The following is a 72,089-nucleotide window of genomic DNA, read 5'->3' as shown; positions in this document are numbered from 1 at the left end:
GATTGGGGGAGGAGTCTATGACATCGGTGTACTCCCATTGGGGTCACGTAGATTTGGGAGCCGTAGCTGTATGAGGCTGAAGAGTGGAGACACATGTCAGACACTCCAATGAGTATCTGTTATGTAACCGTATCAGCCAAATAATCAGACCAGTGGTGATGTGCAATTTCTACTTTACTTAACAATGTGGAACGTAGATTACACAGGAGATCATGTGAACAGGGGTTTGCAGTACAAAACAGCAATATGAGGAAAGGAGAAACATTCATAAAACATGTGAAAATAATTCTATTGCAGTTCTAGTAATGGCCACTAGATGGCAGCAGAGTGTTCTGAGTTCAGTTTACAGATAGGATAAAGATCTGAAGATTCTCACGTGTTCCCAGAGATTGATCGTTCATTTAGCAGACTGTGAGCTGAGGGATTTCCTGCTGGCACAGACTTCACACAGGCACTGCTGATGCTGACTTTGGTCAGGAGGCTCTGGGGGCCGTAGATAGGACCAACCGACTGCTTGGACAACTTCTCCACATGGACTGTAACAGAGTCCTCTCCAGTGCTTGGATAGATGCTGCGAACCCCTGTTCACATGATCTCCTTCAGATATATAAATGAAAAAAGGAAATTAAAACAAGGTATAACTAAATTAAAAACAAAGGACGGAAGGTATGTAGAAGAGAATAAAGGGCTAGCCGACTGCCTTAATGAATACTTCTGTTCAGTTTTTACAGAAGAAAAAGAAGAAGGACCTCCACTTGAAAGGATGACTAATGAATCGTTTGATGCATGTGTCTTTACAGAGGAAGACGTTCTAAGATTGCTGTCTAAAGTGAAGACAAATAAGTCACAGGGTCCTGATGAGATACACCCAAAATTATTAAAAGAGCTTAGTGGTGAGCTGGCAAAACAGATTTATTTAACCAATCATTAGTAACAGGAGTCGTCCCGGAAGATTGGAAATTGGCAAATGTCCTGCCCATTCACAAAAAAGGTAGTAGGGAGGAATCGAGAAACTATAGACCAGTGAGTCTGACATCAATAGTAGGCAAATTAATGGAAACCCTATTAAAGGATAGAATTGTGGAACATCTTAAATTCAATGGATTGCAAGATGAAAAATAACATGGGTTTACTTCAGGGAGATCATGTCAAACAAATCTTATAGATTTTTTTGACTGGGTGACTAAAATAATAGACGGTGGAGGTGCAGTAGACATTGCATATCTAGATTTTAGTAAGGCTTTTGACACTGTCCCACATAGAAGACTTATCAATAAACTACAGTCATTGAGCATGGACTCCCATATTGTTGAGTGGATTAGGCAGTGGCTGAGTGACAGACAACAGAGGGTTGTAGTCAATGGAGAACATTCAGAACAAGGTCATGTTACCAGTGGGGTACCTCAGGGATCTGTACTGGGACCAATTTTGTTTAATATCTTCATAAGTGATATTGCAAAAGGCCTCGATGGTAAGGTTTGTCTTTTTGCTGATGACACAAAGATATGTAACAGGGTTGATGTTCCTGGAGGGAAATGCCAAATGGAAAAGGATTTAGGAAAACTAGAAGAATGGTCAGAACTCTGGCAACTGAAATTTAATGTGAATAAGTGCAAGATAATGCACCTGGGGCGTAAAAACCCAAGGGCAGAATATAGAATATTTGACACAGTCCTGACCTCAGTATCTGAGGAAAGGGATTTAGGAGTAATTATTTCAGAAGACTTAAAGGTGGGAGGACAATGTAATAGAGCAGCACGAAATGCCAGCAGAATGCTTGGATGTATAGGGAGAGGTATAAGCAGTAGAAAGAGAGAAGTGCTTATGCCGCTGTACAGAACACTGGTGAGACCTCACTTGGAGTATTGTGCGCAGTACTGGAGGCCATATCTCCAGAAGGATATAGATACTCTAGAGAGAGTTCAGAGAAGAGCTACTAAACTAGTACATGGATTGCAGGAAAAAAACTTACCAGGAAAGGTTAAAGGACCTTAACATGTATAGCTTGGAAGAAAGAAGAGACAGAGGGGATATGATAGAAACTTTTAAATACATAAAGGGAATCAACTTGGTAAAGAGAGCATATTTAAAAGAAGAAAAACTACCACAAGAGGACACAGTTTTAAATTAGAGGGGCAAAGGTTTAAAAGTAATATGAGGAAGTATTACTTTACTGAGAGAGTAGTGGATGCATGGAATAACCTTCCTGCAGAAGTGGTAGATGCAAATACAGTGAAGGAGTTTAAGCATGCATGGGATAGGCATAAGGCTTTCCTTCATATAAGATAGGGCCAGGGACTATTCATAGGATTCAGATATATTGGGCAGACTAGATGGGCCAAATGGTTCTTATCTGCCGACACATTCTATGTTTCTATGTTTCTATGTGCTCTTGTTATCACTGCTGGTGGCCCACACACCAGACCGATCGAATGAGGACCCAGCACCTGGGGACAGCTCACTTGCCCAGTCACTGCTGTCCCATCAGGCAGGATCTCTCTGAGCACAGGAAGCTGGGCGGAGCTGGCATTTATACTCCCTGGGCGTGTCCTGGAACTCAGGGGATGCTGGGAGCCCAGAGGATTGTGGGGAATCGAGTTAAAGGGACTTGCACCTGCATCTGGATAAAGGGACACACCACTACATATCCACCATACTTCCCCAACTATAAAATGATTTATGTAGGGTCTGGATAAAAGAAAAAAAAATAGGAAAAAAGGGGGAGGGAGTAGAGTGGAGGGGAGGAGACAAGGGGGGGATAAGATGAGGGGAGGAGGGGGGGAAGGGCGCTGGTCCCCTCCACAGTCTGTCCAAAGTGTATTTATAGAGTGCTTAGGTGGAGTCTATAGTTAGCCTGGGGGGAGCGAATACTAGTTCGAGGATGACATGGGGCCTCTCATACCTGTCCCTTGGTTAGGGGTGAGACAATCCATGTGGTGTAGTGTTTTTTTTTTTTTTTTTTGGGGGGGGGGGAGCAAGTATAGAACGATGGATAGTCTCTTAACCACTTTAAAGCGGAGTTCCGGCCACAGAATCGTTTTTTTTTTAAATACTTCCCAAACAGTGATCCACTGCCCTTCATACATCCGCTAATCCGGTTTTACACAGTTTAATAATTGATTGGCAATCATAAAATCTTACTTTATAAAACGTTTGCTGAGCGCCGCCATCTTTGTCCTGGTCACCCGAAGCCACAGTATGCAAATGTATGCCCTGCTTCCTGGCTCTAGCTGGAGGGGGCAAATGAATGCAGCGCGAAATCTGGCGCATGCCCAGTACTATGCGATTGGTATAGTAAGGGTTTCCATAGGGATGCCTATCATCGCATTATTTCCTGTTTGCAAATAACGCGATGAGAGGAGCGGCCGGCCGCCTACGTCACTGCCCATTGCCTCCTGATAGTGATGAGTAAGAGCTCCCAGGACGCATTGCAGGACAGGAAGTGACGGCGCGGGCCGCGGCCGCAGAGGGAGGAAGTGGAAGGAAAGGTGAGTATATTTTCTTCTGAAACAAGGTAAGTAAAAAAAAAATAAAAAATTGGGAATATCCAATTCTTTTTCAGGTGACATTAACCGCTTAAGCCCCGGAAGATTTTACCCCCATTCCGACCAGGGGGTATTTTGCGATTCGGCACTGCGTGACTTTAACGGACAATTGCGCGGTCATGCGACGCTGTACCTAAACGAATTTGGCGTCCTTTTTTTCCCACAAACAGAGCTTTCTTTTGGTGGTATTTGATCACCTGTGCGATTTTTTGATCACGCGCTATAAATAAAAAAAGAGCGTCAATTTTGCAAAAATAGCAATATTTTTCACATTTTTTTATATGAAATTCCCCAAAAAAAAAATTTAAAAATCAAAATTTTTTTTACTTTTTCGGCCAATTTGTTTTATGCTACATATGTTTGGTAAAAAAAATCGCAAAAAGCGTATTTTGATTGGTTTGCGCAAAAGTTATCGCGTTTACTAACAAAGGGAAAGATTTCTGTCATTTTTGTTGTTTTTTTTTTTTTAACGTGTAATGGCGGCGATCTGCGATTTTTTTTGCGGTACTGCGACATTGGGGCGGACAGATCGGACCCTTGACTGACATTTTTGACACTTTTGGGGTTACCAGTGACATTTCTACAGTAATCAGTGCTATATATATGCACTGTTACTGTAAAAATACACTGGTAGTGAAGGGGTTAACTTTATTTGGGAGGGAGGGGCTGTGTGTATCCCTAGGGGCGTGCTTTCTACTGTGATTGGCTGGGGCTTGAGCTGTATGGACACTGATCAACGGATCTACATACTAGATACTAGATCCGAGTGATCAGTATCCTAACAGCAAGGAGAATGACAGGTGGCTTGTTTACACAAGCTGCCTGACATTCTCCCTCTCCCCCGCCGATCGCCGAGTGACCGGCGGACATCGGGTCCGCCGGTCACACGCGCGGGGGGGGTCCGTGACCACGCGCTCGCTCCCTAGACCCTCACAAGCTAGTGACGTAGCCCTACGTCACTTTGCCTGTGAGGGGCTGACTGCCGACGTAGATCGGCGTTAGGCAGTCGGCAAGTGGTTAAGGAAGCGGATGGCACAAAATCTATTGTAACGATTTTGCGGCCGTAACTCTGCTTTAAGACCGGAAGGATTTTCCCCCTAATGACCAGGCCATTTTTTGCGATTCAGCACTGGGTTACTTTAACAGACAATTGGGCGTTCGTGCTACGCTGTACCCAAATAAAATTGAAGTGCTTTTTTTTCCCTACAAATAGAGCTTTTTTTTGGTGGTATTTGATCTCCTCTGCGATTTTTATTTTTTGCATTATAACCAAAAAAATAGCGACAATTTTGAAAAAAAAAAAAAATATATTTTTCACATTCTGCTATAAAACATTCTTAAAAAAAAAATTTAAAAATCAAAATTTTTTAACATTTTCAGCCAATTTGTTTTCTGCTACATATTTTTGGTAAAAAAAAAATCGCAATAAGCGTATTTTGATTGGTTTGCGCAAAAGTTATTCCGTCTACTAACTACGGGAAAGATTAATGTCATTTTTATTATTTTTATTTTTTTTTTACTAGTAATGGCGGCGATCTGCGATTTTTTGCGGGACTGCGACATTACAGCAGACAGATCGGACCCCTAACTGACATTTCTAACACTTTTGGGGGGACCAGTGACATCACTATACTAATCAGTGCTAAAAATATGCACTGCCACTGTAATAATGACACTGGCAGGGAAGGGGTTATTACTGTTGGTGATCAAGGGGTTAAATGTGAGCCTAGGGGAGTGATTCTAAAGCTGGATACACACTATACAACTTTTGTTGGTTGATTTCCTTTAGATTTACCTTCAATTATGTAGTCCAAGGGCCGACCTGATTGCATACAAATTGAAAGTGTTTAGATTTGACCTCATATTACATGGTTTTGGTAAATCTAAAGGAAAAAATCTAAAGAAAATTGTATAGTGTGTATGGCCCATTACTGTGGGGGGGGGGGGGGGTTGGGCTTGTGAGATCACCATAGAGACATGCGATCCTATATAGCAGGATCACATAGTCTCTGTAATCATCCCAGGGAGAAGGACGGACGGCTGTGTTTACATCAGCCGACCATCCTTCTCTGTCAGCGGAGAGAGATCGCCGGTGTCAGGCGGCAATCAGAGCTGCCTGATACATGCGCCGGCTTCCCGGCGACGCGCGCTCGCCCCCTAGCCTCCCCAAAGTGAGCGCCGTACATGTACGGCGATTTTCCTGTGGGAGCCAGCCTGCCGCAGTATATCTGCAGTGGCTGGTCGGCAACCGGTTAATGTCTAAACCGCTGGCAACAAAAAGTGAGTACACCCCTAAGTGGAAATGAACAAATTGGACCCAAAGTGTAGATATTTTGTGTGGCCACCATTATTTTCCAGCACTGCCTTAACCCTCTTGGACATGGAGTTCACCAGAGCTTCACAGGTTGCCATTGGGACATACTAAAACATTTAATGTGAAAATGGCTTAATGTAGCTTAATGTGTAATAAAATGCCTAAACCATAATCAATTGCCCTGAAACTTTGCACAGACTAAGTTTTTAACTTTCCTAATCTATCCTAGAAGTTTCATGTAGTTTGGTCTTCCAGGAGGCAAACAAGGGACATTAAGCTTGTTTTTTGGGGAGCTTAATGTGGCTTAACGTACAAAAAAGAGCTTAGATGTTAACCAATTTCCCCCAAACTTCACACAATAGAAGACTCTATTGATGCTAAGATAGTCTGAAAATTTTAGCTCATTTGGTAAATCACACCAAAAGTTATTCACATTAAGCTATTTTTTTACAATACTAAAACGTTTAATGTCCACGGCTTAATGTAAAAAGAGCTTAATGTACCAAAATGTGCCTTAACCTCAACCAATTGTCCTGAAACTTTGCACAGCCCAAGTTCTGCACTTCCCAAAGCTATCCTGAAGGTTTCATCGATTTTGGTCTCCCCCACGTGGAAAACTGGGGACATTAAGCTCTTTTTTTGGGGAGCTTAATGTGGCTTAACGTACAAAAAAGAGCTTAGATGTGAACCAATTTCCCCCAAACTTGGCACAATAGAAGAGTCTATCTATTCCAACATATTCTGAAAATTTCAGATTATTTGGTAAATCACACCAAAAGTTATTTACATTAAGCTCTTTTTGTACAATACTAAAACGTTTAATGTCCTTAGCTTAATGTGAAAAGAGCTTAATGTACCAAAATGTGCCTAAACCTCAACCAATTGTCTTGAAACTTTGCACAGCCCAAGTTCTGCACTTCCCAAAGCTTTCCTGGAGGTTTCATCGATTTTGGTCTCCCACACTGAAAACTGGGGACATTAAGCTCTTTTTTTGGGGCACTTAATGTGGCTTAACGTACAAAAAAGAGCCTAGATGTGAACCAATTTCCCTCAAACTTGGCACAATAGAAGAGTCTGTCTATTCCAACATATTCTGAAAATTTCAGATCATTTGGTAAATCACACCAAAAGTTATTCACATTAAGCTCGTTTTTGCAATCATAAAAACGCATAGCTTAATGTGAAAAGAGCTTAACGTACCAAAATGTGCCTAAACCTCAACCAATTGTCTTGAAACTTTGCACAACCCAAGTTCTGCACTTCCCAAAGCTATCCTGGTGGTTTCATCGATTTTGGTCTCCCACACGGAAAACTGGGGACATTAAGCTCTTTTTTTGGGGCGCTTAATGTGGCTTAACGTACAAAAAAGAGCCTAGATGTGAACCAATTTCCCCCCAACTTGGCACAATAGAAGAGTCTGTCTATTCCAACATATTCTGAAAATTTCAGATCATTTGGTAATTCACACCAAAAGTTATTCACATTAAGCTCGTTTTTGCAATCATAAAAACGCATAGCTTAATGTGAAAAGAGCTTAACGTACCAAAATGTGCCTAAACCTCAACCAATTGTCTTGAAACTTTGCACAACCCAAGTTCTGCACTTCCCAAAGCTATCCTGGTGGTTTCATCGATTTTGGTCTCCCACACGGAAAACTGGGGACATTAAGCTCTTTTTTTGGGGCGCTTAATGTGGCTTAACGTACAAAAAAGAGCCTAGATGTGAACCAATTTCCCCCCAACTTGGCACAATAGAAGAGTCTGTCTATTCCAACATATTCGGAAAATTTCAGATCATTTGGTAAATCACACCAAAAGTTATTCACATTAAGCTTGTTTTTGCAATCATAAAAACGCATAGCTTAATGTGAAAAGAGCTTAACGTACCAAAATGTGCCTAAACCTCAACCAATTGTCTTGAAACTTTGCACAGCCCAAGTTCTGCACTTCCCAAAGCTATCCTGGAGGTTTCATCAATTTTGGTCTCCCACGTGGAAAACTGGGGACATTAAGCTCTTTTTTTGGGGAGCTTAATGTGGCTTAACGTACAAAAAAGAGCCTAGATGTGAACCAATTTCCCCCAACTTGGCACAATAGAAGAGTCTGTCTATTCCAACATATTCTGAAAATTTCAGATCATTTGGTAATTCACACCAAAAGTTATTCACATTAAGCTCGTTTTTGCAATCATAAAAACGCATAGCTTAATGTGAAAAGAGCTTAACGTACCAAAATGTGCCTAAACCTCAACCAATTGTCTTGAAACTTTGCACAACCCAAGTTCTGCACTTCCCTCAGCTATCCTGGAGGTTTCATCGATTTTGGTCTCCCACGTGGAAAACTGGGGACATTAAGCTCTTTTTTTGGGGAGCTTAATGTGGCTTAACGTACAAAAAAGAGCTTAGATGTGAACCAATTTCCCTCAAACTTGGCACAATAGAAGAGCCTATCAATTCCAACATATTCTGAAAATTTCATATCATTTGGTAAATCACACCAAAAGTTATTCACATTAAGCTCTTTTTTGCAATCATAAAAACGCATAGCTTAATGTGAAAAGAGCTTAACGTACCAAAATGTGCCTAAACCTCAACCAATTGTCTTGAAACTTTGCACAGCCCAAGTTCTGCACTTCCCAAAGCTATCCTGGTGGTTTCATCGATTTTGGTCTCCCACACGGAAAACTGGGGACATTAAGCTCTTTTTTTGGGGCGCTTAATGTGGCTTAACGTACAAAAAAGAGCCTAGATGTGAACCAATTTCCCCCCAACTTGGCACAATAGAAGAGTCTGTCTATTCCAACATATTCTGAAAATTTCAGATCATTTGGTAAATCACACCAAAAGTTATTCACATTAAGCTCTTTTTTGCAATCATAAAAACGCATAGCTTAATGTGAAAAGAGCTTAACGTACCAAAATGTGCCTAAACCTCAACCAATTGTCTTGAAACTTTGCACAACCCAAGTTCTGCACTTCCCAAAGCTATCCTGGTGGTTTCATCGATTTTGGTCTCCCACACGGAAAACTGGGGACATTAAGCTCTTTTTTTGGGGCGCTTAATGTGGCTTAACGTACAAAAAAGAGCCTAGATGTGAACCAATTTCCCCCCAACTTGGCACAATAGAAGAGTCTGTCTATTCCAACATATTCGGAAAATTTCAGATCATTTGGTAAATCACACCAAAAGTTATTCACATTAAGGTTGTTTTTGCAATCATAAAAACGCATAGCTTAATGTGAAAAGAGCTTAACGTACCAAAATGTGCCTAAACCTCAACCAATTGTCTTGAAACTTTGCACAGCCCAAGTTCTGCACTTCCCAAAGCTATCCTGGAGGTTTCATCAATTTTGGTCTCCCACGTGGAAAACTGGGGACATTAAGCTCTTTTTTTGGGGAGCTTAATGTGGCTTAACGTACAAAAAAGAGCCTAGATGTGAACCAATTTCCCCCAACTTGGCACAATAGAAGAGTCTGTCTATTCCAACATATTCTGAAAATTTCAGATCATTTGGTAATTCACACCAACAGTTATTCACATTAAGCTCGTTTTTGCAATCATAAAAACGCATAGCTTAATGTGAAAAGAGCTTAACGTACCAAAATGTGCCTAAACCTCAACCAATTGTCTTGAAACTTTGCACAACCCAAGTTCTGCACTTCCCTCAGCTATCCTGGAGGTTTCATCGATTTTGGTCTCCCACGTGGAAAACTGGGGACATTAAGCTCTTTTTTTGGGGAGCTTAATGTGGCTTAACGTACAAAAAAGAGCTTAGATGTGAACCAATTTCCCTCAAACTTGGCACAATAGAAGAGCCTATCAATTCCAACATATTCTGAAAATTTCATATCATTTGGTAAATCACACCAAAAGTTATTCACATTAAGCTCTTTTTTGCAATCATAAAAACGCATAGCTTAATGTGAAAAGAGCTTAACGTACCAAATTGTGCCTAAACCTCAACCAATTGTCTTGAAACTTTGCACAGCCCAAGTTCTGCACTTCCCAAAGCTATCCTGGAGGTTTCATCTATTTTGGTCTCCCACGTGGAAAACTGGGGACATTAAGCTCTTTTTTTGGGGAGCTTAATGTGGCTTAACGTACAAAAAAGAGCTTAGATGTGAACCAATTTCCCCCAAACTTGGCACAATAGAAGAGCCTATCAATTCCAACATATTCTGAAAATTTTATATCATTTGGTAAATCACACCAAAAGTTATTCACATTAAGCTCTTTTTTGCAATCATAAAAACGCATAGCTTAATGTGAAAAGAGCTTAACTTACCAAAATGTGCCTAAACCTCAACCAATTGTCTTGAAACTTTGCACAGCCCAAGTTCTGCACTTCCCAAAGCTATCCTGGAGGTTTCATCGATTTTGGTCTCCCACACTGAAAACTGGGGACATTAAGCTCTTTTTTTGGGGCGCTTAATGTGGCTTAACGTACAAAAAAGAGCCTAGATGTGAACCAATTTCCCCCAAACTTGGCACAATAGAAGAGTCTGTCGATTCCAACATATTCTGAAAATTTCAGATCATTTGGTAATTCACACCAAAAGTTATTCACATTAAGCTCGTTTTTGCAATCATAAAAACGCATAGCTTAATGTGAAAAGAGCTTAACGTACCAAAATGTGCCTAAACCTCAACCAATTGTCTTGAAACTTTGCACAGCCCAAGTTCTGCACTTCCCAAAGCTATCCTGGAGGTTTCATCGATTTTGGTCTCCCACACTGAAAACTGGGGACATTAAGCTCTTTTTTTGGGGCGCTTAATGTGGGTTAACGTACAAAAAAGAGCCTAGATGTGAACCAATTTCCGTGTGGGAGACCAAAATCGATGAAACCTCCAGGATAGCTTTGGGAAGTGCAGAACTTGGGTTGTGCAAAGTTTCAAGACAATTGGTTGAGGTTTAGGCACATTTTGGTACGTTAAGCTCTTTTCACATTAAGCTATGCGTTTTTATGATTGCAAAAACGAGCTTAATGTGAATAACTTTTGGTGTGATTTACCAAATGATCTGAAATTTTCAGAATATGTTGGAATAGATAGACTCTTCTATTGTGCCAAGTTTGGGGGAAATTGGTTCACATCTAGGCTCTTTTTTGTACGTTAAGCCACATTAAGCATCCCAAAAAAAGAGCTTAATGTCCCCAGTTTTCAGTGTGGGAGACCAAAATCGATGAAACCTCCAGAATAGCTTTGGGAAGTGCAGAACTTGGGCTGTGCAAAGTTTCAAGACAATTGGTTGAGGTTTAGGCACATTTTGGTACGTTAAGCTCTTTTCATATTAAGCTATGCGTTTTTATGATTGCAAAAACGAGCTTAATGTGAATAACTTTTGGTGTGAATTACCAAATGATCTGAAATTTTCAGAATATGTTGGAATAGACAGACTCTTCTATTGTGCCAAGTTTGGGGGAAATTGGTTCACATCTAGGCTCTTTTTTGTACGTTAAGCCACATTAAGCGCCCCAAAAAAAGAGCTTAATGTCCCCAGTTTTCCGTGTGGGAGACCAAAATGGATGAAACCTCCAGGATAGCTGAGGGAAGTGCAGAACTTGGGCTGTGCAATTTTTTAAGACAATTGGTTGAGGTTTAGGCACATTTTGGTACGTTAAGCTCTTTTCACATTAAGCCACGTGTTTTTATGATTGCTAAAAACAGCTTAATGTGAATAACTTTTGGTGTGATTTACCAAATGATCTGAAATTTTCAGAATATGTTGGAATAGACAGACTCTTCTATTGTGCCAAGGTTGGGGGCAATTGGTTCACATCTAAGCTCTTTTTTATACGTTAAGCCACATTAAGCGCCCCAAAAAAAGAGCTTAATGTCCCCAGTTTTCCACGTGGGAGACCAAAATTGATGAAACCTCCAGGATAGCTTTGGGAAGTGCAGAACTTGGGCTGTGCAAAGTTTCAAGACAATTGGTTGAGGTTTAGGCACATTTTGGTACGTTAAGCTCTTTTCACATTAAGCTATGCGTATTTATGATTGCAAAAACGAGCTTAATGTGAATAACTTTTGGTGTGAATTACCAAATGATCTGAAATTTTCAGAATATGTTGGAATAGATAGACTCTTCTATTGTGCCAAGTTTGAGGGAAATTGGTTCACATCTAGGCTCTTTTTTGTACGTTAAGCCACATTAAGCGCCCCAAAAAAAGAGCTTAATGTCCCCAGTTTTCCGTGTGGGAGACCAAAATCGATGAAACCTCCAGGATAGCTTTGGGAAGTGCAGAACTTGGGTTGTGCAAAGTTTCAAGACAATTGGTTGAGGTTTAGGCACATTTTGGTACGTTAAGCTCTTTTCACATTAAGCTATGCGTTTTTATCATTGCAAAATAGAGCTTAATGTGAATAACTTTTGGTGTGATTTACCAAATGATCTGAAATTTTCAGAATATGTTGGAATAGACAGACTCTTCTATTGTGCCAAGTTTGAGGGAAATTGGTTCACATCTAGGCTCTTTTTTGTACGTTAAGCCACATTAAGCGCCCCAAAAAAAGAGCTTAATGTCCTCAGTTTTCCGTGTGGGAGACCAAAATCGATGAAACCTCCAGGATAGCTTTGGGAAGTGCAGAACTTGGGTTGTGCAAAGTTTCAAGACAATTGGTTGAGGTTTAGGCACATTTTGGTACGTTAAGCTCTTTTCACATTAAGCTATGCGTTTTTATGATTGCAAAATAGAGCTAAATGTGAATAACTTTTGGTGTGATTTACCAAATGATCTGAAATTTTCAGAATATGTTGGAATTGATAAACTCTTCTATTGTGCCAAGTTTGGGGGAACTTGGTTCACATCTAAGCTCTTTTTTGTACGTTAAGCCACATTAAGCTCCCCAAAAAAAGAGCTTAATGTCCCCAGTTTTCCGTGTGGGAGACCAAAATCGATGAAACCTCCAGGATAGCTTAGGGAAGTGCAGAACTTGGGCTGTGCAAAGTTTCAAGACAATTGGTTAAGGTTTAGGTACATTTTGGTACATTAAGCTCTTTTCACATTAAGCTAAGGACATTAAACGTTTTAGTATTGTACAAAAAGAGCTTAATGTGAATAACTTTTGGTGCGATTTACCAAATGATCTGAAATTTTCAGAATATGTTGGAATATATAGACTCTTCTATTGTGCCAAGTTTGAGGATAATTGGTTCACATATAGGCTCTTTTTTGTACGTTAAGCCACATTAAGCGCCCCAAAAAAAGAGCTTAATGTCCCCAGTTTTCCGTGTGGGAGACCAAAATCGATGAAACCTCCAGGATATCTTTGGGAAGTGCAGAACTTGGGCTGTGCAAAGTTTCAAGACAATTGGTTGAGGTTTAGGCACATTTTGGTACGTTAAGCTCTTTTCACATTAAGCTATGCGTATTTATGATTGCAAAAACGAGCTTAATGTGAATAACTTTTGGTGTGAATTACCAAATGATCTGAAATTTTCAGAATATGTTGGAATAGATAGACTCTTCTATTGTGCCAAGTTTGAGGGAAATTGGTTCACATCTAGGCTCTTTTTTGTACGTTAAGCCACATTAAGCGCCCCAAAAAAAGAGCTTAATGTCCCCAGTTTTCCGTGTGGGAGACCAAAATCGATGAAACCTCCAGGATAGCTTTGGGAAGTGCAGAACTTGGGTTGTGCAAAGTTTCAAGACAATTGGTTGAGGTTTAGGCACATTTTGGTACGTTAAGCTCTTTTCACATTAAGCTATGCGTTTTTATCATTGCAAAATAGAGCTTAATGTGAATAACTTTTGGTGTGATTTACCAAATGATCTGAAATTTTCAGAATATGTTGGAATAGACAGACTCTTCTATTGTGCCAAGTTTGAGGGAAATTGGTTCACATCTAGGCTCTTTTTTGTACGTTAAGCCACATTAAGCGCCCCAAAAAAAGAGCTTAATGTCCTCAGTTTTCCGTGTGGGAGACCAAAATCGATGAAACCTCCAGGATAGCTTTGGGAAGTGCAGAACTTGGGTTGTGCAAAGTTTCAAGACAATTGGTTGAGGTTTAGGCACATTTTGGTACGTTAAGCTCTTTTCACATTAAGCTATGCGTTTTTATGATTGCAAAATAGAGCTAAATGTGAATAACTTTTGGTGTGATTTACCAAATGATCTGAAATTTTCAGAATATGTTGGAATTGATAAACTCTTCTATTGTGCCAAGTTTGGGGGAACTTGGTTCACATCTAAGCTCTTTTTTGTACGTTAAGCCACATTAAGCTCCCCAAAAAAAGAGCTTAATGTCCCCAGTTTTCCGTGTGGGAGACCAAAATCGATGAAACCTCCAGGATAGCTTAGGGAAGTGCAGAACTTGGGCTGTGCAAAGTTTCAAGACAATTGGTTAAGGTTTAGGTACATTTTGGTACATTAAGCTCTTTTCACATTAAGCTAAGGACATTAAACGTTTTAGTATTGTACAAAAAGAGCTTAATGTGAATAACTTTTGGTGCGATTTACCAAATGATCTGAAATTTTCAGAATATGTTGGAATATATAGACTCTTCTATTGTGCCAAGTTTGAGGATAATTGGTTCACATATAGGCTCTTTTTTGTACGTTAAGCCACATTAAGCGCCCCAAAAAAAGAGCTTAATGTCCCCAGTTTTCCGTGTGGGAGACCAAAATCGATGAAACCTCCAGGATATCTTTGGGAAGTGCAGAACTTGGGCTGTGCAAAGTTTCAAGACAATTGGTTGAGGTTTAGGCACATTTTGGTACGTTAAGCTCTTTTCACATTAAGCTATGCGTTTTTATGATTGCAAAAACGAGCTTAATGTGAATAACTTTTGGTGTGATTTACCAAATGATCTGAAATTTTCAGAATATGTTGGAATAGATAGACTCTTCTATTGTGCCAAGTTTGGGGTAAATTGGTTCACATCTTGGCTCTTTTTTGTACGTTAAGCCACATTAAGCATCCCAAAAAAAGAGCTTAATGTCCCCAGTTTTCCGTGTGGGAGACCAAAATCGATGAAACCACCAGGATAGCTTTGGGAAGTGCAGAACTTGGGTTGTGCAAAGTTTCAAGACAATTGGTTGAGGTTTAGGCACATTTTGGTACGTTAAGCTCTTTTCACATTAAGCTATGCGTTTTTATGATTGCAAAAACGAGCTTAATGTGAATAACTTTTGGTGTGAATTACCAAATGATCTGAAATTTTCAGAATATGTTGGAATAGACAGACTCTTCTATTGTGCCAAGTTTGGGGGCAATTGGTTCACATCTAGGCTCTTTTTTGTACATTAAGCCACATTAAGCGCCCCAAAAAAAGAGCTTAATGTCCCCAGTTTTCCACGTGGGAGACCAAAATCGATGAAACCTCCAGGATAGCTTTGGGAAGTGCAGAACTTGGGTTGTGCAAAGTTTCAAGACAATTGGTTGAGGTTTAGGCACATTTTGGTACGTTAAGCTCTTTTCACATTAAGCTATGCGTTTTTATGATTGCAAAATAGAGCTAAATGTGAATAACTTTTGGTGTGATTTACCAAATGATCTGAAATTTTCAGAATATGTTGGAATTGATAAACTCTTCTATTGTGCCAAGTTTGGGGGAAATTGGTTCACATCTAAGCTCTTTTTTGTACGTTAAGCCACATTAAGCTCCCCAAAAAAAGAGCTTAATGTCCCCAGTTTTCCGTGTGGGAGACCAAAATCAATGAAACCTCCAGAATAGCTTTGGGAAGTGCAGAACTTGGGCTGTGCAAAGTTTTAAGACAATTGGTTGAGGTTTAGGCACATTTTGGTACATTAAGCTCTTTTCACATTAAGCTAAGGACATTAAACGTTTTAGTATTGTACAAAAAGAGCTTAATGTGAATAACTTTTGGTGCGATTTACCAAATGATCTGAAATTTTCAGAATATGTTGGAATATATAGACTCTTCTATTGTGCCAAGTTTGGGGGCAATTGGTTCACATCTAAGCTCTTTTTTGTACGTTAAGCCACATTAAGCTCCCCAAAAAAAGAGCTTAATGTCCCCAGTTTTCCACGTGGGAGACCAAAATCGATGAAACCTCCAGGATAGCTTTGGGAAGTGCAGAATTTGGGCTGTGCAAAGTTTCAAGACAATTGGTTGAGGTTTAGGCACATTTTGGTACGTTAAGCTCTTTTCACATTAAGCTATGCGTTTTTATGATTGTAAAATAGAGCTTAATGTGAATAACTTTTGGTGTGATTTACCAAATGATCTGAAATTTTCAGAATATGTTGGAATAGACAGACTCTTCTATTGTGCCAAGTTTGAGGATAATTGGTTCACATCTAGGCTCTTTTTTGTACGTTAAGCCACATTAAGCGCCCCAAAAAAAGAGCTTAATGTGCCCAGTTTTCCACGCGGGAGATCAAAATCGATGAAACCTCCAGGATAGCTTTGGGAAGTGCAGAACTTGGGCTGTGCAAAGTTTCAAGACAATTGGTTGAGGTTTAGGCACATTTTGGTACATTAAGCTCTTTTCACATTAAGCTAAGGACATTAAACGTTTTAGTATTGTACAAAAAGAGCTTAATGTGAATAACTTTTGGTGTGATTTACCAAATGATCTGAAATTTTCAGAATATGTTGGAATGGATAGACTCTTCTATTGTGCCAAGTTTGGGGGAAATTGGTTCACATCTAAGCTCTTTTTTGTACGTTAAGCCACATTAAGCTCCCCAAAAAAAGAGCTTAATGTCCCCAGTTTTCCACGTGGGAGACCAAAATCGATTAAACCTTCAGGATAGCTTTGGGAAGTGCAGAACTTGGGCTGTGCAAAGTTTCAGGACAATTGGTTGAGGTTAAGGCACATTTTGGTACATTAAGCTCTTTTTACATTAAGCCGTGGACATTAAACGTTTTAGTATTGTACAAAAATAGCTTAATGTGAATAACTTTTGGTGTGATTTACCAAATGAGCTAAAATTTTCAGACTATCTTAGCGTCAATAGAGTCTTGTATTGTGTGAAGTTTGGGGGAAATTGGTTAACATCTAAGCTCTTTTTTGTACGTTAAGGCACATTAAGCTCCCCAAAAAACAAGCTTAATGTCCCTTGTTTGCCTCCTGGAAGACCAAACTACATGAAACTTCTAGGATATATTAGGAAAGTTAAAAACTTAGTCTGTGCAAAGTTTCAGGGCAATTGGTTATGGTTTAGGCACTTTATTACACATTAAGCTACATTAAGCCATTTTCACATTAAATGTTTTAGTATGTCCCGTTGCCATTGTAGTCCTCTTCCCCTCCTCCATGATGACATCACAGAGCTGGTGGATGTTAGAGACCTTGCACTCCTCCACCTTCTAAGTGAGGATGCCCCACAGATGCTCAATAGGGTTTTGGTCTGGAGACATGCTTGGCCAATCCATCACCTTTACCCTCAGCTTCTTTTGCAAGGCTGTAGTCGTCTTGGAGGTGTTTGGGGTCGTTATCATGTTGGAATATTGCCCTGCTGCCCAGTCTCTGAAGGGAGGGGATCATGCTCTGCTTCAGTATGTCACAGTACATGTTGGCATTCATGGTTCCCTCAATGAACTGTAGCTCCCCAGTGCCGGCAGCACTCATGCAGTCCCAGACCATGACACTCCCACCACCATGCTTGACTGTAGGAAGACACACTTGTCTTTGTACTCCTCACCTGGTTACCGCCACACACGCTTGACACCATCTGACACCAAATAAGTTTATCTTGGTATCATCAGACCTCAGGACGTGGTTCCAGTAATCCATGTCCTTATGCCTCGTACACACGTGCAGATTGTCGGCTGAACGATCGGCCGTCTTTTGTCCAAGGTCTGTCGTGTCTGTTGAAAACTGCAAAAGACTGCACACTAATATTGTCGGCCAACAACAGCCGACTGCAGAAGTGATGTCATGTGATGGTTAACTTTCCTTGTCTTTTTTTCTTTTCTGAGCATGCCCAGTCTTGCAAATCTGCTGTCTGTCGGCCGAATTCTGTACTGACTGGCGAACAATCGGCCGTTCTGGTGTCGGCATATAAAAATTTTAATGCTTGCATGACAGATTCTGTTCGGCTGAAAGTGCGCTGTCGGCTGTCGGGAAAGCATCATACTAACAAGCCTACAATCGGCCGATCGGTCTTTTCGGCCGACAATCTGCACGTGTGTACGGGGCATAAGTCTGCTTGTCTTCAGCAAACTGTTTGCGGGTTTTCTTGTGCATCATCTTTAGAAGAGGCTTCCTTCTGGGACGACAGCCATGCAAACCAATTTGATGCAGTGTGTGGCGTATGGTCTGAGCACTGACAGGCTGACCCTCCACCCCTTCAACCTCTGCAGCAATGCTGGCAGCACTCTTATGTCTATTTATGAGTCACATGACATGGGGGGGGGGGGGGGGTGACTAATTGGGTCCAATTTGGACATTGTCACTTAGGGGTGTACTCACTTTTGTTGCCAGTGGTTTAGACATTAATGGCTGTGTGTTGAGTTATTTTGAGGGGACAGCAAATTTACACTGTTATACAAGCTGTACACTCACTACTTTACATTGTAGCAAAGTGTCATTTCTTCAGTGTTGTCACATGAAAAGATAGAATAAAATAGTTACAAAAATGTGAGGGGTGTGCTTACTTTTGTGAGATACTGTATCTGTATTCTGTAAGGTGGAGAGCCACATAGGAAATTATATTTATGTATAATGTCATTGTATTGAGACATAGTTTTTTTTTAATATAGTTTTTATATGGTGGCATAAATAAAAAAATCAATTGCATTATATTGACATTCACTTGAATGAGTTTTTGGTGCACTATAAAAGTCCTGTTTAAAGTGATTGTAAACCCTTCCATATCCCCAGTGCAGTGACTGGCCTCAGGTGATACAAAGAGATGAGACAGATCCTCCTACATAAGTTGTACCTGTTTATCTGCAGTCTTCTCTTATATACAGTGCATCCGGAAAGTATTCAGAGCACTTCACTTTTTCCACATTTTGTTATGTTACAGCCTTATTCCAAAATGGATTAAATTCATTATTTTGATCAGAATTCTGCAAACAATCCCCCATAATGACAACGTGAGAGAAGTTTGTTTGAAATCTTTATAAATTTATTAAAAATAAAAAAATAATAAATCCCATGTACATAATTATCACCTTTACCATGACACTCAAAATTAAGCTCAGGTGCATCCTGTTTCCACTGATCATCCTTAAGATGTTTCTACAACTTGATTGGAGTCCACCTGTGGTCATCTCAGTTGATTGGATATGATTTGGAAAGGCACACACCTATCTATATAAGTGTGAAGAATCCAAAGGAAGCTGGTGTACAGCGAATGGAGAGCTGGTACACACGGCTCAAGCGCAGCACATTAAAAGAACTATTGGAAGTTCGGGGGAAAAGTGAAGGCTGCAAGGCTAAGCGGGTCATTATAGCCAAATTGATGGAGCTAGACCGAGGTAGCATGGCTGAGGCAGTAACGATCGGTCAGGAAACCGAAATACCGGCCGTTCGGGAGATGGATATACCGACGGTTCGGGAAACTGAATCTCCCACAAACCGGGAGATGCGAGAGAGAGACTGGCATGGTTTGGACCGAATCCAACACCGGAGATCATCATGCAGGTGATGAAAATCATAGCGGAGGAAAATACACAAAAAGCACAGCTGGAGCTACAGTTAAAACGGGCAGAGACACAGCAATCAGTCGTAAGTTTCCCGAGCAGACCCAGCAGCACTGGGGACTCCAGAAAGGTTCCCTTCAGTGCATTTAAAGCATTTGACGAAAAGGACTGTGAAATTGATGGGTACCTGACAGACTTTGAGCGCCAGTGTATCCTACATCGAGTACCAGTAGAAGACCGGGTTTCCATACTCGCAGGGAAGCTATCTGGCAAAGCAGCAGATGCCTTTCGAGTGGTACCCTGGGAAGACGTTCACAGCTATGCCCGGGTTAAGGAAGCCCTCCTCGCCCAGTATGCAATAACTCCAGAGGCATACCGGCAAAAGTTCTGAGATTCCCATAAGCTGGAAAAGGACTCTTACGCAGAATGGGCCTGTCGCCTGCAACAATCAGCTACCCATTGGATTACCAGCTGCCAAGCTTCAACCCTGGATGACGTCCTGCAGTTGTTACTACTAGAGCAGTTTTACGACCATATCCAACCAGAGGTGAAAGAGTGGGTAAGAGACCGCAAGCCCCTTTCCCTACCAGAGGCTGCCAAATTGACAGATGAGTATTCAGATACTCAGAAAGCCACAGCACCTACTCCAAGAACCCAACCTCCATGTCCCACAGTACCCACAGCTTCCCCGCTCCCCAGGTACCAACAGCCCAGCAGGCCGGTGGCAGCTACACCTCGCTATTCCCGGCCACCCAACAACGGCATCATTTGTTATCGTTGTAACCAAGTGGAGCATATTTGGAACAACTGTCCATTGGAGCCTCCCAGAACCAGCTGGACCTGACCTGGTTTCCCTCAACCCCGGGCGGCAGTTCACTGTGTGGATCATCCAGTACCCTCTGTTTGGGATGCTAAAGAATTCCGGGAAGAACCCCTGGGTAACTTGTATGAAGCCCTTAGTGTTCAATCCGCCATCACGGACAACCGCAAACATTGTCAGCTAGTGATGATTAATGGGAAAACTGCCCGAGGACTATGAGACAGTGGCGCTACCATAACTTTGGTACAAAGGCATCTCATTGACAACAAAGAGAGACCGGGGAAATCAATTGCTGTGCGAGTGGCAGGGGGGGCAGTGTACCGGATTCCTACTGCTCAGGTACTGTACATCTGGACTGGGGTGCCGGAGCGGGCAACGTACAGGTTGGGGTAATGAGAGATTTGCCCGCTGAGGTAGTGTTGGGCAATGATATTGGCCCTTTGACTTCCGCTTTTGTAACCACTTCTCTACAAGAAGTACAAGCCGTGACCACCCGAGCCCAAAGTCGTGCTGCCGAGAGCCACCCACAACCAACTGAGACCCAGATGCCTCAATGTTGGGACTGGGGGCAGTACTAAGCCAGGTCGGTGAAGATGGAGGGGAGCACCTGGTGATCTACCTGAGTCGGAAATTGTTGCCAAGGGAAGTCAGTTACGCGGAAATTGAGAAAGAGTGCCTGCCGCTGGTCTGGGCCCTCAAAAAACTCACCCCCCATCTGTATGGCCATGCCTTCACTCTCCTGACTGACCGCAACCCCTTGGCCTGGCTCAACCGGGTCGCTGGAGACAATGCTCATTGTTACGGTGGAGCCTTGCCCTCCAGCCCTATGATTTCACCATTCATTACTGCCCTGGCAAGCAAAACGTCAACGCGGATGGGCTGTCAAGGCAAACTGACTTACTATCTGACTAGGCCTGGAGCAACGCCAGCCCCTATTAGACCAGGAAAGGTCTAACCGGGTCTGCTGGAGCAGGGAGAAAAAGGGGGGCCATTGTGAAGGATGCCCTTCTATGTCTGTCCGCATGTTTCCTCTCCCTGCTTAAAAGACTATATTGAGGATTCGTTTATATGTTTGTGACAAACTCCCCTCTTCTGAGTTGCCACGAGTACTTGGAGAGGACTACTTGTCAGCCTCTGTCCTTGGGAGATGAGTGGATCACTCCTGTGTAGACTGTGTAGAACTGGTTTTGGGCAGACAAGCCATGTGTACATCCAGGCCAAAGAGACTGGTACTAACATTGGAACCCCTGGTCTGATTCATGCCATTTTTTAATAGGTTGTTCCCCTGAATGGATTGATTGTGAATATGTATTTGTATTGGATGTATCATTTCAAAGTTACAGCATGCGGGTAAAACTGCATTTTTTCCTGCCTGTGATAATTATGTTAACCATTGTTTACTATAATTACATCCCAGACAGAAGGGAGGATTTTATGTGGATTGTAACCTTTGTGTTATTGGTTAATATGTATTTGTTTGGGTGTCTCCCTTGCATGGGGGCAGGGGATAAAAGAAATTGTAGTTTTAAGGCGTTCCAGCATTCAGCTTTGGCTCATTTGTGGAATTATTCAGCGATATCAGCGATTTCTTATTTGGCGTTTTGGGGATTCTTCAACTACTGGGGATTAAGGAATTACAAGGTGGTGAGATACAGTGATACCGTCACAATAAGGTCCCACAGTTAACAGTGCATGTCAGAGCACAAACCAAGCCATGAAGTCCAAGGAATTGTCTGTAGACCTCCGAGACAGGATTGTATGGAGGCACAGATCTGGGGAAGGGTACAGAAACCTTTCTGCAGCATTGAAGGTCCCAATGAGCACAGTGGCCTCCATCATCCGTAAATGGAAGACATTTGGAACCACCAGGGCTCTTCCTAGTGTGGGCCGCCCGGCCTAACTGAACAATCGGGGGAGAAGGGCCTTAGTCAGGGAGGTGACCAAGAACCCAATGGTCTCTCTGACAGAGCTCCAGCATTTCTCTGTGGAGAGAGGAGAACCTTCCAGAAGAACAACCATCTCTGCAGAACTCCACCAATCAGGCCTGTATGGTAGAGGGGCCAGGCGGAAGCCACTCCTCAGTAAAAGGCACATGACAGCCCGCCTGGAGTTTGCCAAAAGGCACCTGAAGGACTTTCAGACTATGAAAATCAAAATTCTCTGGTCTGATGAAACAAAGATTGGACTCTTTGGCCTGAATGGCAAGCGTCATGTCTGGAGGAAACCAGGCACCGCTCATCACCTGGCCAATAACATCTCTACAGTGAAGCATGGTGGTGGCAGCGTCATGCTGTGAGGATGTTTTTCAGTGGTAGGAACTGGGAGACTAGTCAGGATCAAAGGAAAGATGAATGCAGCAATGTACAGAGACATCCTTGATGAAAACCTGCTCCAGAGCACTCTGCTCCACAGACTGTGGCGAAGGTTCATCTTCCAAAAGGACAAAGAAATGCACACAGCCAAGATAACAAAGGAGTGGCTACGGGACAACTCTGTGAATGGCCTTGAGTGGCCCAGCCAGAGCCCAGACTTGAACCCAATTGAACATCACCAGAGAGATCTGAAAATGGCTGTGCACCGACGCTCCCCATCCAACCTGATGGAGCTTGAGAGGTCCTGCAAAGAAGAATGGGAGAAACTGCCCAAAAATAGGAGTGCCAAGCTTGTAGCCTCATACTCAAAAAGACTGGAGGCTGTAATTGGTGCCAAAGGTGCTTCACCAAAGTGTTAAGCAAAGGGTGTGAATACTTATGTACATGGGATTTATTACATTTTTTATTTTTAATAAATTTGCAAAGATTTCAAACAAATTTCTGGTGCACATGATTGGGTAAACAAAGTGAACACAGCGTCACCTTATTGATTAGGCTCAGCGAGCATTCTGTTTCTCTACTTCATTAGCCAACCACTCCCATTGCAATGCTAGTTAGTTCCAGATGGGGCCCCTTTCAGAGTCTGGGCCCCTGGGGTCATTGTCACCTCCCCCCCTCCCCCATTGCCAGGTCCATTGGCAGTACTTTATCTGAAAAATTCTAAATGAACAGATTGGAGAAAAGAGATAATTTTAATGCAGCGATCTATTTACACACAATGTACAAAAAGCTTCCAATTATAGGAAGAATTTTAAGCATAGCGGGTGCCACCGCCTCCTCGTGTTCCACCCCAAGCGATGGAAGACCTAGATCCAGATCTTCTACCTCCTCTTCCACCTCGTCCACCGCTACCACCTCTTCCCCCTCGTCCACCACCACCTCGGCCGCTTCGGGATCTTCTCACTCTTGAGTGCTGAAAAAATGAAGGTTTAGTTACGCATTAATTTAAGATATAAGGTTTAATTTTGCAGTTTAAGTTAAAGACCAACTTTCCTAAAATAGTCCCTTAGACGATGTCTAAAAAAATGTCTCACATTCTTGAAGTCATTGGGAATGCAATGAATAATTTGTTATACTTTTGATACTTTAATAAAAAAATTTAAAGTGAAAAAAAAAATGTCTCAGACTGCATTAGCCACCTTCAATCTGCAGTTCTCTGCTGCAGTACCCCTTTTTTACCACTAGATGTCCTCAGTCTTCTAGGTGGAATGATGCCTGGCATCACTCAATCTGGGAGGAAGAACTAAGGAAATACTGTGAGTGCAGGGCATCATGGACCTGCCCCTTGGGGAAGCATCACCATGGTGAACTTCATTCACAGTGTACTAATGCGGGGGGAGAGGTGCTCTTGACATCATTGAGACCACCCTGTAGTTAGGTGCAGTTAGCTAGTCTGCAATGTCATCAGGTACAGTGCCAGGACAAGATCATCTAATGCGCCAGGCAAAGATGCCAAATTTTGACCCCCCCCCCCCCCATCCCCTTATTATGTGCAAGCTTATGAGGAGGAGGGAGGGGGGGGGAGAGAGAGCACAGCCCGCTAATCCTCCCAGCTCTCTCTTCCTCAATTTCCCGCTTCCAGAGCTGGACTGACAGAAGTAGTGATGCCACTGTCACCAATCCTGTCATCCTTATAGTAGAAGAAACTTGCATCACCCCCATCCTTTCAATACATGCTGCTCCCAGGGCAGTCTCCCTTCTGCCCACCCCTTGCCCCAGCCATGATGAGGCGCTAGGCTCCCTTTAGGTAGAGCCCTCCAGAAGTGATGTCATAGGTGAGTCAGTGCCCAGCTTGGAAGGAGCCCTAGTACACTTGGGGAACCAAGCACTCCTCACCAGCACAGATGGAGCCAGCACGTAGAGGCCCAGTACAAGGCAGGAGGCCAGGGAGGAGTATATCTGCTCCCTAGGAAAGCCAGCTGTAGACTTTCTGACCCTTATGGGGGTGGGGGTGGGAGAGGGGGCTAGGGCAAATTGCAAAAGGCCTTTTAGGCCAGGCCAAGAGTTCCCTGAATGAAGCTTTTTCCCTGAAGGGTTCTGAGAAGTGTACCTATGGAGGAAGTGTCAGCAGAGATCGAAGTCCTGTGAGTACTAATAACCAGGGCTTTTTTTCAGCGGGAACGTGGGGGGAACGCAGTTCTTGGGTGTGCTGGAGGGTCTACTGATGCTTGCTGCTTGGGGATCTATTGTTGCTGGAGGGGATCTATTTTTGCATACCAATCTATTGTTGCTGGTGGAGGATCTTTTGTAACTGGGGGTTAATTGTAACTGGAAGGGATCTACTATTTAGGGAGGGATCTACTGTTGCTGGCTGCTGGAGAGTCCATTGTTGCTAGCTGTGAGATCTGTTGTTGCTGCTGGGGGTCTGTTGTTGCTGGAGGGGGGGGTCTATTGCTGCTGGCTGTGGGGGATCTATTTTATTGCTTTTCTTGCTATCATCACCAAATTCCATACCAGAAAATGATACTTGGCCCTATATTTTCCAAAAGGGTCTGTACTGGGAGCTGGGTAGGGGGGTGAAACCAAGGGTCAGTGCTCAGAGCTGGGTAGGGGGGGGGGTGAAACCAAGGGTCAGTGCTTGGAGGTGGGTAGGGGGGGTGAAACCAAGGGTCAGTGCTCGGAGCTGGGTAGGGGAGGTGAAACCAAGGGTCAGTGCTTGGAGCTGGGTAGGGGGGGTGAAACCAAGGGTCAGTGCTCGGAGGTGGGTAGGGGGGGTTAAACCAAGGGTCATTACTCTGAGCTGGGTAGGGGGGGGTGAAACCAAGGGTCAGTGCTCGGAGGTGGGTAGGGGGGGTGAAACCAAGGGTCAGTGCTCTGAGCTGGGTAGGGGGAGGTGAAACCAAGGGTCAGTGCTCGGAGCTGGGTAGGGGGGGGGGGGTGAAACCAAGGGTCAGTGCTCGGAGGTGGGTAGGGGGGGTTAAACCAAGGGTCAGTGCTCGGAGGTGGGTAGGGGGCAAAGTGACTTAGAACTGGGAGTTCCTGCACCTATTCTCTGAGAAAAAAAGCCCTGCTAATAACCCTGGGTGGAAGGAGAAACTGTTCGAGGGCGATGGCTGCTTAAAGTGCTGCATATGCTTTCACACGTGACTGCTGCGTACTGTCCACTATATGATTGACTGTGTAATTTTGAGTGACTCCAGAATATCATCAGTAAAAGTGCAGCAATTCCATGTGTGTGGACATTCCTTTCTTGTGGTATAAAGGTCAATGGTCAGGAATGTGGAGGCCTACAGCATGGAGTGGGGCACAATATGGTGACGGCAATACTAGCCAATCACAAAGCCTCTCTCGCAACTGGCTACTGTAGAAGAAGCCTCTGGGGCATCATGTGGCTGGCCTGAAAACTTTGGAAACAATAAAACACAAAAAGCATTGCATGCCGCCAATGGGGGTGGTGGTGTGGGTTGGACTGGAGGGCTCATTGGCCACAAGCACTCCTCTGAAAAACAATCCCCATTCTTCGGAGCATGTTTCAGATGCTTTGACTAACATTAAGGAGGTGATATGTTGCCTCCTCACCATTTGTTGTCACCTTCTAAAAGCCACACTATCACTCCCCAACAGTGGGTAGTGCCCGCTAATTGTGACAGGGTGGTAAAATTAATCCATACAGCATGTATATACCCCTGGCCTCAATCTTTGCAGTTTAAGGGGGAATAATTGGGGGGTTGGCAGTAAAAACGCATCATTGGCTCTGTGTTGGTCTGCCAAGGTCAATGGAATTTTGCTGACCTGCGTTTGATGTCCATCTTATGCCTGGGAAGAAGAAGCCTGCTCCCTGCCAGGAAGCTCCAGAAAAGGACCCTTGTACTCTGTACAGAAGCAGTGGTCTCTCGCCAGAGGTCCCCCTGCTGAGTCAGACCTTCAGCTCTCCAATCAGCAAAGCTCATGCTTGCTGCCGATTGGATAAAGCTCTATCTTTAAATCAGTAAGGGGCATAATGGTCTTCTGCAGAGACACTTCTGCTTTCAAGCAATGGTCCTCTGCAGCATTCTACTCAGGCTGTGGCTGTTTGCACATCCTTGCATGTGGTAAACTTGGAATGTATTTAGTTGATTCATACAAATGCTCAGTTGGGCTTTCAGAAATGGAGACAGTTAGTATCGCACATAAGTAGACGGATCTCACGTACTTCTCGATGGCCGTCTTGGCTCTGGCAGGTCACCACAACGATTTCCCGGTCGTCTTCCTCGAAGAAGTATGATGTACACGACTTCACCACCTGGCACAACACAGAATGACACGTTACCAGCTGGGAATGAGAATTCCTCGGACTCCCAAATCATGAAATATTATTATTCAGAAGGAATTGGATGAAATTTGATTATTGTATGATTAGCTTAACCACTTGCCGACCGCCGGCTGCAGATATACTACGGCAGGCTGGCTCGGCTGTGAACCAGCGTACCTGTATGGAGGTTTGTGGGAGCGCTCCTGGGGGCGCGCATGTGCGCTGCCGGAGGAGCGCGCCCGCCCACCTCCATTAGGAAGCGGAGAAGCCAATCCACGGGACCGGCGGCAGCGATTTCCGCTGGGCACCCGCAGAGGGAGAACGACGGTCTGCTGTTGTAAACATTCATGGCAGTAGCGGAACTATCAGGGTCGCAGCGGTCGCGCTTGCGACCGGGCCCTGGAGTTCCGCTACCTGAGGGGGGCCCGCCAGCCCCCGTTCTCTTACTGCGGCCGCGGCGTGAGGGGGCCCGTCTGTCCACCTGACTGTTCCGTGTTCGCTAGTGGCTGTCTGGCTGAGACTGAGAGACGATCGTTGTGCGGGCGGGGGGCGGCGGTAGAGACGTGTCTAAAGCGGCCAGGTAAAGCTGCAATCTGCTGCTGTGCTGCCTGCACCGCCCCCAGCCCTGCCGATCCTCCAATCAGAGCTGATGCAGTGAGGCAGTGACACCAATAGTGTGCAGGGGGAGGAGGAGTTCGAGTGCGAAGAGACTACATGCTGTGCCTGCTAGAAGAAGTGTGCCTGCCTGGCTGGAGTTGCTGAGTGACTGAGGGGGAAGCTGACTAACCGACTCGACTGCTAAGTGCTGATTGTAAGTGAACTAACTTGCCTTTTTGATCCCAAACTCCACCCTTGATGCTGGCTTGCTGCAATGCTGCCTCTTAATGATCCTAGACCCATGCCTGGCACAGAACAGATCTCATCCCTATCTACAACAGAGGTGTTGGGGGGTGTAGGGATGAGATCTGTGGTGGTGGGGGGATGGGATCAGTAAGACAGAGGTGGTGGGGGAGGATGACACCACATCCCCCCCTCCTCCACCCCCCCCCCCACCATTGCCCCCACTGATCCCTCTCCACCATCACCTCTTCACCACCGCCATTGATCCCACCCCCCTCCCAACTATCACCCCCCCTCACCACCGCCATTTATCCCACCCCCTTCACCATTGCCGCCACTAATCTCACCCCCCTTCACCACCATCACCACCTCTGATTACACCCCCCTCCCCACCACCGCCGCCACTGATCACACCCCCCTCCCCACCACCGCCGCCACTGATCACACCCCCCTCCCCACCACCGCCGCCACTGATCACACCCCCCTCCCCACTGATCACACCCTTCTCCCCACCACCGCCGCCACTGATCACACCCTTCTCCCCACCACCGCCGCCACTGATCACACCCTCCTCCCCACCACCGCCGCCACTGATCACACCCCCCTCCCCACCACCGCCGCCACTGATCACACCCCCCTCCCCACCACGGTGCCACTGATCACACCCTCCTCCCCACCACCGCCGCCACTGATCACACCCTCCTCCCCACCACCGCCGCCACTGATCACACCCCCCTCCCCACCACCGCCGCCACTGATCACACCCCCCTCCCCACCACGGCGCCACTGATCACACCCCCCTCCCCACCACCGCCGCCACTGATCACACCCCCCTCCCCACTGATCACACCCTTCTCCCCACCACCGCCGCCACTGATCACACCCTTCTCCCCACCACCGCCGCCACTGATCACACCCTCCTCCCCACCACCGCCGCCACTGATCACACCCCCCTCCCCACCACCGCCGCCACTGATCACACCCCCCTCCCCACCACGGTGCCACTGATCACACCCTCCTCCCCACCACCGCCGCCACTGATCACACCCTCCTCCCCACCACCGCCGCCACTGATCACACCCCCCTCCCCACCACCGCCGCCACTGATCACACCCCCCTCCCCACCACGGCGCCACTGATCACACCCTCCTCCCCACCACCGCCGCCACTGATCACACCCCCCTCCCCACCACCGCCGCCACTGATCACACCCCCCTCCCCACCACGGCGCCACTGATCACACCCTCCTCCCCACCACCGCCGCCACTGATCACACCCCCCTCCCCACCACGGCGCCACTGATCACACCCTCCTCCCCACCACTGCCGCCACTGATCACACCCCCCTCCCCACCACGGCACCACTGATCACACCCCCCCTCCCCACCACCGCCGCCACTGATCACACCCCCCTCCCCACCACGGCATCACTGATCACAGCCCCCTCCCCACCACTGCCGCCACTGATCACACCCCCCTCCCCACCACGGCACCACTGATCACACCCCCCTCCCCACCACCGCCGCCACTGATCACACCCGCTCCCCACCACTGCCGCCACTGATCACCCCCCCCTCCCCACCACGGCGCCGCCACTGATCACACCCCCCTCCCCACCACGGGGGGGGGCCCTTCATGATTTCTTGCACCGGGGCCCTGAGAAATCTAGTTACGCCCCTGATTCATGGCACCCTAATCCCAATGCTGATCTCAACCTTCTAAAATGCGGGTTACTTACTCCGCCCTCCTTGAACGCGCAGTCATCAGTCTGATCCTTGTCACTTTTCTGGCACACGGTTTCTTGTATCAGGAAGGAAAGTTGATGAAAGCGAGATTTTTCATCCTAAAAAAACAAAGAATAAAAGTGGATGAAGAGTTTTTCTATGTAGAAAATTCACTAGAGCATAAAGAAATTTCCAGTTTAGTCCGGAGCTGGATGAGATCTTTGGGGGTGGAATGTCCTTGTTCAGAGCTGAATCTAGATGGTCGAGCTGCAATACCAAACCTGACCAGTAGGTGGCACTGCAGGTGGCCTTGTTTGGAAGTGGGACTAACACTTCTGCTATGGGCTAGTTTATGCGGCAATAACTTTGTCATTTCTTACAGGCTTTCTTTTAGTGATATTATCTTAAAAAAAATGCAACAATAAAAACATTAATTCATTAGGGCTGGCTAATGGGCCATACACACTATAAGATTTTCTGAAAGACTTTTTCCTTCAGACTTTCCAAAACCATATAATATGAGGTCAAACCTAAACACTTTCAATTTGTATGCAATCTGGCAGGCCCTTGCACTACATAGAAAAGGTAAATCTGAAGGAAAAAGTCTTCAGAAAATCTTATAGTGTGTATGGCCCATAAGATAAACTAAGGAGTAATAAGAATTTCAACAGGAACAAATTCTTTATAAAAAAAAAAAAAAAAACAACTTTTTTTGTTACTTGTCAGATTTCTATAACTGACATCATATGCAGATTGAGGCTCATTCCTTTCATCTTCAGATGAATAAAATAAAGAAGATACAAAAGTGACAATGTTACTTTGTATCTATCTCCCGTCTGATCAATGTTTATAAACAATGTTACTTTGTATCTCTCTATCTCCCATCTGATCAATGTTTATAAACAATGTTACTCTGTATCTCTCTATCTCCCGTTTGATCAATGTTTATAAACAATGTTACTTTGTATCTCTCTATCTCCCATCTGATCAATGTTTATAAACAATGTTACTTTGTATCTCTCTATCTCCCATCTGATCAATGTTTATAAACAATGTTACTTTGTATCTTTCTATCTCCCATCTGATCAATGTTTATAAACAATGTTACTTTGTATCTCTCTATCTCCTGTCTGATCATTGTTTATAAACAATGTTACTTTGTATCTCTCTATCTCCTGTCTGATCAATGTTTATAAACAACGTTACTTTGTATCTCTCTATCTCAAGTCTGATCAATGTTTATAAACAATGTTACTTTGTATCTCTTTATCTCCCGTCTGATTAATGTTTATAAACAATACTACTTTGTATCTCTCTATCTCCAGTCTGATCAATGTTTATAAACAATACTACTTTGTATCTCTCTATCTCCCGTCTGATCAATGTTTATAAACAATACTACTTTGTATCTCTCTATCTCCCGTCTGATCAATGTTTATAAACAATACTACTTTGTATCTCTCTATCTCCCTTCTGATCAATGTTTATAAACATTGTTACTTTATAAACATTGATCAGATGGGAGCTAGAGAGATACAAAGTAACATAATATAAACATTGATTAGACGGAAGATAGAGATACAAAGTAACATTGTTAGATAAATATAAACATTGATTAGACGGAAGATAGAGATACAAAGTAACATTGTTTATAAACATTGATCAGACAGACATTATATCTCTACGGCCTGTAATTTAATAATTCATATATAAAAGCGTAATAAAAATCGTCCACTCACAGTGATGTATTCTGTGTCGTTCTCCAGCAGCCCATAGAGGGCGTCTTCTCCGGACACCTTGTTGTAGTAATCTGTGCTGTACAGCGCCATGACGGGGATGTCATCCTCGCTCCATTGTGACAATGGTAGGGCCATGCTGCCGCAGGCCAACCCCATCAGGAACCAGAGAGTTGCAGAGAGCCCCATGTTGGACGAGTGAGTGATGATAAAATCCGGACCCCCCTCTCACATTTATACCGTTCACCGACTCTTCTTAGAAGGAATCTTTTATTTCTGAGCATGGAAGAGAAATCACAGAATTACACAATCATGAAATCTCACAAATTGCAGTTTTTTTTTTTTTTTTTCCGAATATTCCAAATTTGGCAACCCAAAACCACAACGCTACTTTAATGTTTTACAGGGAACATGTGCGGGAGGGGGAGGAGCCATCCCTCACCGGAGGAAAACCTGGAACTGATTTCTAAAATGATTAACCCCTTCAGTTCTCCTTCCTGTAATAGCTTTGTCATTACTGAATACCAAAGTAATACATATATCAATTTTTTTCCAGGATTTCTTTTGGTAAAATTGTTTAGAAAAAAAATATTTTCTATTTAACCACTTAAGCCCCGGAAGATTTTACCCCCATTCCGACCAGGGGGTATTTTGCGATTCGGCACTGCGTGACTTTAACGGACAATTGCGCGGTCGTGCGACGCTGTACCTAAACGAATTTGGCGCCCTTTTTTTCCCACAAACAGAGCTTTCTTTTGGTGGTATTTGGTCACCTGTGCGATTTTTTGATCACGCGCTATAAACAAAAAAAGAGCGTCAATTTTGCAAAAATAACAATATTTTTCACATTTTTTTATATGAAATTCCCCCCCAAAAAAATGTAAAAATCAAAATTTTTTAACATTTTCGGCCAATTTGTTTTATGCTACCTATGTTTGGTAAAAAAAATCGCAAAAAGCGTATTTTGATTGGTTTGCGCAAAAGTTATCGCGTTTACTAACAAAGGGAAAGATTTTTGTCATTTTTGTTGTTTTTTTTTTTTAACGCGTAATGGCGGCGATCTGCGTTTTTTTTTGCGGTACTGCGACATTGCGGCGGACAGATCGGACCCTTGACTGACATTTTTGACACTTTTGGGGTTACCAGTGACATTTCTACAGTAATCAGTGCTATATATATGCACTGTTACTTTAAAAATACACTGGTAGTGAAGGGGTTAACTTTATTTGGGAGGGAGGGGCTGTGTGTGTCCCTAGGGGCGTGCTTTCTACTGTGATTGGCTGTGGCTTCAGCTGTAAGGACACTGATCAACGGATCTACATAGTAGATCCATGTGATCAGTGTCTTTGCAGCGAGGAGAATGACAGGCAGCTTGTTTACACAAGCTGCCTGACATTCTCCCTCTCCCCCGCCGATCGCCGAGTGGCCGGCGGACATCGGGTCCGCTGGTCACACGCGCGGGGGGGTCCGTGACCACGCGGGAGCGGGAGCGCGCCTCCGGGGGCGCGCGCTCGCTCCCTAGACCCTCACAAGCTAGTGACGTAGCCCTACGTCACTTTGCCTGTGAGGGGCTGACTGCCGACGTAGATAGTCGTGCGGCGGTCAGCAAGTGGTTAATCCATGACAAAAATTCAAAATGAATGATAATTACTTCTACTTTGATCAATGTTAGCAATTTAAAAAAAATATTGCTAAAGTGTAAATAGAATTAATGAAGATAACAAAGTAATACATATATCATTTTTTTTTCTAGGATTTCTTTTGGTAAAATTGTTTTTATTTAATTCATAAACCAAAGTAGAAAAATTAGCATTAATTTTAAAATGCGTTACTTTTTTTGTTTATGGATTAAATAGAAACAATTTTCCCAAAAAATAAAAAATAAAAAATCCTAAAAAAATGATATATGTATTACTTTGTTATCTTCAGAAATTATATTTATACTTTTTAACTGCAGAATGCTAACACTGATCAAAGTAGAAAAAATAGAATTCCTTTCTTTCATCTTAAAAAAAATATATAGATATATTGTTACTGCAGTTAAAAAGTATAAATATTATTACTCAAGATAACAAAGTAATACATATATAATTTTTTTTGTATTCTGTGTCGTTTTCCAGCAGCCCATAGAGGGCGTCTTCTCCGGACACCTTGTTGTAGTAATCTGTGCTGTACAGCGCCATGATGGGGATGTCATCCTCGCTCCATTGTGACAATGGCAGGGCCATGCTGCCGCAGGCCAACCCCATCAGGAACCAGAGAGTTGCAGAGAGCCCCATGTTGGACGAGTGAGTGATGATAAAATCCGGACCCCCCTCTCACATTTATACCGTTCACCGACTCTTCTTAGAAGGAATATTTCATTTCTGAGCATGGAAGAGAAATCACAGAATTACACAATCATGAAATCTCACAAATTGCAGGTTTTTTTTTTTTTTTTGTTTTCCGAATATTCCAAATTTGGCAACCCAAAACCACAACGCTACTTTAATGTTTTACAGGGAACATGTGCGGGAGGGGGAGGAGCCATCCCTCACCGGAGGAAAACCTGGAACTGATTTCTAAAATGATTAACCCCTTCAGTTCTCCTTCCTGTAATAGCTTTGTCATTACTGAATACCAAAGTAATACATATATCAATTTTTTTCTAGGATTTCTTTTGGTAAAATTGTTTAGAAAATTTTTTTTTTCTATTTAATCCATGACAAAAATTCAAAATGAATGAATATTACTTCTACTTTGATCAATGTTAGCAATTAAAAAAATATTGCTAAAGTGTAAATAGAATTAATGAAGATAACAAAGTAATACATATATCATTTTTTTTTCTAGGATTTCTTTTGGTAAAATTGTTTAGAAAAATTTTTTTTTCTATTTAATCCATGACAAAAATTAAAAATGAATTAAAAATGAATGCTAATTACATCTACTTTGGTCAGTGTTAGCAATTAAAAAAAAATGTAAATAGAATTAATGAAGATAACAAAGTAATACATATATAATTTTTTTTCTAGGATTCCTTTTAGTAAAATTGTTTTTTATTTAATTCATAAACCAAAGTAGAAAAATTAGCATTAATTTTAAAATGCGTTACTTTTTTTGTTTATGGATTAAATAGAAACAATTTTCCCAAAAAAAAAAAAAAAAATCCTAAAAAAATATTATATGTATTACTTTGTTATCTTCAGAAATTGTATTTATACTTTTTAACTGCAGAATGCTAACACTGATCAAAGTAGAAACAATAGAATTCCTTTCTTTCATCTTAAAAAAATATATATAGATATATTGTTACTGCAGTTAAAAAGTATAAATATTATTACTCAAGATAACAAAGTAATACATATATAATTTTTTTCTAGGATTTCTTTTGATAAAACTATTTGGAAAAAAAATTATATTTATTCTATAAACAAAAAAAAATGACAAAAAATTTAAAATGAGTGCTAATTACTTCTACTTTGATCAGTGTTAGCAATTAAAAAAAATATTGTTAATCATAGGTGTGCACAGCCTATAGCATTAGGGTGTGCACCTCAAAACTCAAACACATATATGTGTGCATGTGTATTTATACTGATGGACCTGGTACTAAATGGTGTCAGTAGTTTTATTTTGAATATTTTTTACTATTTTATTTATTTAATTTTTTTTTTTTTAGGAGCCCTGTTAGGGGGCTTTGGTGAAATATCAGGGGCTTAACCAGGAAAAATCTGCACCACATAGGGTGATTAGGGTGTGCCCAGGCACACCTGGCACATCCTGTGTGCACACCTATGTTGTTAATGCAGTTAAAGTGTAAATTGAATTACTGAAGATAACAAAGTAATACATATATCATTTTTTTTCAAGGATTTCTTTTGGTAAAATTGTTTTTATTTAATTCATAAACCAAAGTAGAAAAATTAGCATTCATTTTAAAATTTTTGTTACATTTTTTTGTTTATGGATTAAATAGAAACAATTTTACCAAAAAAAAAAAAATCCTAAAAAAATGATATATGTATTACTTTGTTATCTTCAGAAATAATATTTATACTTTTTAACTGCAGAATGCTAACACTGATTAAAGTAGAAAAAATAGCATTCCTTTCTTTCATCTTTGTTAACAATTAAAAAAAAAAAATAATAATATTGTTACTGCAGTTAAAAAGTATAAATATTATTATTCAAGATAACAAAGTAATACATATATAATTTTCTCTAGGATTTCTTTTGGTAAAACTGTTTGGAAAAAAAAATCGATTTATTCTATAAACAAAAAAACATGACAAAAATTAAAAATGAGTGCTAATTACTTCTACTTTGATCAGTGTTAGCAATTAAAAAAAATATTGTAAATCATAGGTGTGCACAGCCTATAGCATTAGGGTGTGCACCTCAAAGCTCAAACACATATATGTGTGCATGTGTATTTATACTGATGGTATTAAACGGTGTTAGTAGATTTATTTTTATATATTTTCTACTATTTTATTTATTTTAATTTTTTTATTTTTTTGTTTTTTAGGAGCCCTTTTAGGGGGCTTTGGTGAAATATCAGGGGTTTAAACAGGGAGACTCTGCACCACATAGGGTGATTAGGGTGTGCCCAGGCACACCTGGCACATCCTGTGCACACGCCTATGTTGTTAATGCAGTTAAAGTGTAAATGGAAGTACTGAAGATAACAAAGTAATACATATATCTTTTTTTTTTTTTTTTCAAGGATTTCTTTTGGTAAAATTGTTTTTATTTAATTCATAAATCAAAGTAAAAAAATTAGCATTAATTTTAAAATTTTGTTACTTTTTTTGTTTATGGATTAAATAGAAACAATTTTACCAGAAAAAAAAAATCCTAAAAAAAAAAATATATGTATTACTTTGTTATCTTCAGAAATTATATTTATACTTTTTAACTGCAGAATTGCTAACACTGATCAAAGTAAACTTTTCACAGTGATCGAGGACTTCTATCGTCTCTGCTTTACATTCGATTTGGAACAGCCATGCTGTTAATTCATCCTGCCACTTCGGATGAATGTGGATTCAGTCTCTTACCTTTAAGACAACTTGATGAACAACTAGTTATCTTCAGGACACTCTCCCTAGTATCCTCTCTCTTCCTTTGCTAACACCCCTTCACTGACTGTCATACAAGCAGGGGTGGTCCCCCTCAGGTCAGGCCCCTTGACATAAGTCCCTGTACTCACGATACTGCAGTCCCAGGGTCTCCAGTGTCTCCCCTCTTAGTCAACTTCCCTGAACCTCTGGGTTCAGCTCCTCTCATCCGCTCTTCTGGTCCCCAGGATGGCCTCCTGCGACCACAAGGGACCTCTACAGAGGAAGAGGCAGCCGGCCCCTCCCTCTGGGACTCCGCTCTCCATCCAAAGACCCCGCAGCACATGTGCTCCTGGCTTTTATACAGTATCCCAGAATGCACCGAGGCAACCTGCCCTCTGCCAATCATCAGGACCTTGTAGTATATCAGTATATCTCAGACAGTGTAGTATATATTAGCAGTGCAGTATATCTGCAGCGGCTGGTCAGCAACCGGTTAATGTCTAAACCGCTGGCAACAAAAGTGAGTACACCCCTCAGTGGAAATGTCCAAATTGGGCCCAAAATGTAGATATTTTGTGTGGCCACCATTATTTTCCAGAACTGCCTTAACCCTCTTGGGCATGGAGTTCATCAGAGCTTCACAGGTTGCCACTGGAGTCCTCTTCCCCTCCTCCATGATGACATCACAGAGCTGGTGGATGTTAGAGACCTTGCGCTCCTCCACCTTCTGTTTGAGGATGCCCCACAGATGCTCAATAGGGTTTAGGTCTGGAGACATGCTTGGCCAGTCCATCACCTTTACCCTCAGCTTCTTAAGCAAGGCAGTGGTCGTCTTGGAGGTGTTTGGGGTCGTTATCATGTTGGAATATTGCCCTGTGGCCCAGTCTCTGAAGGGAGGGGATCATGCTCTGCTTCAGTATGTCACAATACATGTTGGCATTCATGGTTCCCTCGATGATCTGTAGCTCCCCAGTGCCGGCAGCACTCATGCAGCCCCAGACCATGACACTCCCACCACCATGCTTGACTGTAGGGAAGACACACTTGTCTTTGTACTCCTCACCTGGTTGCCGCCACACACGCCTGACACCATCTGAACCAAATACGTTTATCTTGGTCTCATCAGAGCACAGGAGATGGTTCCAGTAATCCATGTCCTTAGTCTGCATGTCTTCAACAAACTGTTTGTGGGCTTTCTTGTGCATCATCTTTAGAAGAGGCTTCCTTCTGGGACGACAGCCATGCAGACCAATTTGATGCAGTGTGCGGCGTATGGTCTGAGCACCGACAGGCTGACCCCCCACCCCTTCAACCTCTGCAGCAATCTGGGCAGCACTCATACGTCTATTTACGAGTCACATGACACGGGGGGGGGGGCTAATTGGGCCCAATTTGGACATTTTCACTTAGGGGTGTACTCACTTTTGTTGCCAGCGGTTTAGACATTAATGGCTGTGTGCTGAGTTATTTTGAGGGGACAGTAAATTTACACTGTTATACAAGCTGTACACTCACTACTTTACATTGTAGCAAAGTGTCATTTCTTCAGTGTTGTCACATGAAAAGATAGAATAAAATATTTACAAAAATGTGAGGGGTGTACTTACTTTTGTGAGATATTGTAGCTGTATTCTGTAATGTGGAGAGCCACATAGGAAATGATATGTATGTTCAATGTCATTGTATTGATACATAGAGACATAGCTTTTTTTATATAGTTTTTATATGGTGGCATAAATAAAAAAATCAGGTTTCATTATATTGACATTCACTTGAATGAGTTTTTGGTGCACTATAAAAGTCCTGTTTAAAGTGATTGTAAACCCTTCCATATCCCCAGTGAAGTAACTGGCCTCAGGTGATACAAAGAGATGAGACAGATCCTCCTACATAAGTTGTACCTGTTTATCTGAAGTCTTCTCTTATATACAGTGCATCCGGAAAGTATTCAGAGCGCTTCACTTTTCCACATTTTGTTATGTTACAGCCTTATTCCAAAATTGATTAAATTCATTATTTTGATCAGAATTCTGCAAACAATCCCCCATAATGACAACGTGAGAGAAGTTTGTTTGAAATCTTTACAAATTTATTAAAAATAAAAAAAAAATAATAAATCCCATGTACATAATTATCACAGAATTTGCCATGACACTCAAAATTAAGCTCAGGTGCATACTGTTTCCACTAATCATCCTTGCGATGTTTCTACAACTTGATTGGAGTCCACCTGTGGTAATCTTAGTTGATTGGACATGATTTGGAAAGGCACACACCTGTATATGTAAGGTCCCACAGTTAACAGTGCATGTCAGAGCACAAACCAAGCCATGAAGTCCAAGGAATTGTCTGTAGACCTCCAAGACAGAATTGTATGGAGGCACAGATCGGGGGAAGGGTACAGAAACATTTCTGCAGCATTGAAGTTCCCAATGAGCACAGTGGCCTCCATCATCCGTAAATGGAAGAAGTTTGGAACCACCAGGACTCTTCCTAGAGTGGGCCGCCCGGCCTAACTGAGTGATCGGGGGAGAAGGGCCTTAGTCAGGGAGGTGACCAAGAACCCGATGGTCACTCTGACAGAGCTCCAGCATTTCTCTGTGGAGAGAGGAGAACCTTCCAGAAGAACAACCATCTCTGCAACACTCCACCAATCAGGCCTGTATGGTAGAGTGACCAGACGGAAGCCACTCCCCAGTAAAAGGCACATGACAGCCCGTCTGGAGTTTCTGCTCTGATGAAACAAAGATTGAACTCTTTGGCCTGAATGACAAGCATCATGTCTGGAGGAAACCAGGCACCAATCATCACCTGGCCAATACCATCCCTACTGTGAAGCATGGTGGTGGCATCATGCTGTGGGGATGTTTTTCAGTGGCAGGAACTGGGAGACTAGTCAGGATTGAGGGGAAAAATGTATGCAGCAATGTACAGAGACATCCTTAATGAAAACCTACTACAGAGCCCTCTGGACCTCATACTGGCGCGAAGGTTCATCTTCCAACAGGACAATGACCCTAAGCACACAGCCAAGATAACAAAGGAGTTTCTATGGGACAACTCTGTGAATGTCCTTGAGTGGCCCAGCCAGAGCCCAGACTTGAACCCGATTGAACATCTCTGGAGAGATCTGAAAATGGCTGTGCACCGACGCTCCCCATCCAACCTGATGGAGCTTGAGAGGTCCTGTAAAGAAGAATGAGAGAAACTGCCCAAAAATAGGAGTGCCAAGCTTGTAGCATCATACTCAAAAATACTTGAGGCTTTAATTGGTGCCAAAGGTTCTTCACCAAAGTGTTGAGCAAAGGGTGTGAATACTTATGTACATAGGATTTATTTCATTTTTTATTTTTAATACATTTGCAAAGATTTCAAAACAATTTCTGGTGCACATGATTGGGTAAACAAAGTGAACACAGCGTCACCTTATTGATTAGGCTCAGCGAGCATTCTGTTTCTCTACTTCGTTAGCCAACCACTCCCATTGCAATGCTAGTTAGTTCCAGATGGGGCCCCTTTCAGAGTCTGGGCCCCTGGGGTCATTGTCACCTCCCCCCCCTCCCCCATTGCCAGGTCCTTTGGCAGTACTTTATCTGAATAATTCTAAATGAACAGATTGGAGAAAAGAGATAATTTTAATGCAGCGATCTATTTACACACAATGTACAAAAAGCTTCCAATTATAGGAAGCACTTTAAGCATATTGGGTGCCACCGCCTCCTCGTCTTCCTCCCCCAGCGATGGAAGACCTAGATCCAGATCTTCCACCTCCTCTTCCACCTCGTCCACCGCTACCACCTCTTCCCCCTCGTCCACCACCTCGGGATCTTCTCACTCTTGAGTGCTGAAAAAGAAAATGAAGGTTTAGTTATGCATTCATTTAAGAGATAAGGTTTAATTTTGCAGTTTAAGTTAAAGCGGAGTTCCACCCATTTTTAATAGGTTGGATTACATAGATGTATGTAATCCCCTTTAAAACGGCTTTTACCAATGGAAACTTTTTTTTTTTTTTTTTTGCTAGTAAATACCTTAATTTCTGCTTTATTCCTCCTCTCCTCACTTCCGGGTCCGATCGGCGATGACGTCATTTGGCGATTCGCAGTGTGTGCTGGGATGTATTCCATTCCAGAAATCTCGCAGTATTACCAAGGAGCTGAGCTGTACTGAGCCGTGCCTGCCCCGCCTCCGCCCCGCCTCCTCTCAGTGAGTTGTACTGTATGCATTGTATTCAGGCCGTTCTATGCCCCGCCTCCGCCTGCCTCCTCTCAGTGAGCGAGGACTGAAAGCATTATATCCTCACTGAGCTCACTGAGAGGAGGCAGGACGGAGGCGGGGCAGAGCACATCCTGAATACAATGCATACAGTACAACTCACTGAGAGGAGGCGGGGCGGAGGCGGGGCGGAGGCGGGGCAGGTCACGGCCTGAATACACACAGAACAGATCAGCTCCTGGGTAATACTGCGAGATTTCTGGAATGGAATACATCCCAGCACACACTGCGAATCGCCGAATGACGTCATCGCCGATCGGACCCTAAAGTGAGGAGAGGAGGAATAAAGCAGAAATTAAGGTATTTACTAGCAAAAAAAAAAGTTTCCATTGGTAAAAGTCGTTGTAAAGGGGATTACATAGATCTAAAGTTACGAAAATGGGTGGAACTCCACTTTAAAGACCAACTTTCCTAAAATAGTCCCTTAGACGGTGTAAAAAAAAAAAATGTCTCACATTCTTGAAGTCATTGGGAATGCAATGAATAATTTGTTATACTTTTGATACTTTAATAAAAAATTTTAAAGTGAAAAAAAAAAAAAAAAATGTCTCAGACTGTAGTAGTCACCTTCAATCTGCAGTTCTCTGCTGCAGTACCCCTTCTTCACCACTAGATGTCCTCAGTCTTCTAGGTGGAATGATGCCTGGCATCACTCAATCTGGGAGGAAGAACTAAGGAAATACTGTGAGTGCAGGGCATCATGGGCCTGCCTCTTGGGGAAGCATCAGCATGGTGCACTTCAATCACAGTGTACTAATGCGGGGGGAGAGGTGCTCTTGACATCATTGAGACCACCCTGTAGTTAGGTGCAGTTAGCTAGTCTGCAGTGTCATCAGGTACAGTGCCAGGACAAGATCATCTAATGCGCCAGGCAAAGATGCCAAATTTTGACCCCCCCATCCCCTTATTATGCGCAAGCTTATGAGGAGGAGAGAGAGCACAGCCCGCTAATCCTCCCAGCTCTCTCCTCCTTTCTTTGCCGCTTCCAGAGCTGGACTGACAGAAGTAGTGATGCCACTGTCACCAATCCTGTCATCCTTATAGTAGAAGAAACTTGTGGCACCCCCATCCTTTCAATACATGCTGCTCCCAGGGCAGTCGACCCTTCTGCCCACCCCTTGCCCCAGCCATGATGAGGCGCTAGGCTCCTTTTAGGTAGAGCCCTCCTGCAGTGATGTCATAGGTGAGTCAGTGCCCAGGTTGGATGGAGCCCTAGTACACTTGGGGCATGGGAACCAAGCACTCCTCACCAACACAGATGGAGCCAGCACATAGAGGCCCAGTACAAGGCAGGAGTCCAGGGAGGAGTATATCTGCTCCCAGAGAGACAGCTGTAGACTTTTTGACCCTTATGGGGGTGGGGGCTAGGGCAGATTGCAAAAAGGCCTTTTAGGCCAGGCCAAGAGTTCCCTGTGTGAGTTGGACTGGAGGGCTCATTGGCCACAAGCACTGCTGCTCCTCTGAAAAACAATCCCTGTTCTTCGGAGCACGTTTCAGATACTTTGACTAACAGTAAAGAGGTGATATGTTGTCTCCACGCCATTTGTTGTCACCTCCTTAAAGCCACACTACCACTCCCCAACAGTGGGTAGTGCCCACTAATTGTGACAGGGTGGTAAAATTCCTAGCAACCAATCACCTGCGAGTTAACTTGAAGTCCCGCCCTCCATCCGGAGCTGTACTGGCTTTAATATCAGCCTCCTGCCTCCCGAGTCCCGCCGTCCATGCAGGGCTTGTTCAGGATGGCTGAGCAGGCTCCTAAATGGCAGCATGACACTGCGCCCCCCCAGATGTTGCACCCCCCCCCCCAGCACCCCCCACGCTACGCCACTGCCCTAGCCTCAACCTTTGCAGTTTAAGGGGGAATGATTGGGGGGTTGGCAGTAAAAACCCATCCTTGGCTCTGTGTTGGTCTGCCAAGGTCAATGGAATTTTGCCAAGGTCTGCCAAGGTCAATGGAATTTTGCTGACCTGCGTTTGATGTCCAGCTCACGCCTGGGAAGAAGAAGCCTGCTCCCAGAAGCTCCAGAGAAGGACCCTTGTACTCTGTACAGAAGCAGTGGTCTCTCAGCAGAGGTCCCCCTGCTGAGTCAGACCTTCAGCTCTCCAAACAGCAAAGCTCATGCTTGCTGCCGATTGGATAAAGCTCTATCTCTAAATCAGTAAGGGGCATAATGGTCTGCTGCAGAGACACTTCTGCTTTCAAGTAATGGTCCTCTGAAGCATGCTGACAGGGGACGGGCTTTTCTACTCAGGCTGTGGCTGTTTGCACATCCTTGGTTGTGGTAAACTTGGAATGTATTTAGTTGATTCATACAAATACTCCGTTGGGCTTTCAGAAATGGAGACAGTTAGTATCACACATAAGTAGACGGATCTCACGTACTTCTTGATGGCCGTCTTGGCTCTGGCAGGTCACCACAACGATTTCCCGGTCGTCTTCCTCGAAGAAGTATGATGTACACGACTTCACCACCTGACACAACACAGAATGACACGTTACCAGCTGGGAATGAGAATTCCTCGGAGTCCCAAATCATGAAATATTATTATTCAGAAGGAATTGGATGAAATGTGATTATTGTATGATCAGAGATGTATAGTAACTAAGTAGAACTATTTCACTACTGTACTTAAGTACGGAAAGGCGGTATCTGTACTTTCCTGGAGTAGAATTTTTTTCTCCTACTTCCACTTTTACTTCACTACATTTTTTCAATGATTTCAATACTTCTACTCCGATATTTTTTTTGTGCTGCATAGTTACTCGTTACAATTATAAAAATTACCACTGCCAGAACAGTAGATGGCAGGTTTCATGAAGTTTAAAACATGCGTATTATCAGCGCATACGAAAATAAATGCTACTGTATGTATAAATAAAAGCTGCATTTGAAATAATAAAAAACAATATGATGTTCAAACTTTTTACTTCTTTCTTTAATAACTACATAACACAGTGCTTGTACTTTTACTTTCAGTACTTGAGTAGCAAAATGAAAAAAAAAAACTACTTGCAATACTTAAGTACAAAAAATGTTGAATACTTTAGTACTTCTACTCAAGTCACTTTTGATCGAGCACTTCCACTTCTACTCAAATCACGTTTTGATCGAGCACTTGTACTTTTACTCAAGTATGGGTTTCGAGTACTTTATACAACTCTGTGTATGATTAGCTTAACCACTTGCCGACCACCGGCCACAGATATACTGCGGCAGGCTGGCTCGGCTAAGTGAACCAGCGTACCTGTATGGAGGTTCGTGGGAGCTCTCCTGGGGACGCGCATGTGCGCTGCCGGAGGATCGCGCCCGCCCCCATTAGGAAGCGGAGAAGCCGATCCACAGGACCGGCGGCAGTGACTGCCGCTGGGTACCCGCGATCGCTCCCCGCAGAGAGAGAACGACGGTCTGCTGTTGTAAACACAGAAGACCGTTGTTCTCTCTGGAATGCACACATGATATAGGATATATACAGTATCTCACAAAAGTAAGTACACCCCTTTACATTTTTGTAAATATGTTATTATATCTTTTCATGTGACAACACTGAAGAAATGACACTTTGCTACAATGTACTCACTTTTGTGAGATACTGTATATATATATATATATATATATATATATATATATATAGATAATCACAGGTCTGTGTTAATTCCACAAGTCCCTCCTCCATACAGTTAGAAAGCACCCCTTAGGGACACACTTAACCCTTTGATCATCCCTGGTGTTAACCCCTTCCCTGCCAGTGTCATTATTACAGTAACAGGGCATATTTTTAGCACTGATTACTGTAGTGATGTCACTGGTCCCCCCAAAAGTGTCAAAAATGTCAGTTAGGGGTCCGATCTGTCCGCCGCAATGTCACAGTCATGCAAAAAAATTGCGGATCGCTGCCATTACTAGTAAAAAATAAATAAATAAAAATGACATAAATCTTTCCCCTAGTTTGTAAACGCAATAATTTTTGCGCAAACCAATCAAAATACGCTTATTGGGATTTTTTTTACCAAAAATATGTAGCAGAATACAAATTGGCCTAAAATGATGAAAAAAATTGGATTTTTACATTTTTTTTTGGGGGGGGGGGGGGTGTTGTATAGCAGAATGTGTGAAAAATATTGTTTTTTTTTTTTTTTTCAGAATTGTCGCTAATTTTTTATAAAAAATATTTTTATTTATTTTTATAAAAAATAAAAATCGCGCAGGTGATCAATTACCACCAAAAGAAAGCTCTATTTGTAGTAAAAAAAGGACATTGATTTTATTAGGGTAGAGCATTGCATGACCACACAATTGTCAGTTAAAATAACAGTGCCGAATCGCCAAAAAATGGCCTAGTCATTAAGGGGGCAAATCCTTCCGGTGCAGAAGTGGTTAAAAAATGGTTCAACTTTTTTTTTCGCACACGTTAAATTAAAATAACCATTTTTTAGGCTTGAAGCTAAACCTCCAACTAGCATGCATTTTCTGAAAGCAAAGACCCTGGAGAATAAAATGGCGGTAGCTCCAATTTTAAATATTCAAAGGTAATTTTAGGGTACATAAGCACAACACATTACCCAATTCTTGGTAAAATATAAAAGATGAGGTTGCGCTGAGTAAATAGACACCCAACATGTCAAGGGCAGGGTTTTTGATTATGCGGGGAGCGATCGCGGATGCCAGGCAGCAGTCGGAGCCGCCTGCCCCGTGCATCAGGATCCCGGCAAGCGAGCGGGGAAGGGAGCGCGCCGGCTGCAGGCGTGCGACCGACGTATACCTACAGGAGCTGCGGCGGCGGTCACTAAGTGGTTAAAATGTGGCTTTAGCAGATGCATGATGTTACCATTTATAATTAATGACGCCATTGTGTGTCTGCCGCAGAGACTGGCGCCAAGTCAAATTTATGAGCTTACATTTCTTGCATTTAACCACTTTTTTTCCCCCCTGAATGACCAGGCCATTTTTTGTGATTCAGCACTGCATTACTTTAACTGACAATTGTGCCGTCCTATGACGCTGTACCCAAATAAAATTGATGTTCTTTTCTTTTCCCCACAAATAGAACTTTCTTTTGGTGGTTAAAGGGTTAAGGCTTGACATGTTGGGTGTCTATTTACTCAGCGCAACCTCATCTTTTATATTTTACCAATAATTGGGTAATGTGTTGTGCTTATGTACCCTAAAATGACCTTTGATGAATATTTAAAATTGGAGCTACCGCCATTTTATTCTCCAGGGTCTTTGCTTTCAGAAAATGCATGCTAGTAGGGGGTTTAGCTTCAGGCCTAAAAATGATTATTTTAACTTAACGTGTGCGAAAAAAAAAATGGATCTGGTTAAAAATATGCACTGTTACTGTAATAATGACACCGGCAGGGAAAGGGGTTAACCCAGGGTGATATAAGGGCTAGGGGGTGTTTTCTAACTGTGTGGGGGATGGGCTTATGTAATGAACACAGAGACCTGTGATCCTAAATAGGAGGAACACAGGAGCTCTGTGATCATTCCAGAGAGAACAACAGCCTGCTGTGCTTACAGACCGTCGTTCTCTCTCCGCGGGGAGTGATCACAGGTGCCCGGCGGCAATTGCGGCCACCGGCACCACAGATCAGATTCCCCACTGGCAAATAGGGGTGCGAGCCCCCAGGATCGTTCCAGCGGATTGACGTACAGGTACGGCGATTCGCACAGCTGAGCCACCCTGCCGCAGTAAATATGTGGAGGGCGGTTAAAAAATACACTAAATGCTGTGTTATTGATTACAGAGCTCCATTCATTTGTGTCTTTTATATCTGCCTGGAGATCAGTTTTCATTCATGGCACCCTAATACCAATGCTGAGCTCAACCTTCTAAAATGCGGGTTACTTACTCCGCCCTCCTTGAACGCGCAGTTATCAGTCTGATCCTTGTCACTTTTCTGGCACACGGTTTCTTGTATTGGGAAGGAAAGTTGATGATACTGAGATTTTTCATCCTAAAAAAAGAAGAATAAAAGTGGATGAAGAGTTTTTCTATGTAGAAAATTCACTAGAGCATAAAGAGATTTCCAGTTTAGTCTGGAGCTGGATGAGATCTTTGGGGATGGAATGTCCCCCCACAATGTCCATGGTCGTGCTGCAATACCGAACCTGACCAGTAGGTGGCACTGCAGGTGGCCTTGTTTGGAAGTGGGACTAACACTTCTGCTATGGGCTAGTTTATGCAGCAATAACTTTATCAATTTCTACAAAGGCTTTCTTTTAGTGAAATATTATCTTAAAAAATGCAACAATCAAAAAATAAATCAATTAGGGCTGTTTAGGATAGACTAAGCAGTTCAACAGGAACAAATTCTTGATATAAAAAAACAAACTTTTTTGTTACTTGTCAGATTTCTATAACTGACATCATATGCAGATTGAGGCGCATTCCTTTCATCTTCAGATGAATAAAACAAAGAAGATACAAAAGTGACAATGCTACTTTGTATCTCTCTATCTCCTGTCTGATCAATGTTTATAAACAATGTTATTTTGTATCTCTCCATCTCCCGTCTGATCAATGTTTATAAACAATGTTACTTTGTATCTTTCTATCTCCTGTATGTTCAATGTTTATAAACAATGTTACTTTGTATCTCTGTATCTCCCGCCTGATCAATGTTTATAAACAATGTTACTTTGTATCTCTCTATCTCCCGCCTGATCAATGTTTATAAACAATGTTACTTTGTATCTCTGTATCTCCTGCCTGATCAATGTTTATAAACAATGCTATTTTGTCTCTCTCCATCTCCCGTCTGATCAATGTTTATAAACAATGTTACTTTGTATCTCTCCATCTCCTGTCTGATCAATGTTTATAAACAATGTTACTTTGTATCTTTCTATCTCCTGTATGATCAATGTTTATAAACAATGTTACTTTGTATCTCTCTATCTCCCGTCTGATCAATGTTTATAAACAATGTTACTTTGTATCTCTCTATCTCCCGTCTGATCAATGTTTATAAACAATGTTACTTTGTATCTTTCTATCTCCTGTATGATCAATGTTTATAAACAATGTTACTTTGTATCTCTCTATCTCCTGTCTGATCAATGTTTATAAACAATGTTACTTTGTATCTTTCTATCTCCTGTATGATCAATGTTTATAAACAATGTTACTTTGTATCTTTCTATCTCCTGTATGATCAATGTTTATAAACAATGTTACTTTGTATCTCTTTATCTCCTGTCTGATCAATGTTTATAAACAATGTTACTTTGTATCTCTCTATCTCCTGCCTGATCAATGTTTATAAACAATGTTACTTTGTATCTCTCTATCTCCTGTCTGATCAATGTTTATAAACAATGTTACTTTGTATCTCTTTATCTCCTGTCTGATCAATGTTTATAAACAATGTTACTTTGTATCTCTGTATCTCCTGTCTGATCAATGTTTATAAACAATGTTACTTTGTATCTCTGTATCTCCTGTCTGATCAATGTTTATAAACAATGTTACTTTGTATCTCTGTATCTCCTGTCTGATCAATGTTTATAAACAATGTTACTTTGTATCTCTCTATCTCCCGTCTGATCAATGTTAATAAACAATGTTACTTTGTATCTCTCTATCTCCCATCTGATCAATGTTTATAAACAATGTTACTTTGTATCTCTCTATCTCCCATCTGATCAATGTTTATAAACAATGTTACTTTGTATCTCTCTATCTCCCATTTAATCAATGTTTATAAACAACGTTACTTTGTATCTCTCTATCTCCCATCTGATCAATGTTTATAAACAATGTTACTTTGTATCTCTCTATCCATGTGTGATCATTTTTTCATTTCTACAAAAGGCAGCCATATTAGCTTTTTGCACAGCAATTCCCAGCTGTCATTATGACATGTTGCATGTTTTTATATATATATATATATATATATATATATATATATACACACACCACTAGTGTGTAAGGTGGAAGGTTTCAATAGTTACATGTAAACTGATTTTTTTTTTTTTTTACAGTGGGTACCTGTATGGGGTTTACTTGGGAGAGGCTTTTTTTCCCCACCTTTTTTCTTCTATAAATTTTGGTGTGGTGCATACAGGGAGAAGCTCAGAATGAGCAGGCTGCATGCATTTTATCCTGGATCAGCTCAGTGCTGCCCTCTGTGTGACAGTAATGTCTCTGCAGCCCCTGCCATTTGTGTTACAATGTATTACATCACCTCAATGACTGACATGTGTGCAAACGTGGTCTGGCCACAATGTAACCCATTTCCTATTATATCTAAATGCCCTCTAATTTAAATTAGGATATAAAAGCGTAATAAAAATCGTCCACTCACAGTGATGTATTCTGTGTCGTTCTCCAGGAGCCCATAGAGGACGTCTTCTCCGGACACCTTGTTGTAGTAATCTGTGCTGTACAGCGCCATGACGGGGATGTCATCCTCGCTCCATTGTGACAATGGCAGGGCCATGCTGCCGCAGGCCATCCCCATCAGGATCCAGAGAGTTGCAGAGAGCCCCATGTTGGACGAGTGAGTGATGATAAAATCCGGACCCCCCTCTCACATTTATACCGTTCACCGGCTCTTCTTAGAAGGAATATTTCATTTCTGAGCATGGAAGAGAAATCACAGAATTACACAATCATGAAATCTCACAGATTACAGTTTTTTTCTAATATTCCAAATTTCGCAATCCAAAACCACAACGCTACATCAATGTTTTACCGGGAACATGTGCCGGAGGGGGAGGAGCCATCCCTCACCGGAGGAAAACCTGGAACTGATTTCTAAAATGATTAACCCCTTCAGTAATAGCTTTGTCATTACTGAAGATACCAAAATAATACAGATATCATTTTTTTCTAGGATTTTTCTGTTTAGAAAAAATATTTTCTATTTAATCCATAAAAAAAAAATGTCACAAAAGTTAACCGGTTGCCGACTGCGCACAGTATATTTACTGCGGCAGTCAGCCCCGGCCAGGCAGAGTGACGTAGGTCTACGTCGCTCGCCTGTCACCGGGTTCTGAGCCAATAGCGGGCGAGCACGCGCCCGCCTCGGCTCGTTCACAGAGGAGTCCGGACTTCGCCGATTGTCGGTAGAGCGGGAGAAAGGCGGACGGCTTATGTAAACAAGCCGCCTGTCATTCTTCCCTGTGTAAAAATGGAGATCAGACGGTTCTACTATGTAGAACCGTTGATCTCTGTTTTTACAATAGGAGACCTGTCCCATCACAGTTAGAAACACGCCCCTAGGACACACTTAACCCCTCCCTCTCCAATACAGTTAACCCCTTCCCTGCCAGTGTAATTTTTACACTAACAGTGCATATGTATAGCACTGATTACTGCAGTAATGTCACTGGTACCCCCAAAAGTGTCAAAAATGTCAGTCAAGGGTCCGATCTGTCTGCCGCAATGTCGCAGTACCGCAAAAAAAAATAATCGCAGATCGCCGCCATTACTGGTTAAAAATAAAATCACCAAAAATGACAAAAATCTTTCCCTTTGTTAGTAAACGCGATAACTTTTGCGCAAACCAATCAAAATACGCTTTTTGCGATTTTTTTTTTACCAAACATATGTAGCATAAAACAAATTGGCCGAAAATGTTAAAAAATTTTGATTTTTACATTTTTTTTTGGCGGAATTTCATATAAAAAAAGTGAAAAATATTGTTATTTTTTCAAAATTTACGCTCATTTTTTGTTTATAGCGCATGATCAAAAAATCGCACAGGTGATCAAATACCACCAAAAGAAAGCTCTGTTTGTGGGAAAAAAAGGATGTGAAATTAGTTTAGGTACAGCGTCGCACGACCACGCAATTGTCCGTTAAAGTCACGCAGTAAAAAAAATCGCAAATAACCCCCTGGTCAGGAAGGGGGTAAAATCTTCCGGGGCTTAAGTGGTTAAAAATAAATGCTATTTTTCCTACTTTGATCAGTGTTAGCAATAAAAAAAAAAAAATTGTTACTGCAGTTAAAAAGTATAAATATAATTACTGAAGATAATAAAGTAATACATATATCATTTTTTTAAGATTTCTTTTGGTAAATTTTTTTTCAAATATAACTTTATTTTTAGAACACAAAAAAAACACACAAAAAAAAAAAAAAATGAATACATAGCAGACAGACCATCATAAAAAACCAGGTCATCCTAAAAAGTAATTTATATCTTCACTACCCCCTCCATAAACTCCCAAACTGTTTTGTTCTAATTTTTGTTTTGTTTTGTTCTAATAAATGAGGGGCAAACACGGAATAGACGGGCAACCTGAGGGTTTATTTTACTGCCAGTTATGTTTATATGTTGTAGGAAGTTATATAAATTTAAGGTAAAATTAATTCTATTTAATCCATAAGCCAAAGTAGTAAAATTAGCATTCATTTTTACATTTTTGTCACTGTTTTTTGTTTATGGATTAAATAGAAAACAATTTTACCAAAATACAGTAAGACCGCATTCACACTGAAGCGGCACGACTTCGAGGGGGCGACCTGTGAAGTCGCGTGCACCGTGACTTCGCCGTGACTTGCATGTGACTTGCAAGGACTTCATATAATGAATGTCTATGCAAGTTGCTCCGAGGTCGCCCCGAAGTAGTACAGGACCCTTTTTCTAAGTCGGAGCGACTTGAGTCGCTACCTATTAGAACGGCTCCTGTAGCACTGCATGGACCACGACTTTTCAGGCTGACAAGTCGCGGTAGTGTAAATGGAGACTAAATCCTAAAAAAAATATATATATATATGTATTACTTAGTTATCTTCAGTAATTATATTTATACTTTTTAACTGCAGTTACCAGCTAACACTGATATAAAAAAAAAGTGACAAAAATGTAAAAATGAATGCTAATTTTTCTCTGGTAAGCAGATTAGAGCCAAAAAGTGGCCGACAATACATTACAGCCGCGAGCAAGTTTAAATTACATTTTTTCCTCTAGAAATGGCAGTATTGCTGCAGCAGGCTCCATACATCGTACAGATACGCCACTTTACAGACACATTAGGGGACCCCCCCCCCCCGGCACGATATTTAAAGGAATTTTCCATTTTTATTTTTTCACTTTAAGCATCATTAAAATCACTGCTTCTGTAAAAATGATAGTTTTAAAAAAAATGTTTGCATTGGTACATGTCCCCCCAGGGTAGTACGCAGTCCTCCATACACTTTTTTGGGCAATAACTTGCGTTTAAGCCTTTAAAAAGAGGACTTTTGATTTCTCAGGTTCGAGTCCCATTGACTTCAATAGAGTTCGAATGTTCTAACAAACTTTTCCCCGTTCGGGGTGTTCTGGTGCGAACAGAACAGGGGGGTATTCGACCCATCACTAACTGATATACTGAAGCAGAGCATGATCCCCTAGCTTCGTAGATCGGGCCGCAGGGCAGTATTCCAACATGATAACGACCCCAAACACCTCCAAGATGACCACTGCCTTGCTAAAGAAGCTGAGGGTAAAGGTGATGGACTGGCCAAGCATGTCTCCAGACCTGAACCCTATTGATCATCTGTGGGGCATCCTCAAACAGAAGGTGGAGGAGCGCAAGGTCTCTAACATCCACCAGCTCTGTGATGTCATCATGGAGGAGTAGAAGAGGACTCCAGTGGCAACCTGTGAAGCTCTGGTGAACTCCATGCCCAAGAGGGTTAAGGCAGTGCTGGAAAATAATGGTGGCCACGCAAAATATTGACTCTTTTGCCCTGTACACACGTGCAGATTATCTGCAGACTTTTGTCTGCAGACTTACCTTTTCTATGTAGTGCAAGGGCCTGCCGGATTGCATACAAATTGAAAGTGTTTAGATTTGACCTCATATTATATGGTTTTGGTAAGTCTGCAGACAAAAGTCTGCAGATAATCTGCACGTGTGTATGGGGCATTTGGGCCCAATTTGGACATTTTCACTTAGGGGTGTACTCACTTTTGTTGCCAGCGGTTTAGACATTAATGGCTGTGTGTTGAGTTTTTTTTGAGAGGACAGTAAATTTACACTGTTATACAAGCTGTCCACTCACTACTTTACATTGTAGCAAAGTGTCATTTCTTCAGTGTTGTCACATGAAAAGATCATTGAGCATTGTGGTTTATTAGTATTAGTATATATCAATGTTTATATATATATATATATATATATATATATATATATATATATATATATATTTTATATATATTTCTTCTAACACTTATAATTAGTGCGGTGCTATTTAGAATTGTATTCGTTTGGCAGGTTTATGAGAATGTGGGCATATTTTACTGGTTTACTACACTATGAAGCTTCTTATACTTTCTGCCTCCTTATGGGGATAGCCATGGGGCTCACCAGCAGACCCATACGTGATGACGTCACAGATGTGGCTCCCCCCTACTCGTTTCCTCGTAACAGGCATCCTCTGGGAACGGAGACTCCGTGGCCGTGCTTGTGGAGCTTCATAAAGCTTCTTCCACTTTCTGCCTCCTTATGAGCACAGCCACGGTGCTCACCAGCAGACCTATATGTGATGACGTCACAGATGTGGCTCTGTCACGATCTGGGGTCAGGCTCGAAGACCAGTAGCTATAGCAGCTTACACAGGAACCAGCTGGATAGGAACACAGGCAGGTCACTCTGGCAGATGACGCAGACTCACCTGAGGTGCGGAATCTAAGTACTAACCAGTGTTCACCAGCGCTCCTGATGGTGGAGATGGATTTTGCTGCGTGTTAGTACCAGGTCATAGTCCTCAGGATCACCCCATCAGGAGGTGAGCAAGCCAGGGTCCAGTAGCAGATATAGCAGGTTGGGATTAAGCAGAAGAGTACTCGAGGAGGAAGCCAAGTGTTGATAATGAATAGTAGCGAAGGTACAGACGGCAGCAGGAGAGACAAGGGTGATATTGGCTGGTGAAGGCACAATATTCTGGCAACCAGGAAGTGCAGAGACATGGCTTAAATCAGGAAGTTCATGGGAGGAGCAAAGGGTTCAAGGCAATTAACATTCATGGCAGGATCATTCAAGGATTTGTCCAAGGAGTTGTCTAAGGAGTTGTCCAAGGAGTTGTCCAAGGAGTTGTCCAGCATTCCAGGTGACTCAGCAAGTAGAGTCATTGCCAAGCACAGTGGAGGTCACAGGTTCAAGCCCGGGTCCTGACAGGCTCCCCCCTACTCGTTACCCTGTAATAGACATCCTCTGGGATCGAAGACTCCATGGCCGTGCTTGTGGAACTGTATGAAGCTTATTCTACTTTCCGCCTTCTTATGAGACTGAAGTTGGAAGGTATTTCTCTGCCTGTGGGGGTCGGCTCATGTGATACGTTTGGTGGGGACACCAGCGCTGCAATTTACCGGCGGGGCCATATTTTTATCTGGAGGTCTGGTAATGAGAGCATCGGTTTTTTTTTACACATCAGCATGTTTGATCTCTATAATTTGAGATCAACTCAACCCGTTAAGGCCCCTTTCACACTTGTGCGACTTGTCCTGCGATTTGGGACTGCAAAGTCGCATGACAAGTTGTACTTTCCAATGAGTACAGTTCATATCTGTACAACTTCAAGTCGCAACGACTTCAAAGTAGTCCCTGCACTTTTCGGGCCGATTGAAATGCATTTTGAGGTCCATAGACATAGGCATTGCTTCAAGTCTAGTCAAAATCGTGGTAAAATTGTGCGTCTTTTCGGTCGCACAAGTGTGAAAGGGGCCTAAGAGACGTGAATATGTGTGGGGGTAGCACTAATCTGTCTTTGTCCATCATGGATCACGATTTGAGCACTTGGATAAGCATCTTGGTGGATCTGGACTGTTTCATATCTATTTATCTGGACTTTTATCTTGTTCACATATTATTGGTTGTTAAAAATATTAATATATATTTTAAAGGGACACCTGATTAACCACTTCAATTATTTTTCATGACCAGGCCATTTTTTTTTTTTGCAATTTGCAATACGGCAATGCGTTACTTTAACTGACAATTGCGAAGTTGTGCAACACTGTACACAAATAAATATTATGTGCTTTTTTCCCCCACAAATAGGTTTTTTTATTACAATTTTTTTTTTTTGCGCTATAAACAAAAAAGACAAACAAAATTTTTACTTTCTGCTTTAAAACACATCCAATAAAAAAATGTAAAAAAACAATTTTCTTCATCAGTTTAGGCCAACATGTATTCTGCTACATATTTTTGGTAAAAAAAAAAAATCCCAATAAGCGTACATTGATTGGTTTTTGCAAACTATGGGATATATTTATGGGCATTGCAGCACCTTACAGAAACGGAAACGTCTTGCACATTCCTCAATAGTTTTATTTGAAGCTGTTAACCACTTCTGGACCGGAAAGGATTTTCCCCCTTAATGACAAGGCCATATTTTGCAATTCGGCACCGCGTTACTTTAATTGACAATTGCGTAGTTGCGAACACTGTACACAAATAAATATTATGTGCTTTTTTTCCCCCACAAATAGAGCTTTCTTTGATGGTATTTGATCACCTCTGCGATTTTTTTTATTTTTTTTGCGCTATAAACATAAAAAGACAGACAATGAAAAAAAAAAAGCAAATTTTTTACTTTCTGCTATAAAACACATCCAATAATAATAATAATAATAATAATAAAAAAAGTAAACAAATCAAATTTTTTTTAACAATTTAGGCCAACATGTGCTACAGACAATGAAAAAAAAAACATTTTTTTTTTCACTTTAGGCTATAACCACTTTACCACCGGAGGATTTTGCTGTCTTACATCTGGGCCACTTTTTGCGATTCGGCGCTGTGCGACTTTAACTGACAATTGCGCGGTCGTGCGACGCGGTACCTAAACGAAATTTACGTCCTTTTTTTCCCACAAACAGAGCTTTCTTTTGGTGGTATTTGATCACCTGTGCGATTTTTACTTTTTGCGCTATAAACAAAAAAAGCGTTTATTTTGAAAAAATAACAATATTTTTCACATTTTTTTATATGAAATTCCCCCCCAAAAAAATGTAAAAATCGATTTTCTTTTACATTTTTGGCCAATTTGTTTTATGCTACCTATGTTTGGTAAAAAAAAATCGCAATAAGCGTATTTTGATTGGTTTGCGCAAAAGTTATTGCGTTTACTAACAAAGGGAAAGATTTTTGTCATTTTTGGTGTTTTTTTTTTTAACGCGTAATGGCGGCGATCTGCGATTTTTTTTGCGGGACTGCGACATTGCGGCGGACAGATCGGACCCTTGACTGACATTTTTGACACTTTTGGGGGTACCAGTGACATTACTACAGTAATCAGTGCTATATATATGCACTGTTACTGTAAAAATGACACTGGCAGGGAAGGGGTTAATTTTATTGGAGAGGGAGGGGTTAATGTATGCCTGGTGCTTACTGACGTTTGGGGGGGGAGGTGACTGAGTGACACAGGGACAGATCGCAGGTTCAGCTATGCTGAACACTGCAATCTGTCACTCCTTGTCACTTAGTCCCCGTTCACACTAAGGCGACCTGTGAGGCGACCTGGTCGCCTCACAGGTCGCCGTAGGTCGCCTTCCATAGGGAATCTGCGGACCCGTTCTAATAGGCGCGACACAAGTCGCTCCGACTTAGAAAAAGGGTCCGGAGCTTCTTTGGGGCGACCAGGAGCCGACCGCCATAGACTTCAATGTTATGAAGTCCGTGGCGGCCGCTCCGAGGTCGCCCCCCGAAGTCGGATCACCCCTGTGTGAACGGGGCCTTAGGAGATCCGCCCTCTCTGTTTACACAAGCGGGCAGATCTCCAAACTAGATTCCCCGACGATCGGGGAAGAGCAGCGGTGATCACCACCGCTCCTCCCCTGGCCCGACTCCCGCTGTGACTGAAAACAGCGGGAGCGAGCCTCCGGCGGCGGCGCGTGCGCCGCCGAGAGAGGGGGATGTCTGGTGACGTAGGTCTACGTCGCCAGACGATAACTAACCACTGTGCCGCAGTAGCAGCACAGTGAGCAGTGGGGAAGTGGTTAAAACACATCCAATAAAAAAAATTTAAAAAATCAATTTTCTTCATCAGTTTAGGCCAACGTGTATTCTGCTACATATTTTTGGTAAAAAAAATCCCGATAAGCGTATATTGAATGTTTTTTGCAAACTATGGGATCTATTTATGGATTTTTTTTTCTTACAACTAAAGGTGGTGATCAGCGACTTATAGCAGGTCTGCGATTCTGCGGCGGACAAATCAGACACCTAACTGACACTTTTTTGGGGACCAGTGACACTAATACAGTAATCAGTGCTAACAATATGCACTGTCACTGTACTAATGACACTGGCAGGGAAGGGGTTAACAAAGGGTTAAATGTGTGCCTAATCAGTGTTTTAGTGTAGTGGGGGAAGGTGCTTTTACTATGGGACTTTTACTTTCTCTGCTTTGCAGGTACACAGGATCCATGCCTTCCCTACTGACAGAACAGCAATCTGCCTGTGTACCGAATGATCAGTGGGTGCCGGTGGACATCGAATCTGCGGTACCTGCCAATCAGCTCCCGCTATGTATAATCACAGCAGCAGTGAGTAGCCAGCGGCAGGCATTTGCGCCCACTACCCTGAAGTGCAGAATCACATATATATATATATATATATACACACATACACAGTACATGTGATCCTGCGCACAGCGGCCACCCTGTAGCAGTAAAACTGCTATAGGGCATTGGTGAAGTAGTTAAGGTCCAATATTTTCATTATATTTATATCACATTAATTGGATACATTTTATTTTATTTTTATTATTTATTTATTCACATCACTGGATGTCATTTATATTGATATATAAATGAGAGATGCATAACTTTTAGGCCCCTTTCACACTTGAGCGACATTTTGGGACTGCAAAATCGCATGACAATTCGTTCTCCATTATTTCCAATGAGTGCCATTCATATCTGTGCGACTTGAAGTCGCACCGACTTCAAAGTAGTCCCTGCACTACTTTGGCGCGATTTTGATGCGTTTTGAGGTCCAAAGACATTCAAGCCCAGTCAAACTCGCATCAAAATTGCGACAAAAAAATTGCGGCAAAATCGAGGTAAAATCGTGCGACTTTAAAGTCGCACAAGTTTGAAAGGGGCCTTAAGGTCCATAGTTTTCACTATATGTATATCAATGAATTTGATAGCGTTTATTTTGTTTATTGTTTAAACGGTGCCACTGGTTGACGTAGCCGAGTGGCCCCGCCCCTAGCATATAAGGCCCGTTCACATAGGGGCGATCCGACTTCGGGAGGCGATCTCCGAGGTCGCGGTGCGAGCAGCGCGCCGCGACCTCGGAGCGGCCGCCACGGACTTCATAACATTGAAGTCTATGGCGGTCGCCTCCGGGTCGCCCCAAAGAAGCTCCGGACCCTTTTTCTAAGTCGGAGCGACTTGTGTCGCTCCTATTAGAACGGGTCCGCAGCTTCCGTATGGAAGGCGACCTGTGAGGCGACCAGGTCGCCTCACAGGTCGCCTTAGTGTGAACGGCGACTAAAACAGCATACGGCCGGATGCCTCAGAAGAGGCGAAGCGTTTTTGAATTTTTTTCTATTTTCCGGGTCGGCGGGGGTCGTGATTGACGATGGATTTACACAGAGGGACACTCTTCTTTTACTTTTTAATAAACGACTTGTCAAAAACTGTTTTCTGTAGTTTTTCCTTTTTTTGGTGAATAGGTAGGGGTACAATGTTTCTGATACCCATTCACATAAGGGGGGGGGGGGGGGTGGGATCTGGGGGTCCCCGTGTTAAAGGGGGCTTCCAGAATCCAATTAGCCTCCCACAACCACAGCCCAGGGTTGCTGGGAAGAGGCCCTTGTCCCCATTAACATGGGGACAATGTGCTTTGGCGGTCACCCCAAAGCACCCTCCCCATGTTTAGGGCAAGTGGCCTGGTATGGTTCAGGAGGGGGGGGGGGCGCTTGCTCGTCCCCTCCATATCCTGGCCTGCCAGGATGCATGCTCCGATAAGGGTCTAGTATGGATTTTTGGGGGGGGGGGGGACCAGACGCGTTTTTTTCTAAATTTTGGCATGGGGTTCCCCTTTAAATCCAAAACCGGACCCGAAGGGCCTGGTATGGACTGGGGTTGAGGGAGGACCCTATGCCTTTTTTTCATTTTTTTTTTTTTGATCTGTATTGCAGGGCGCCGACAATACATTACAGCTGAGAGCAAGTTTAACCAGTTCTGGACCGGAAGGATTTTCCCCCTTAATGACCAGACCATATTTTGCAATTCGGCACTGCGTTATTTTAATGGAAAATTGTGCGGTCGTGCGACGCTGTACCAAAATAAAATTGATGTACTTTTTTTTTTTTTCCAAACCTTTTTTTTCCCACAAATAGATCTTTCTTTTGGTGGTATTTGATCACCTGTGCGATTTTTTTTTTTTTTTGCGCTAAAAAAAAAAAAAAGAGCGACAATTCTGAAAAAAAAAAAAAAACATTATTTTTCACATTCTGCTATATAACATTCCCCCCCAAAAAAAATTTAAAATCAAAATTTATCATTTTAGGCCAATTTGTTTTCTGCTACATATTTTTGGTAAAAAAAAAAATCGCAATAAGCGTATTTTGATTGGTTTGTGCAAAAGATATCACATCTACAAACTAGGGGAAAGATTTATGTCATTCTTATGTATTTAATTATTTATTTATTTTTTACTAGTAATGGCGGCGATCTGCGATTTTTAGCGAGACTGCGACATTGCGGCGGACAGATCGGACCCCTAACTGACATTTTTGACCACTTTGGGGGAACCAGTGACATTACTACAGTAATCAGTGCTAAAATAGGCACTGTTACTGTAATAATGACACTGGCGGGGGAAGGGGTTAACCTAGGGGTGATCACAGGGTTAAGTGTGAGCCTAGGGGACTGTTTAGTAACTGTGTGGGGGGAGGGGCTTGTGAAATGACCATAGAGACATGTGTTCCTATATAGAAGGATCACAGGAGCTCTGTGATCATTCCAGGGAGAAGAACGGTCAGATGTGTTTACAACATCCGACCGTCCTTCTCTCTCAGCGGGGAGCGATCGCAGCAGCCGGCCCCATGCATCGGCATCCCCGCACGAATGACGTAGAGCTACGTCGTTTCACGTAGCTGAGCCAGTAAAACTGCGGCAGGCGGTCGGCAAGTGGTTAAATTACATTTTTTCCTTTAGAAATATCAGTATTGCTGCAGCAGGCTCCATACATTGTACAGATGCTCCACTTTACAGGCACATTAAGGGGACCCCCCAGGCACGATATTTAAAGGAATTTTTCATTTGTATTTTTTCACTTTAAGCTTCATTAAAATCGCTGCTTCTGTAAAAACGATTGTTTTAAAAAAAAAAAATGTTTGCATTGGTACATGTCCCACATGCATTATTGTAATCACTGCTCTTGTAAAAACGATCGTTTAAAAACATTTTTTTTTTGCATTGATACATGTCCCCTAGGGCAGTACCCGGGTCCCCCATACACTTTTTATAGCAATAACTTGCATATCAGCCTTTAACCTCCCTGGCGGTATTCCCGAGTGTGGTTCGGGGTGGGATTTCACTGCCATTAGCGGTAACCCCGAGCCACACTCAGGGTTCCGCCAGGGAGCATCGCTGGATCCTGGTAGAGGGTTACTTACCTTGTCCCGGGGATCCAGCGATGTGTCCCTGCAGCATACGGCGGCCGGATCTTCTGCCCGATGCTTGTGAGCCCCGGCTTCCGTCTTCTGCGACGTGACACTCGCAGGGGGGTGGAGCCGGCGCCAAATTTGAAAAGTAAAAAACACCAAACACACTGATTCACAAAATAAAATGAATTGATATTAGTTTGCCCCCCAGTGCCCCTTTACTGTACTATTTATATATATGTATGTGTGGATAGATAGACAGACAGACAGACAGACAGACAGACAGACAGACAGACAGACAGACAGATAAATATAGATAAATATAGATAAATATAGATAAATATAGATAAATAAATATAGATAAATATAGATAAATATAGATAAATAAATATAGATAAATATAGATAAATATAGAGATAAATAGACAGATAGAGATAGATAAATATAGAGATAAATAGACAGATAGAGATAGATAAATATAGAGATAAATAGACAGATAGAGATAGATAAATAGACAGATAGAGATAGATAAATAGACAGATAGAGATAGATAAATAGATAGATAGAGATAGATAAATAGATAGATAGAGAGAGATAGATATAGATATAGATAGATAGATAGATATAGATAGATAGATAGATATAGATATAGATATAGATAGATAGATAGATATAGATATAGATATAGATAGATAGATAGATATAGATATAGATATAGATAGATAGATAGATATAGATATAGATATAGATAGATAGATAGATATAGATAGATAGATAGATATAGATATAGATAGATAGATAGATAGATACAGGGTTTTTTTCTCAGAGAATAGGTACAGGTACTCCCCCCCACCTTCCGAATCACCCCTTGTCTCCACCCCCTACAAACCTTTGAAACACGCCCCTTGGTACCACCCCCTAGCCCCCTCCCAGTACCGACCCTTTTAGAGAAAACCAAGTATAATTTTTTTGTTGGGGCTAAGTAATTTGTATGGAGTTAAAAATGAATTATAACAAGAAAAGCAGTAAAATAGATACCTACAGCAATTACAGACCCCACCACCAACAACAGATCCCCCAGCAATAACAGATGCCCCCACCAAAACAATAGATCCACTTCAGCAACAATAGACCCTATCCACCAAAAATATATCTCCTACCAGCCAACATCAACAGACCCTTCAGCAGCCAGCAACAAAAGACCCCTCACTCAACAGTGGATCTCCCAGCAACAATAGATCCCCAACCAGCAACAACAGACCCTCCCAACCCCTTCCAGCAACAATAAATCCCCCAGCAGCTGGCATCAATAGATCCTCCAGCATATCCCAGCAACCCTTGCCATTATATACATGTAGTGCTAGAGGTGCCGGAACTGCGTTCCCCCGCGTTCCCTGCTGAAAAAAAGCCCTGGATAGATAGATAGATAGATAGATAGATAGATAGATAGATAGATAGATAGATAGATAGATAGATAGATAGATAGATAGATAGATAGATAGATAGATAGATAGATAGATAGATAGATAGATAGATATAGAGAGATAGATAGATAGATAGATAGATAGATAGATAGATAGATAGATAGATAGATAGATAGATAGATAGATAGATAGATAGATAGATAGATAGATAGATAGATAGATAGATAGATATAGAGAGATATAGATAGAGAGATATAGATAGAGAGATAGATATACACACACATATATATATATATATATATACTTTAACTTATTTATAGTTATTTATTATATTATAATTTATGATTTTGTGTTTCACACTTTATCATACCTGAGATGTTATAAAGAAGAACGCACAGTAAAAAATAAATCATATGTAAATAGTTGGTTTGAGAGGCTCGTCCTTTAGAATTTCATGCAAAATAATTGCACCGCTTTCAGCACCTAAAATCGGAAACAATCATACCGCCAGGGAGGTTAAAATGAGGACTTTTGATTTTTTATGTTGGTGTCCCATAGACTTTAATAGAGTTCGCATGTTCGCTAGAACTTTTTCCCTGTTTGAGATGTTCTGGTGCGGACTGAACCGGGGGATGTTTGACCCATCTCTACAACTGATGATGTCATTGGTCGTTAGGACGCCGGCAGCTAGAAAGTTGTAATGGTGCACAATGAAAACTTTTGGCTTTGTGTAACTAAAAGGAAAGTTTTCATCCGCTCACTGGCTTGTATACAATTTTAGGGCAATTTTTAGGCATTTTACCAAGGCACCCCTAAAGAAACCTCAAGGCACCCTGGTTGAAAAACCCTGCTTTACACAGTAACTGCGCCAAAAAGGATGGTGAACGCAACCTCAAAAGTGGCACACGAGGAAAATGCGGAAAAATGTCCGTTCTCCACTTCTTTATTATTTGTGAAAATTTCTAGATCTGATTTCCCCGTATGTTGGTGTCATCTTCCTGTGATCTGCCGTCATCTTCCCACTTCCCCAACACCCGGCAGGACATTGCAGCACCTTCCAGAAAGGGAAACGTCTTATACATTCCGCAATAGTTTTATTTGAAGCTGTTAACCACTTCTGGACCGGGAGGTTTTCCCCCTTAATAACCGAGTAATTTTTTTCGATTCGGCACTGCGTTACTTTAACTGACAATTGCGCGGTGTGCGACGCTGTACCCAAATAAAATTTACGTCCTTTTTTTCCCCACAAATAGAGCTTTCTTTTGGTGGTATTTGATCACCTCTGTAATTTCTATTTTTTGCGCTATAAACAAAAAAAGAGCGACAATTCTGAAAAAAAAAAAAACAATGTTTTTCACATTCTGCTATATACAGTATCTCACAAAAGTGAGTACACCCCTCACATTTTTGTAAATATTTTATTCTATCTTTTCATGTGACAACACTGAAGAAATGACACTTTCCTACAATGTAAAGTAGTGAGTGTACAGCTTGTATAACAGTGTAAATTTGCTGTCCCCTCAAAATAACTCAACACACAGCCATTAATGTCTAAACCGCTGGCAACAAACGTGAGTACACCCCTGAGTGAAAATGTCCAAATTGGGCCCAAAGTGTCAATATTTTGTGTGGCCGCCATTATTTTTCAGCACTGCTTTAACCCTCTTGGACATGGAGTTCACCAGAGCTTCACAGGTTGCCACTGGAGTCCTCTTCCACTCCTCCATGATGACATCACAGAGCTGATGGATGTTAGAGATCTTGCGCTCCTCCACCTTCTGTTTGAGGATTCCCCACAGATGCTCAATAGGGTTTAGGTCTGGAGACATGCTTGGCCAGTCCATCACCTTTACCCTCAGCTTCTTTAGCAAGGCAGTGGTCCTCTTGGAGGTGTGTTTGGGGTCGTTATGTTGGAACACTGCCCTGCGGCCCAGTCTCTGAAGGGAGGGGATCATGCTCTGCTTCAGTATGTCACAGTACATGTTGGCATTCATGGTTCCCTCAATGAACTGTAGCTTCCAATTTCCGGCAGCACTCATGCAGCCCCAGACCATGACACTCCTACCACCATGCTTGACTGTAGGAAGACACACTTGTCTTTGTACTCCTCACCTGGTTGCCCCCACACACGCCTGACACCATCTGAACCAAATAAATTTATCTTGGTATCATCAGACCACAGGACATGGTTCCAGTAATCCAGGTCCTTAGTCTGCTTGTCTTCAGCAAACTGTTTGCGGGCTTTCTTGTGCATCATCTTTAGAAGAGGCTTCCTTCTGGGATGACAGCCATGCAGACCAATTTGAATTTACATTGGTGGTCAGTGGGAAGAATGTCCCTTACATTGGGGGTCAGTGGGAAGAATGCCCCTTACATTGGCGTCAAGCTGCTGGCTCTGTCAAGTAGCATTGTCCCCAGAAAAATGAAGGCACCATCAAATGAGAGGTCAATCAACCACAGCTTAGGAAACCTTTCATAACCTCTGGAGGAATCCTGGTTAGGAATATTTGGAGGGTTGCCCTGGTATGACATGGCGCATTGTTTTCACATATATTTGCACAGGAATACAACTGAGACCTCTCTTTTTTTATAACCAACAAACAGCTTAAGCCCCGGTTCACACTTGTGCGTGTGCGGGGTTCGCATGTAATGTCGGAGCGCACTGCTCCGACATTACATGCGATCGGCTGTGCGGTGCGAGTTTAGCCATACAAACTGTATGGCTAAATTCGCATCGCACCCGCAGCAAACACGCACAGGAGGCATTTTTGCAGCCGCATCAGGATCGGATCGCACAGCAGTTCACACTTGTGCGATCCGATCCTGTGCGAACTGCACGATCGCACTGCGATATGCGATCAAACTGGGGGTGTCGTTACGATTACATTGACACCCCCAGCGGATCGCATATGGCAGTGTGAACTGCCGGGGGTGCGTGTGCGATGTGGAAACAGGCTGCGAGTTCGCAGCCTTCCCGCATCGCATCAGTGTGAACCGGACCTTAAGACCGTCCCTTTTGCCTGGCCTGGTCTAGTTGGGGAACCATGAATTCTGCATTGTTCCATTGTAATGAATTACTTCTCCCGTATGTTATAGATTGATGGGAGATGTTTGCTATTTTGTTTTCATTTTTAAACCTGACGTAACACGCGGTCGTTGGGCCAAAATCTGAGTTTATATTCCTCCAGGATGACTCAGCTGAGCTGGGAACTTTGTTTTCCTTTTCTGTCCTGCGGAAAACCCGGACAGCTGGGAAATTTTGTTGCCAAATATTTTAACTCTGACCTCTGAAAAGGTAAATTATTTCCATAAGGGATATTCCAGAGTAAGCAAATTTACATTTGTTGAAGGTAAATTGCACAATACATTATACAGGGTCCAATCCTATTCTGCATTTTACGTATTTTAGCCTAATTGGTGTTTCTCACTTGGTGAGAATTTCTCGTCAAACTTGTTCATAATTTTTTGAACCACTTCCATACCGGGCACTTTCACCCCCTTCCTGCCCAGGCCAATTTTCAGCTTTTAGCGCTGTTGCAATTTGAATGACAATTGCGCAGTCGTGCAACACTGTACCCACACCAAATTTATGTCATCCCCCCCCCACAAATATAGCTTTATTTTGGTGGTATTTGATCACCGCAAGGTTTTTTCTTTTTTGCTAAACAAATAAATAAAAAAACGTTTTTTTTTTTTAACTTTTCGGTCTTTTTTATGTTATAAAATTTTCTAAATAAATACATTTTTTCCTGCACTGATGAGCACTGATGAGGCCACACTGACAGGCACTGATGAGGAGGCACTGATGGGGTGGCACTAATATGCAGCACTGATGGGCACTGATATGTGGCACTGATATGCAGCATTGGTGGGCACTGATAGGCGGCACTGATGGGCAGCACTGATAGGTGGCAATGATGGGCACTGGTGGGCGGCACTGATAGATGGCAATGCTGGGCAGCACTGATGAGGAGGGCACTGGCAGGCTCCCTGAGCACTGATTGCCATCCCTAGTGGCATGGGTGGGCATCCCTGGTGGCCATGGGTGGGCAATCCCTAGTGGCTCTAGTGGCATCCCCCAAGGGTCTGCACCAGTAATCAATGCTCTGATTACCAGAACAGACCTCCCCCTCCCCCCATCAGGAGAGCCGCCGATCAGAAAATTCCATCAGAAGGAAAAAAGTAAGCTAGTTGCTATTGTTTCATTTTGCTAGAGCAGTAATTAGGAGATCAATCTAATAGGTATATAATAAAAACAGAAGAGATAATGAAAAAAACAGTAAGAAGGAGCACAGGTATATCTTTTCTCTGTTGTAACACAATGTCCAGCAGTGGCGGCCCGTTCATTGGGGGCGCAGGGGCACCGCCCCCCCCCCCCCCCCCCCGTCCATGCATCCGGCCCCCTAATCTACATGGAGGGTGCCGGATGCATGGATTCCAATGTTTTTCTTTTTTTTAAGCACATGATTAGAGCCAGAGGCTCTAATAGGCTTCAAAAAAGGGCGGGCTCAGGGCGCAGAGCACTGCGCCCTGAGCCGTCCCAGTTGTATGACAATAGCGAATTAATATTGAGATCCGTTTCCCGATTGGCTGAAAGGAGAAGCCATCCTATTGGTGAAGGAGGAGGAGGGAGGTGACGCAGGGGAAGCCCGACCCACAGAGAAGACTAAGGGGGAAGCCGCCGCTGCCTCCACATGTTAGTCCAGGGTGAGTGAGCTGCCGGGGGGGGGGGGCATGTATGGTGTGCGGGCTGGAGCTGGTGTGGTCAGGGGGAGGGTAATTTGTGGGAGCTGGAGCTGGTTTGGTCGGGGGGGGGGGTATGGTATGTGGGCTGTAGCTGGTGTGGTCTGGTCCGGAGGGGGGTATGGTGTGTGGGCTGGAGCTGGTGGGGTCGGGGGGAGGGGGGTATGGTGTGCGGGCTGGAGCTGGTGTGGTCGGGGGGAGGGGGTATGGTGTGCGGGCTAGAGCTTGTGTGGTCCCCCCCCCCCGGCCCATGGAGCACCAGCCATCACTGGTGACCAGTAGCGACATAGGGGGCGGAGGATGGAACCACAGAGTGTGATACGGGATGCCAATATCTAACCCTACCAGAAGGGTCAACTGTAGAAGATCTTTCAGCAAGACTTTCTCGTCCGTGCAGAATTTGATGGAAAGTTGACAGGTGGCATCACCCTTGTGCATGAGTGTTTAAATCAAAACTTCCAGCATAAAATTTGTGCTCTGCATGGAGGAAGGGATTTGAATGATTCCTGCTACTGAAGGTGTCATGGTGTGAAGCCGTTCATCTGATGATTGATGTTGACCAGGGCCGGGACAAGGGGTGGGCAGGAGGGACGGCTGCCCTGGGCACTGTGATCTCATGTGAGATTTAAGGGGCACCCCAAGGAGATTAAGGGGTGGAGATTTGTGTTGGGAGGTTGGGAGGGGTAATTGGGGGGGGGGGGGTGGCAGGAAAATCTGGAAATTGTTCTAGGATGGAAAATTCGGGGATGGGTGCTAGGAGTGATGATTTGGGGGGATTTGTATTGAGAGGGGAGATGGGGGGGGGGAATTATGCTAGGATAGGAGATAGGATAGGAGATTTGTGGGTTTGTGCTAGAAAAATAATATGGTGTGCTAGGAGTGACTTTTTTTTGGGGAGGGGGATTAATGCTAGTAGGGATGTATGGGGGCCAGGGCCGCTATCAGACATTTTGGGGCCCCTTACACAGTTTTAGGCCTGGGCCCCCTGGTCCCCCCATCTCCCCCATCCCTAGACCTGACCATCTACATTCCCCTGGGCCAGGCCACTGGCAGTCCCACTGAGTCCAATTCCATGTCCTCCTCCTCCAGTCTCATCTCCCCGATCCCATGTCCTTCTCCTCCTCCTCCAGTCCCATCCCCCCATCCCATGTCCTCCTCTTGCAGGAATTCTGAATCCAGGATAATTCAGCACAGCACAATGAACATACACATTCAGCAGTGTATGAGCACAGCGTCATATCCCAGTTTTAACTCCTCCATAATTTAGCCACTTAGGAAACAAAGTGCTTACTTTATGTATACTTTTTAGACGGAAGTAGAATTTCTAATAGGGTTATATCATTGCATGAGATTTCCCCTCACTTCCTGTCTTAGTGTCACCAGAACAGGAAGTGGGGGAATATCACTGTGGGGAACTAGCTTGCAATTGTTGCCTTATAATGTCCATATTATATATAAAAGGAAACAATTGCTGGCTATATCCCCACCGGGAGATTCCCTCACTTCCTGTCCCGGTGACACCAAGACAGGAAGTGAGGGGAAATCTCCTGCAATGATATAACCCTGTTAGATGTTCTAGTTATGTATAAAACTTAAGAATATACAAAGCAAACATCTTTTTTTCCCATTTTGGCTAAATTATGGAATAATTAAAGAAACATTATTTGTTTGTCCCATGGCTTGCAGGAAAAACATTTTTGCTTGATTCCCCCATCAACACAGACAGGGGAAACCCTCCTGCGGAGCCATTGTGTTCTCCCGGTGCCGCCCCTGCCAGGAAAACACAGTGATTATTGCTAGTGGCTACAAGAGCTGCTAGCGATAAGCGTGTGTAAAATCTGACAGACTGGTTGTACGTTGTCCTCAAGTTGATCGATCAATCAACTTGGGTACCTTCAGCCTGGCCATACATAGTTTAAATCTGCATCTCAAATGAATCAATCCCATTTACATATAACACTCCATAAAGGAGAATGGAGGGGCTTATCAGGTCTGCGTGAAAAATGAACAGCCAGACCCAATCAGACGGCTCATGTTAAAAGGGACCTGAAAAGCAATCTGCATGGCTTGCTTTTCCGAGCATTGGCTAGTTTAGTGAACCTGGACTAATAACAGTCACTGTAATGCTACCCATACTGCTGTCCTTTTAACATGGTGACAAAAGTTGATACCTATGCTACATGTGTGTAAAGTTACTTTCACCCTGCTAAATGGACAGCAATAAGGTTGTAAATACAGTGACTGTAATTAACATGGCAAGGGCTATGAATTGTACATGTATTCTAGCTAAATATAGCAGCTTCAGTAGGAAACATTTATTTTTCATCTCTCTTACCTCCATTTCTGCAGCATGTTTTTTTTGCAGAGGAATTCTATCCCATCAGCAGAGGAAGCACCAGGCTGTGCAGTGATGGACAGTGCACCCTGTGTACCCATTGGCTAAGGAGGCAGCAGGAAGCGGATCAGCCTGCCTCCTGTTACCTCCTCAGCCAATGAGTAGCTGAAAGGCTCTTAAGTCCCTCCCTCATAACATCTCCTGAGTCCCAGCCCTGCCAGCTAGTTTAGTGTGCTTACTATGCATTTATCCTTCGGCGCTTCTCCTGCCTTATGTGTCACCTGGCTACTGTCTCCTGCACACTTCATGGATGCCGGGTCCGGGGCCCCTACAGGCACTCGGGCCCCCTACATGTGTATTGGCTGTCCCCCCCTGATGGCGGCCCTGATGGGGGCATTTGTGTTAGGTGGGAATATTTGGGGGAGGGGAGAATTTGTGCGTGGATGGGGGATTGGGGGAGGGAAATGTGTGCTGGGAGGGGTGATTTGGAGTGTGGGTAGAGGATTTTTTGCTAGGAAGGGGAAACATTTTTTTTTTTTTTGGGGGGGCAATTGTGCTGGGAGCATATGTGGAATGAGAGGAATTGAGTCAAGCATGCAGATTGGCGCTCAATTTCTATTTTTGGGGGGGGGGAGGGGGATTTTTTGCTGACACATAATGGTCATATACTTTGGGGGGTTGCAATTTGGTATATTCGCCCTGCGCACTATATGACCCTGTCCTGGCACTGATGTTGACCATGTATATACTCATATATGCCTGCTCTCTTCCTTTGATCTGGGAAGGAGATTGGATTGGCACTGTGGTGTGGTGTGGTGTGCTGTTTATTCACACTGAAGCTGATGTTGGGATTTCATTATTGCATATGGAGTACTGTGTGTTTTGTTTTTAGCGCTGCATATGGACTTTATATACAGAAGAAATAATGTCTTACCAGTCCCACCGCAGGGTCCTATGCAGGACCCAAACTTCACCCATCATGGTGGGCTTTGTCAATCAGACCTTCAAAGACAGGGTCCCCCTTTTTCTTGGGGTCCACACCCTTGGACCTGTAGAGCACCCTACTGGCAAACCCTTTGTGATAATAAATAACCGGGGTTCCATCTATCAGCGTCCAGATGGGTCACATTACAGGCAAAACCTCAGGTCTTCTTAGCCGAGGCTCGGGTACCATCCACTTAACGCTTAGCCATCCGAATGGATCTGATCAAAACGCCCCCTTACTGGGACATCATTTAAGATTGAAGAGCTTTAACAGCCATGACCACCGTCTTCAAGACACTGGCGAAAAAACTGAGGTTCTTCCTGTCTGGGAGGGGTTATATGGGAGGAACCTCCTATCTATTGGTTGCCAGTGTCCAATCACCTAAAGGTAGCGTATAACCCAGATAGTAATTATTACTGACTCTGTGTCCGGTAATATACGATAAAGAAAATGGGTTTATAAGTGCCACACAATATTAAAAGAAAGGTAGAAAACAAAAAAAAATAGGAGTAGATAGAGAGAAGAGGGTGGGAAAAATGGGATGAGGAGGGGGGGTTTACAAGCGGTGATGCGATCAGTGCCAGGACAAGGTCATCAAGAGCCCAGGGCGAACATGCCAAACTGCGCCCCCCAAGATATACAGTATATCACAAAAGTGAGTACACCCCTCACATTTTTTCAAATATTTTATTCTATCTTTTCATGTGACAACACTGAAGAAATTAGACTTTGCTGCAATGTAAAGTAGTGAGTGTACAGCTTGTATAACAGTGTAAATTTGCTGTCCCCTCAAAACAACTCAACACACAGCCATTAATGTCTAAACCGCTGGCAACAAAGGTGAGTACACCCCTAAGTGACAATGTCCAAATTGGGCCGATTAGTAATTTTCCCTCCCCGGTGTCATGTGACTCATTAGTGTTACAAGGTCTCAGGTGTGAATGGGGGAGCAGGTGTGTTAAATTTGGTGTTATCGCTCTCACTCTCTCATACTGGTCACTGGAAGTTCAACATGGCACCTCATGGCAAAGAACTCTCTCAGGATCTGAAAAAAAGAATTGTTGCTCTACATAAAGATGGCCTAGGCTATAAGAAGGTTGCCAAGACCCTGAAACTGAGCTGCAGCACGGTGGCCAAGACCACACAACGGTTTAACAGGACAGGTTCCACTCAGAACAGACCTCACCATGGTCGACCAAAGAAGTTGAGTGCACGTGCTCAGTGTTATATCCAGAGGTTGTCTTTGGAAAATAGAGGTATGAGTGCTGCCAGCATTGCTGCAGAGGTTGAAGGGGTGGGGGGATCACCCTGTCAGTGCTCAGACCATACGCCGCACACTGCATCACATTGGTCTGCATGGCTGTCGTCCCAGAAGGAAGCCTCTTCTAAAGATGATGCACAAGAAAGCCCACAAACAGTTTGCTGAAGACAAGCAGGCTAAGGACATGGATTACTGGAACCATGTCCCGTGGTCTGATGAGACCAAGATACATTTATTTGGTTCTGATGGTGCCAAGCATGTGTGGCGGCAACCAGGTGAGGAGTACAAAGACAAGTGTGTCTTCCCTACAGTCAGTCAGGGTGGTGGGAGTGTCATGGTCTGGGGCTGCATGAGTGCTGCCGGCACTGGGGAGCTACAGTTCATTGAGGGAACCATGAATGCCAACATGTACTGTGACATACTATTGAGCATCTGTGGGGAATCCTCAAATGGAAGGTGGAGGAGCGCAAGGTCTCTAACATCCATCAGCTCTGTGATGTCATCATGGAGGAGGGGAAGAGGACTCCAGTGGCAACCTGTGAAGCTCTGGTGAACTCCATGCCAATGAGGGTTAAGGCAGTGCTGGAAAATAATGGTGGCCACACAAAATATTCACACTTTGGGCCCAATTTGGACATTGTCACTTAGGGGTGTACTCACTTTTGTTGCCAGCGGTTTAGACATTAATGGCTGTGTGTTGAGTTATTTTGAGAGGAAAGCAAATTTACACTGTTATACAAGCTGTACATTCACTACTTTACATTGTAGCAAAGTGTCATTTCTTCAGTGTTGTCACATGAAAAGATAGAATAAAATATTTACAGAAATATAGGAAAGGAAAAAGTAATTGTGGGGGTTTGCTATAGGCCACCCAACCAAAGGGAGGAGGTAGAGCTGGAATTTATATCACTGTTGGGTAAAGTGGCAAAGCTAGGATCAGTCATCATATTGGGGGACTTTAATTATCCCGACATTGACTGGGAAGAGGGGACTACACACTCACAGAAGGCCCGTCTATTCATGGAAACCTTACAGGACAACTACATGTCACAGTTGGTGGATTCTCAGATTAGAGAAAACGCAGTCCTGGATCTATTGATCACTAATGACCCAGACCTAATCTCGGAGGTAGGAGTCCAGGACAACCTGGGTTCTAGCGATCACAAGATGATCACATTTAGTGTAAATAACAATATAGCAAGGCAAGTGGGGAACATAAGAACCCTAAACTTCAGAAGGGTAAACTTTCCGAAATTGTGCTCAATGATGGAAAGGGTAAACTGGGACCAAACCCTGGGATCACTGAC

General features: G+C 43.0%; 1 protein-coding gene across 1 annotated transcript; it reads right to left on the bottom strand.

Annotated features, from left to right (window-relative positions):
- Nucleotides 1-23,365: 23,365 nt before the first annotated feature.
- On the bottom strand, nucleotides 23,366-48,968 carry LOC309556593 (uncharacterized protein; the record flags this gene model as incomplete). Its single annotated transcript, XM_082259032.1, has 5 exons — nucleotides 48,776-48,968; nucleotides 46,319-46,423; nucleotides 29,423-29,527; nucleotides 26,747-26,836; nucleotides 23,366-23,527 (listed from the first exon to the last, which is right to left on the bottom strand). The coding sequence occupies exons 1-5, from the start codon at nucleotides 48,959-48,961 to the stop codon at nucleotides 23,366-23,368; spliced, it is 648 nt and encodes a 215-aa protein (XP_082115158.1). The 5' UTR covers nucleotides 48,962-48,968.
- Between the last annotated feature and the right edge of the window lie 23,121 nt (nucleotides 48,969-72,089).

Source organism: Pelophylax lessonae (genome assembly GCF_965119305.1).
Source record: "Pelophylax lessonae genome assembly, chromosome: 5".
In the NCBI taxonomy this organism is placed as follows: domain Eukaryota; kingdom Metazoa; phylum Chordata; class Amphibia; order Anura; family Ranidae; genus Pelophylax; species Pelophylax lessonae.
This window is presented reverse-complemented; position numbering and strand designations above follow the sequence as displayed.